A 70531-nucleotide genomic window follows, 5' to 3' on the forward strand; every position below is an offset into this window, starting at 1 on the left:
TAACAGATTACGAAGTGAGTTAAAGAGGTTAATTCTGCGTTCCAAGAGTGAAACCTGAGTCAACTCTGCCCTTTCGCTGGTCACACAAGGGGAAAATCTCTGGGGAAAAGGTCCGAGTATTCCAGTCGGATAACCAGCGCGATATTTTGTGTACCTTTCGTCACTCGAGCTCTCTTCCTCCGAGTCGTCTCGCTCTTTGGCCGTTCCCTCCGACGCCTCCGACACGGGAGGGGCCTGCTTCTGCTTCCCTCCGCCTGGCCTTTCACCCTCATCTACAAGTTGGGACAAGGGTGGCAGGGTGAGGTGACTGCTTCAAAGAGAGCCGGGGAGAACGGCTGTGCCCTCAAACCCCCACCCGCACTGCTTCCCGATCTCCTCCCCAACCCAATCCAAGGGAGAGAGAGAAGGATGTGCGTTTAAGAAAGTCATTCTCAGCAAGGGAGAGGCGATGGCACGGTAGTATTGTCACTGGGCTAATCCAGAGAGGCAGAGCAAAGCTCAAGAGATCCAGGTTCAAATCCCACCACGGCCTACTCAATACATATAAAAATCTGGAATTAAAATTCCAATGATGAAACCATTGTTGGAAAAACCCATCTGGTTCACTAATGTCCGTTAGGGAAGGAAATCTGCCGTCCTTACCCGGTCTGGCCTACATGTGACTCCAGAGCCACAGCAATGTGGTTGATTCATAATTGCCCCTCTGGAATGGCCAGGGGAGTCACCCAGTTCATGAGGTGACACAGTGGTTAGCACTGCTGCCTCACAGCGCCAGGGACCCGGGTTTGATTCTGGCCTCGAGTCACTGTCTGTGCGGAGTCTGCACGTTCTCCCCGTGTCTGCGTGGGTTTCCTCCGGGTGCTCCGGTTTCCTCCCACAGTCCAAAGATGTGTAGGTTAGGGGGATTGGCCGTGCTAAATTGCCCCTTAGTGTCCAAAGATGTGTAGGTTAGGGGGATTGGCAGGGTAAATATGTGGGGTTACAGGGATAGGGCCTGGGTAAAATAATCTGCCCGAGACTTGGTGGAGACCTGTTGGGCCAAATGGACTCCTTCTGCACTGTCGAGGTTCGATGGTTCTATGAATTAGGGATGGGTAACAAATGCTGGCCTTGCTCTTCCTCGCAAGGCCCTACAGGGTATCACCAAAACCATCGACGGGACAGGAGGCGGCCATTTGGCCATCGAGCCCCTTCAATTGAGGCCAAACGATAGGTCTCCCACTTCCCACCCACCATCTTTCCTCCACCAAGTGTTTTTCCAATTCCCCGAGGAGATCTTTCCCAGAGACTGAGACTGCCCCACACCCCCCCGTCTCGGTGACGGGCGAGAACGTTCCGGACCGCGCTCCACACTCACCGGCAAGGAGGCCGCCCTGCTGGGTGAACAGCTTCTTGGTCTGTTTAATCTCCAAAGCCTCGTCGGCGTCCACGTCAAGGCCAGCGAAGATATCCTGGAGCAGGAGAGAACAGTGAGCACTGTTAGCGCAGCCCAGGACCTAACACACACACAAGGGCCCGGGGCCCAGCACACACGCAGGGCCCGGGGCCCAGCACACACACAGGGCCCGGGGCCCAGCACACACACAGGGCCCGGGGCCCAGCACACACACTGCGTGGGTTGGGGAGAGGGGGCCGGGGAGTGGGGAGAGGGGGCCGGGGGAGTGGGGAGAGGGGGCCGGGGGAGTGGGGAGAGGGGGCCGGGGGAGTGGGGAGAGGGGGCCGGGGAGTGGGGAGAGGGGGCCGGGGGAGTGGGGAGAGGGGGCCGGGGGAGTGGGGAGAGGGGGCCGGGGGAGTGGGGAGAGGGGGCCGGGGGAGTGGGGAGAGGGGGCCGGGGGAGTGGGGAGAGGGGGCCGGGGGAGTGGGGAGAGGGGGCCGGGGGGTGGGGGCCGGGGGGACAGACACACAGGAGGAGTCTCTCTCTGCTCACGTACCTTCCCAAACCACAGGTCGGCCTGTCGCTCTTGCCGCACGTCCTTGGTCTCCAGCTCCACCAACAGAGGATTTCCCTCGGCATCCGGCCCAGCGCCCGGCTCCCCCCGACGCTGGGGCCTCGGTCTGATGGGGGCAAAAGCAACAGGTCACCAACCTCATCACTGACAGTGCGGCACTCCCTCAGCACTGACCCTCTGACAGTGCGGCACTCCCTCAGCACTGACCCTCTGACAGTGCGGCACTCCCTCAGCACTGACCCTCTGACAGTGCGGCACTCCCTCAGTACTGACCCTCTGACAGTGCGACACTCCCTCAGCACTGACCCTCTGACAGTGCGGCACTCCCTCAGCACTGACCCTCTGACAGTGCGGCACTCCCTCAGCACTGACCCTCTGACAGTGCGGCACTCCCTCAGCACTGACCCTCTGACAGTGCGGCACTCCCTCAGCACTGAACCTCTGACAGTGCGACACTCCCTCAGCACTGACCCTCTGACAGTGCGGCACTCCCTCAGCACTGACCCTCTGACAGTGCGGCACTCCCTCAGCACTGAACCTCTGACAGTGCGGCACTCCCTCAGCACTGACCCTCTGACAGTGCGGCACTCCCTCAGCACTGACCCTCTGACAGTGCGGCACTCCCTCAGCACTGACCCTCTGACAGTGCGGCACTCCCTCAGTACTGACCCTCTGACAGTGCGGCACTCCCTCAGCACTGACCCTCTGACAGTGCGGCACTCCCTCAGCACTGACCCTCTGACAGTGCGACACTCCCTCAGCACTGACCCTCTGACAGTGCTGCACTCCCTCAGCACTGACCCTCTGACAGTGCGGCACTCCCTCAGCACTGACCCTCTGACAGTGCGGCACTCCCTCAGCACTGACCCTCTGACAGTGCGGCACTCCCTCAGCACTGACCCTCTGACAGTGCGGCACTCCCTCAGCACTGACCCTCTGACAGTGCGGCACTCCCTCAGCACTGACCCTCTGACAGTGCGGCACTCCCTCAGCACTGACCCTCTGACAGTGCGGCACTCCCTCAGCACTGACCCTCTGACAGTGCGGCACTCCCTCAGCACTGACCCTCTGACAGTGCGGCACTCCCTCAGCACTGACCCTCTGACAGTGCGGCATTCCCTCAGTACTGACCCTCTGACAGTGCGGCACTCCCTCAGCACTGACCCTCTGACAGTGCGGCACTCCCTCAGCACTGACCCTCTGACAGTGCGGCACTCCCTCAGCACTGACCCTCTGACAGTGTGGCACTCCCTCAGTGCTGACCCTCTGACAGTGCGGCACTCCCTCAGCACTGACCCTCTGACAGTGCGGCACTCCCTCAGCACTGACCCTCTGACGTGCGGCACTCCCTCAGCACTGACCCTCTGACAGTGCGGCACTCCCTCAGCACTGACCCTCTGACAGTGCGGCACTCCCTCAGCACTGACCCTCTGACAGTGCGGCACTCCCTCAGCACTGACCCTCTGACAGTGCGGCATTCCCTCAGTACTGACCCTCTGACAGTGCGGCACTCCCTCAGCACTGACCCTCTGACAGTGCGGCACTCCCTCAGCACTGACCCTCTGACAGTGCGGCACTCCCTCAGCACTGACCCTCTGACAGTGTGGCACTCCCTCAGTGCTGACCCTCTGACAGTGCGGCACTCCCTCAGCACTGACCCTCTGACAGTGCGGCACTCCCTCAGCACTGACCCTCTGACAGTGCGGCACTCCCTCAGCACTGACCCTCTGACAGTGCGGCACTCCCTCAGCACTGACTCACCGTTTCCGTAGCGATTTTTTCTTGCTCTCTGCCCGCCTCTCGCGCTCTTTGACCTCCTCCAGGTCGGACGAGTCCAGGTCACTCGCCAGCGAGACCTCGTCGGCCATCTCCTGGTCTGAGAGGTTGATGCCATCCTGGTGGAGTAGCCCCGCCTCCAGCGCCTGGTCGGCCGTCTTCATGTCTCCCCGTTGCATCTCCCCCATCTGCGGAGGCACGGAGAACAGGAGCGTGAGAAACCGGGGCAGCATTCACAGCCCGGAGTCACCGTCACACTGAGCGCCTCGGAGCGAGGGAGGGAGGGCCAGGCGGGGGTGGGGGAGGGGGCCCCGGGCGGTGCGGGGAGGGTGGCCGGGGAGGGGGGCCCGGGCGGTGCGGGGAGGGAGGGCCAGGCGGGGGTGGGGGAGGGGGCCCCGGGCGGTGCGGGGAGGGGGGCCGGGGAGGGGGGTCGGGGGCCCGTGCAGGGCAGGGAGAGGGGCCGGGGGCGGGGAGGGGGCCCCGGGCGGTGCGGGGAGGGGGGCTGGGGAGGGGGCCCCGGGCGGTGCGGGGAGGGGGGCTGGGGAGGGGGCCCCGGGCGGTGCGGGGAGGGGGCCGGGGTGGGGGCCCGTGCGGGGCGGGGAGGGGGGCCGGGGGCGGGGAGGGGGCCCCGGGCGGTGCGGGGAGGGGGGCCAGGGGCGGGGAGGGGGCCCCGGGGGAGGGGGCCCCGGGCGGTGCGGGGAGGGGGGCCGGGAAGGGGGGCTGGGCGCGGGGAGGTGGGCCGGGGAGGGGGCCCCGGGCGGTGCGGGGAGGGGGGCCGGGAGGGGGGCCGGGGAGGGTGACCCGGGCGGTGCGGGGATGAGGGCCGGGGAGGGGGCCCGTGCGGGGCGGGGAGGGGGCCCCGGGCGGTGCGGGGAGGGGGGCCAGGGGCGGGGAGGGGGGCCGGGGAGGGGGCCCCGGGGGAGGGGGCCCCGGGCGGTGCGGGGAGGGGGGCCGGGGAGGGGGGCTGGGCGCAGGGAGGTGGGCCGGGGAGGGAGCCCCGGGCGGTGCGGGGAGGGGGGCCGGGGAGGGGGGCTGGGGGCGGGGAGGGGGGCCGTGGCCCCGGGCGGTGCGGGGAGGGGGGCCGGGGAGAGAGCCCAGTGCGGTGTGGGGAGGGGGGCCGGGGAGGGGGCCCGTGCGGGGCGGGGAGGGGGCCATGGGAGGTGCGGGGAGGGGGGCCGGGGAGGGGGCCCGTGCGGGGCGGGGGGCGGGGAGGGGGCCCCGGGCGGTGCGGGGAGGTGGGCCGGGGGCGGGGAGGGGGGCCGGGGAGGGGGGCTGGGGGCGGGGAGGGGGCCCCGGGCGGTGCGGGGAGGGGGGCCGGTGGAGGGGCCCCGGGCGGTGCGGGGAGGGGGGCCGGGGAGGGGGGCCGGGGAGGGGGGCTGGGGGTGGGGGATTGGGGGGCTGAGGGTGCTGGGGAGGGGGGGCCGAGGGTGCTGGGAGGGGGGGCCGAGGGTGCTGGGGAGGGGGGGCCGAGGGTGCTGGGGAGGGGGGGCCGAGGGTGCCGGGGGAAGTGGGGGGTCGAGAGGGCGGGGGAGGGTGGGGGGCCGAGAAGGCGGGGGCCGAGGGGGCGGGGGAGGGGGGGGCGGCTGAGAGGGCGGGGTACGGGGGAGGGGGGCCACGAGGGCGGGGTATGCAGGAGGGGCGGGCCGAGGTCGCGGGGTATTGGGGAGCCGAGAGAGTGGGGGGGCTAAGAGGGCGGGGGATGGGGGTGGTACAGAAGGGGCACGGCGAGGAACGAGGCTGAACGGTCGGGGGGGGTTCTCACCTTGCGGCGGCTCATGGTTTTCAGGGAGAACAGGCAGACCTCCGCATCGTCAGCGATGGACACCCCGGGGAGGTCCATCTTCAGCTCAATCCGCTCCCTCTGCTTTCTGGCGCTCCTTCAGAATCTTCCTCTTCTTCCTGTTGGGAGTACACAGATCCGTCAGCGCCGCGGATCCGTCAGCGCCGCGGGAGCCGCGGAATCCGTCAGCGCCGCGGGAGCCGCGGATGCGTCAGCGCCGCGGGAGCCGCGGATCCGTCAGCGCCGCGGGAGCCCCGGATCCGTCAGCGCCGCGGGAGCCCCGGATCCGACAGCGCCGCGGGAGCCGCGGATCCGTCAGCGCCGCGGGAGCCCCGGATCCGTCAGCGCCGCGGGAGCCCCGGATCCGTCAGCGCCGCGGGAGCCCCGGATCCGTCAGCGCCGCGGGAGCCCCGGATCCGTCAGCGCCGCGGGAGCCCCGGATCCGTCAGCGCCGCGGGAGCCCCGGATCCGTCAGCGCCGCGGGAGCACGTGGATCCGTCGGGGGCACGCGGATCCGTCAGCACCGCGGGGGCACGCGGATCCGTCAGCACCGCGGGGCACGCGGATCCGTCAGCACCGCGGTAGCCGCGGATCCGTCAGCACGCGGGAGCCGCGGAATTGTCCATCGCAACGGGAGGCTCGACCGGAATAACAGCAGGGGGAGCAACAGGAGAGAGAGGGGGGGCAGGTGCGGATAGGAGAGAGTCGGGGGCGATTGGAGAGGGGTGATTGTTCGGGAGGGGGGTCTGGGCGGTGTTACACCGCAGTGAAGCAGCGTTTGGTATTGATCTGGATCCTCTTCCTCTACTTCCTCACAGTAAGCTGAGGCACACCGTATCCTGACATCAGGAAGGATCAAGCCCCAACTGCTGGAAATGCTCGGGCAGCGCCTGGGGGGAGGGGGGGGGAGATCCCACCTTCTGTTACAGACAGCTCTTAAAATCTCTGCTGCATCCCCCCACACCATGTCCAAACTCACAGCAGTCTCCATTCACCAATCACCACCTCCCCGTGCTCCCCGTCGTCCCACACTGACTCCCGGTTCAACAACACCTCAATTTGAAAATTCTTGCCCCTCATTTTTATAATCACTCCCTATCTCTGTAACCTCCTCCAGCCCCTACACCCCTCCCTATCTCTGTAACCTCCTCCAGCCCCTACACCCCTCCCTATCTCTGTAACCTCCTCCAGCCCCTACACCCCTCCCTATCTCTGTAACCTCCTCCAGCCCCTACACCCCCTCCCTATCTCTGTAACCTCCTCCGGCCCCTACACACCCTCCCTATCTCTGTAACCTCCTCCGGCCCCTACACCCCCTCCCTATCTCTGTAACCTCCTCCAACCCCTACACCCCCTCCCTATCTCTGTAACCTCCTCCAGGCCCTACACCCCTCCCTATCTCTGTAACCTCCTCCAGCCCCTACACCCCTCCCTATCTCTGTAACCTCCTCCAGCCCCTACACCCCTCCCTATCTCTGTAACCTCCTCCAGCCCCTACACCCCTCCCTATCTCTGTAACCTCCTCCAGCCCCTACACCCCTCCCTATCTCTGTAACCTCCCCCAGCCCCTACACCCCTCCCTATCTCTGTAACCTCCCCCAGCCCCTACACCCCTCCCTATCTCTGTAACCTCCCCCAGCCCCTACACCCCTCCCTATCTCTGTAACCTCCCCCAGCCCCTACACCCCTCCCTATCTCTGTAACCTCCTCCAGCCCCTACACCCCTCCCTATCTCTGTAACCTCCCCCAGCCCCTACACCCCTCCCTATCTCTGTAACCTCCCCCAGCCCCCACACCCCTCCCTATCTCTGTAACCTCCCCCAGCCCCTACACCCCTCCCTATCTCTGTAACCTCCCCCAGCCCCTACACCCCTCCCTATCTCTGTAACCTCCTCCAGCCCCTACACCCCTCCCTATCTCTGTAACCTCCCCCAGCCCCTACACCCCTCCCTATCTCTGTAACCTCCCCCAGCCCCTACACCCCTCCCTATCTCTGTAACCTCCTCCAGCCCCTACACCCCTCCCTATCTCTGTAACCTCCCCCAGCCCCTACACCCCTCCCTATCTCTGTAACCTCCCCCAGCCCCCACACCCCTCCCTATCTCTGTAACCTCCCCCAGCCCCTACACCCCTCCCTATCTCTGTAACCTCCCCCAGCCCCTACACCCCTCCCTATCTCTGTAACCTCCTCCAGCCCCTACACCCCTCCCTATCTCTGTAACCTCCTCCAGCCCCTACACCCCTCCCTATCTCTGTAACCTCCTCCAGCCCCTACACCCCTCCCTATCTCTGTAACCTCCTCCAGCCCCTACACTCCTCCCTATCTCTGTAACCTCCTCCAGCCCCTACACCCCCTCCCTATCTCTGTAACCTCCCCCAGCCCCCTACACCCCTCCCTATCTCTGTAACCTCCTCCAGCCCCTACACCCCTCCCTATCTCTGTAACCTCCTCCAGCCCCCTACACCCCTCCCTATCTCTGTAACCTCCTCCAGCCCCTACACCCCCTCCCTATCTCTGTAACCTCCCCCAGCCCCCTACACCCCTCCCTATCTCTGTAACCTCCTCCAGCCCCTGCAGACAGGAACCTTGTGGTGCCCGGGAATGTGACAGAGCGACGGTGAGCGGGACTCGGTCGGCGTTCCATTTCCATCCCCGGCCATGGCCACGCGAGCAGGCACTCGCCCGCGGGAATCACCTCTTTAGCTCCGCCACCTCCTCTGCCTTCAGCGCAGCCAGCTGGAGTTCCGTCTGCTCCTCTTCCTGGGCCCCCTCGGCCTCCTCGTCCTGCCGCTCGGGGACCTTTGGGGCCTTCTTCTCCTCTTCGCTCTCGCCCTCCGAGCTCAGGCTGCAAGAGAGAGGGGGGGGTGGGGGGGGGGGGGGAGGGGGTGGGGGAACATTAGTTAACACTGCGGGTATGCGTGCCCCCTCCTATCCTGGGCCTGGATGTCCAGTGGAATTGTCAATCCAACGTGGACACCTCCCCAACCAAACAATAACCCGGGTATCGACTATTCGACTGCAGCAGGCATCGCACAATCAAACCTGATGTCATGCGCGGCCTATAAACCTGGTCCGCTCTCGCTGGCCCTCAACCTGTGACGATCCTGTATTTTTGGTCATGGTTTTCTGCTGGGTGTTTCACGCAGATCCTGATAATTTATCGGTGCCGTGTTGTCTGTAACCCGTGTCAATGTTATTGTTCATTCAGCAGAAGAGTGGACAACATTTATTTTTAAACTGGACTAATGCAGGGTTCTGGGATTTTAATGAACCCTGGTGTTATGAAGCAGAGGTGGACTCCCCCCCTCTCTGTGAACTAACTCCTAACCACTCAACGAGGAGTCCCTCACCTCACAATCTGTTAAAGTGAGTGTGAGGTGGTGCGATCGGCTCTTCAGCAACATTGAGTGGTTAAATCAATGTAACTCCCCAACACTCTGTAAAATCAACAAGAACACTTTAGTTATCTGACTAACAATGAACAGGTTAACTAAACTATTAACAAACCGGATAAAACACTATTCTCGTGGAATGCAGTTGAGATAAATACAATTCCCACTCATTAACAAAAAAAAAATAGACTTTTTAGTCACTCCCTAAATTACAACCAGGTTCGGCGTCATTTGGGATCTTCTGTCTTCTTTTGCTATCTAGATTAGGCTTTCTTTTAAGACATAAATGTAGCTACGAGAGCCAGCAAGTCTCTCTCTCTCGAGCTGTGGGCAGTGACAGGTGCTCTCTTCCAGTTTGTGCCACTGCCCTCGTCTCTTATACCCCTGGTGACATATCAATATTTCCCACAATTGGATTGGCCCTCAGGTTACCAAAACGTCAATTTCAAATCTGATTGGTTGCTGGGAGCTAAGTGCCTAATTTAAACTGATTGGCTCAAATTCAAAAACTGCCTGTTGTCTTGGCAACACTACTGTTTGGCTTTTGTTTCAGTCTGTGTACTCAATATGCACCTGCTTTTTTTTAACTCTCCAGGCACAGAAAAAAATGCTACCTTTTTAAAGGGACCTTGTAATACTTTCACCTCAACTATTTTTTATAATATAAACACCAAATTTATAACACGGGGTTTAATCGAGCAATTATTCACTCAATCCCAGGTTGAGTTGTAGATAGGAAGGCAAATGCAGTGTTTGATGTGAGTGTGCCTTTAAGAGTTTTTTTTTAAATTCATGCTCACAACCTGAGGTGACGTCATTGTTGGGAGGAGGAAAAATAAAACTGGGGGCAGGTCAGGCGATTTCATTTTTAGTTTGGAACTGCAGGTTTGAGTTTTTTGTTTCAGAAGGGACAGCAAGCTGAAAAGAGATGTTTTCCCTCTCTCCCTGTTGTTTTCCTGAAGGGTGGAAAGCTGCTGCTGTTGGGGGCTGGACCGGAGTCTCTCTCTGGCGTTTTGGGAAGCTATCTCGTCTTCAAAGTGTTTGGAGTGAATCCAGAGAACTGCAGACTTCAACCAAAGGACTCTATTTCTAGTATCACGTGAGCAGTAGTCTGCTATGGTAAACCTGTGCAACGGATTTTTTTTGTTGTCTATGGGTTTTGGCTATAATTGGAACACATTAGATATATTCATTAAGGGTTATAGCGGTTGTTTTGTTTGTGATAAAAGTTCTTGCTAAATTTCTTACGATACATGATAACTGTATTCTTAAATAAACTTAAAAGCTCCCGAGTGGGTCTTTTGAATCAACACCTGAAGTGGAACATCTCATACTTATTCCAGGACCACATTCAAGATGCAAAACTTATGATTCAGACGGGCTTTGTAAAACACTTTGGAGTTTGGGGCAGGTTTTTTCCACTGAAACGTCAGCTGGTCTCAGTGTAGCGGCTAGCTAGAAGCTGGTGGAAGAAAGCAGTGTCTGTGTCTCTCTCCAGGAGGGGTGCTGAGAACGCCACACTGGGGAGCCTCAGAGATTTAATCCAACATTCAAAGGGCCAACTCCCAGTTAAAATGCTGGAAAACGCAGCATCACGCGAGCGTACTTGCTTTCTGTGTTAAGTCTGGAGAAGGGTGTGGGACGCTGTTTGACTTGGAACAACAGAGAGAGCTGGCTGTAAAGGTTTATACAATATAATTGCTTTTTTGTAATTGGTAAAAAATTATGGTAAATCTTTATTATATGTTCACTGTGTTCTTAAATAAACTTTGTTCGTCAAAAGTTTTTTTTTGTTATTTATTAATGCCACAAGTAGGCTTACATTAACACCGCAATGAAGTTACTGTGAAAATCCCCTAGTCGCCACACTCCGGCGCCTGTTCGGGTACACTGAGGGAGAATTTAGCACCTAACTAGCACGTCTTTCAGACTGTGGGAGGGAACCGGAGCACCCGGAGGAAACCCACGCAGACATGGGGAGAACGTGCAGACTCCGCACAGACAGTGACCCAAGCCGGGAATCTAACCCTGGTCCCTGGCGCTGAGAGGCAGCAGTGCCAACCGTTTTCCCATGTACCGCCCCTTCCTGGTGGGAATCAGACCCAGAGTGAAACATCTTACGCTCACTCTAACCAAATTCAAAGTGCAAAGGTTAGGGTCGAGGCTGATTTAGTAAAACACTCGGAGTTTCCGACCTGCATCGTAACACATCGACCCCTCGCTGCCGACTACACCGACCCACCCCCTCGCTGCCGACTACACCGACCCACCCCCTCGCTGCCGACTACACCGACCCACCCCCTCGCTGCCGACTACACCGACCCACCCCCTCGCTGCCGACTACACCGACCCACCCCCTCGCTGCCGACTACACCGACCCACCCCCTCGCTGCCGACTACACCGACCCACCCCCTCGCTGCCGACTACACCGACCCACCCCCTCGCTGCCGACTACACCGACCCACCCCCTCGCTGCCGACCACACTTCCCGCTGACGCAGCGGGGTGCCGGGGACTCACCTGATATCCCCGTCCAGATTCTTGGCCTGCTCCTTCAGCTTCTTGGCGAGGTGCCGTCTCAGTTTGTTCCTCCAGTTCAGCAGTGACCTGTGGAGGGGCAGGAGACCATGTTACCATCACTGGAGTAACGGTCCGGGCCACACACAAGTGGCGGGCAACGACCAGCTCCAACAGGTGGGGATCGAATCATCGCCGTGTAGGACCACAAGACGGAGGAGCAGTAGGCCATTCGGCCCATCGAGTCTGCTCTGCCATTCAATGGCGGATCTGATGTGATAATCCTCGGCTCCCACTTTCCCGCTTTATCCCCTCGATTTCCTCACTGATTAACAATGTCTGTCTCAGCCTGGAACATACTTAGTGACCCAGTCTCTCCAGCCCTCTGCGGGAAAGAATTCCACAGATTCACCCCCCCTCGGAGGGAAGAAATTCCTCCCCATCTCCGTCCTCAATGGGGCGACCCCCTGACTCTGAGATTCTGCCCTCTGGTCCCAGCCTCCCCCACACGGGGAAACAGCCTCTCAGTATCTATCCTGTCAATCCCTCCGAGAATCCGATATGTCTCAATAAGGTCACCTCTCGTTCTTCTCAACTCCATCGAGTACAGGCCCCAAACCGACTCAACCTCCCCTCATGAGAAAATCCCTCCCTACCCGGGGTCAACCGAGTGACCCTTCTCTGAACTGCCTCTAACCCCGGTATATCTTTCCTTAGATAAGGAGACCAAAGTGACCTTCAATATCATTCCCATCGCTGAATCCCCTCTCCCACTCTCCACATCCTGGGGGTTACCACTGACCAGAAACTGAACTGGACCCAGCCGTATAAACACAGTGGCTCCCAGAGCAGGTCAGAGGCTGGGAATCCTGCGGAGAGTAACTCACCTCCTGACTCCCCACAAAGCCTGTCCACCATCGACAAGGACACAGTCAGGAGTGGGATGGAACACTCTCCACTCGCCTGGATGGGTGCGGCTCCCAACAACACTCGAGAAGCTCAACACCATCCAGCACAAAGCAGCCCCGCTCGATCGACACGCTAACCACAAACACTCACTCCCTCCACCCCCGACGCACAGTGACAGCCGTGTGTACCGTCTACAAGATGCACCGCAACGACTCACCAAGGCTCCTTAGGCAGCACCTTCCAAACCCACCACCTCTACCATCTAGAAGGACAAGGGCAGCAGATACCTGGGAACACCCCCACCTGGAGGCTCCCCTCCGAGTCACTCACCATCCCGACTTGGAAATATATCGGCTGTTCCTTCACTGTCGCTGGGTCAAAATCCTGGAACTCCCTCCCTAACAGCACTGTGGGTGTACCTACACCACATGGGACTGACTGATGTCCAATAACAATCCTGGAACTCCCTCCCTAACAGCACTGTGGGTGTACCTACACCACACGGGGACTGACTGATGTCTAATAACAATCCTGGAACTCCCACCCTAACAGCGCTGTGGGTGTACCTACACCACACGGGACTGACTGATGTCCAATAACAATCCTGGAACTCCCTCCCTAACAGCACAGTGGGTGTACCTACACCTCAGGGACTGCAGTGGGTTCAAGATGGCAGCCCACCCATCACCTTCTCAAGGGGCAATCTTATTTTTTCTATTCATCCCTGGGACACGGGCGTCGCTGGCTGGTCCAGCATTTATTGCCCATCCCTAGTTGCCCCTTGGAGGGCAGTTGAGAGTCACCCACATTGCTGTGGCTCTGGAGTCACATGTAGGCCAGACCGGGTAAGGACGGCAGATTTCCTTACCTAAAGGGAACCAGATGGGTTTTTCCGACAATGGGTCATCAGTAGATTCTTAATCCCAGATATTTTTTATTGAATTCAAATTCCACCATCAGCCGTGGCGGGTTCAGTCTGGTGAATCAGTTGGCACGGTGGCACAGTGGTTAGCGCTGCTGCCTCACTGCGCCAGGGACCCGGGTTCGATTCCCAGCTTAGATCCCGGTCTGTGTCGAGTTTGCACATTCTCCTCGTGTCTGCGTGGGTTTCCTCTGGGTGCTCCGGTTTCCTCCCACAGTCCAAAGATGTGCGGGTAAGGTTCATTGGCCGTGCCGAATTGCCCCATAGTGTCCCGGGATGCACAGGTTAGAGGGATTAGTGGGGTAAATGTGTGGGGTTATGGGGATAGGGCCTGGGTGGGATTGTGGTCGGTGCAGACTCGATGGGTCAAATGGCCTCCTTCTGCATTGTAGAGATTCTATGATTCGAACCCCGGTCCCCAGAACATGAGCTGAGTTCTGGATGAATAGTGTAACGATAATTCTACTGGGTCACCGCCTGCCCTGTTAAGGGACGGGCAATGAATGTTGGTCCAGCCACACTCCATGAACCAAGACTGGGGAGGGTTGTCAGGCTGGAGGGATAAGGACAGAGTAAGGAGGAGGCCATTCAGCCCCTCAATTCTGCTCCGCCCTTCAGTGAGATCATCTCTGGGTCTGACGGAGATCTCAACCCCACTCTCCTGCCCGTCGCACCCCCTCCATTGCCCTCAACCCCCTTATCGATGAAAGATCTCGCCACTCCTCCCTCTTTGAGAAAGAGACTAACCAGCCCCCCCTGGGAGGAGAAATTCCTTCCTCATCTCCAGACTCACTGGGAGGCCCTTATTCTCAAACTGTGCCCCCCTCCCCACCCTCGTTCTAGACTCCCCCACAAAGAGGAGGGGGAACGTGCTCAGCATCTCCCCCCACCCCATCCCCCGATCGAGTCCCCACGCCCACGCTTAGGCGCCAATAACAAAATGGACCCTCATTCCTCCAAACTCCCAACGGGGTACAGGACATAGAAACATAGAAGATAGAAGATAGGAGCAGAATGAGGCCACTCGGCCCATCGAGTCTGCTCCGTCATTCAATCATGGCTGATATTTTTCTCATCCCCATTCTCCTGCCTTTTCCCCGTAACCCCTGATCCCCTTATTAATCAAGAACCGATCTATCTCTGTCTTAAAGACACTCAGTGACCCGACCTCCTCTGTGACAAAGAGTTCCACAGATTCACCACTCTCTGGCTGAAGAAATTCCTCCTCATCTCGGTTTTAAAGGATCGTCCCTTTAGCCTGAGGTTGTGCCCTCTGGTTCTAGTTTTTCCCAGTAGTGGGAACATCCTCTCCACGTCCACTCTATCCGGGCCTCGCAGTATCCTGTAAGTTTCAATAAGATCCCCCCTCATCCTTCTAAACTCCACAGACCCAGAGTCCTCAACCGTTCCTCATGCGACAAGCTCTTCATTCCAGGGATCATTCTTGTGAACCTCCTCTGGACCCTTTCCAAGGCCGGCGCATCCTTCCTTAGATATGGGGACCAAAACTGCTCAGAATACTCCAAATGGTGTCTGACCAGAGCCTTCTACAGCATCAGAAGTCCATCCCTGCTCTTGTATTCTAGCCCTCTTGACATGAATGCTAACATTGCATTTGCCTTCCTAACTGCCGACTGAACCTGCACGTTAACCTTAAGAGAATCTTGAACAAGGATTCCCAAGTCCCTGCTTTCTCCCCATAACCTTTGACCCCGTTCGCCCCATGTGCTCTACCCAGCCGCCTCTTGAATACATTCAATGTTTTGGCATCAGCTCCTTCCTGTGGGAATGAATTCCACAGGCTCACCACTCTCTGGGTGAAGAAATGTCTCCTCACCTCCGTCCCAAATGGCCTACCCCGAATCCTCAGACTGTGACCCCGCCCATGCACAGCCTTTCCTGGTAAGATACCCCCCCCCCCCCCACCGGGAATCACTCAGCGCAGAGCGCCGCCACTTGGAGACGGGGAATTCCCACTTGCCTCAGCTCCTTACGACCCAGCACTCGGACATCCTTGCAACATTCCCGGATCTCCGGGGTGGTGGCTGGATGGTTTTCCAGCTCCGGATCATCAAGTGTAATCTGCGCATGAGAGAGAGAGAGAGTCATGTTAAATTGTCCCTCAGTGTTCAAAGATGTGTAGTCATGGCAGTACAGAACTGGTTAGGTGGATTGGTCATGCTAAGTTAGAGGCCTCAGGCTTCAGCCTGATGAGCAGGCCTCAGGCTACAGTCAGTCAGAAAGAGAAGGCATCAAAGTGGATTGGCCATGCTAAATTGCCCCTTAGTGCCCAAAGATGTGTAGGTTAGGGGGATTAGCCATGCTAAATTGCCCCTTAGTGTCCAAAGATTTGCAGGTGAGGTGGATTGGCCATGCTAAATTGCCCCTTAGTGTCCAAAGATGTACAGGTTAGGGGGATTGGCCATGCTAAATTGTCCCTTAGTGTCCAAAGATGTGTAGGTTAGGTGGATTGGCCATGCTAAATTGCCCCTTAGTGTCCAAAGATGTGTAGGTTAGGTGGATTGGCCATGCTAAATTGCCCCTTAGTGTCCAAAGATGTGTAGGTTAGGGGGATTGGCCATGCTAAATTGCCCCTTAGTGTACAAAGATGTTCAGGTTAGGTGGATTGGCCATGCTAAATTGCCCCTTAGTGTCCAAAGATGTGCAGGTTAGGTGGATTGGCCATGCTAAATTGCCCCTTAGTGTCCAAAGATGTGCAGGTTAGGTGGATTGGCCATGCTAAATTGCCCCTTAGTGTCCAAAGATGTGTAGGTTAGGTGGATTGGCCATGCTAAATTGCCCCTTAGTGTCCAAAGATGTGTAGGTTAGGGGGATTGGCCATGCTAAATTGCCCCTTAGTGTCCAAAGATGTTCAGGTTAGGTGGATTGGCCATGCTAAATTGCCCCTTAGTGTCCAAAGATGTGCAGGTTAGGTGGATTGGCCATGCTAAATTGCCCCTTAGTGTCCAAAGATGTGCAGGTTAGGTGGATTGGCCATGCTAAATTGCCCCTTAGTGTCCAAAGATGTGCAGGTTAGGTGGATTGGCCATGCTAAATTGCCCCTTAGTGTCCAAAGATGTGCAGGTTAGGTGGATTGGCCATGCTAAATTGCCCCTTAGTGTCCAAAGATGTGCAGGTTAGGTGGATTGGCCATGCTAAATTGCCCCTTAGTGTCCAAAGATGAGAAGTCACGGCAGTACAGGACTTTATCTCCAACAGTGCAGTGTCCCCGTTTGAGGTTCGATTTCCCATCCCAGTGCCGGGGAGCCACCCTTGACCCAGTGGTGCCCCGGGGTGAAAGGTCAGCTCTGGCATCCACAAGACCACTCACCTCACTGGCTTTGTCCAGGAAGTCGACGGGATTCGAGGCCTTGACGAACTCTGTCAGTGTGAAGCGGTGGTACAGCGTGTAGTCGCCCTCCGTGTATCCTTCCGCCTAGAGGAAATAGGCCCACACATCAGCGGGGAGTCGGGACAACTCCTGACACAGGCCTGGCAGCGGGAAGAGTTCTCACACCACCATACCTCCTGCGTCAAACACACCCTCATCACTGCCGCTTGTCATCTGTCCCGTTCCCCACCTCCGGAACACCGATCCCAACCCCAACCCGGCTCGGCTCAAACACTGTGGAAGCCCTCACCCAGTCACCGCCATTCCTACTCTGTCTCTGTCCCGCTCTCCCACCTCCGTAACGTTCACCCCATCCAAAACACTGCTCCCCACCCCGTGCTCACTGTCCCACACTGACTCCCCGATAAACAGCACCTCAGCTTGAAAATCCCTATCCTCACTTACAAATCCCTCCCCATCTGTCACCTCCTCCAGCCCCTACACCCCTCCCTATCTCTGTAACCTCCTCCAGCCCCTACACCCCTCCCTATCTCTGTAACCTCCTCCAGCCCCTACACCCCTCCCTATCACTGTAACCTCCTCCAGCCCCTACACCCCTCCCTGTCTCTGTAACCTCATCCAGCCCCTACATCCCTCCCCATCACTGTAACGTCCTCCAGCCCCTACACCCCTCCCTATCTCTGTAACCTCCTCCAGCCCCTACACTCCTCCCTATCTCTGTAACCTCCTCCAGCCCCCACACCCCTCCCTGTCTCTGTAACCTCCTCCAGCCCCTACACCCCTCCCTATCTCTGTAACCTCCCCCAGTCCCTACACCCCTCCCTATCTCTGTAACCTCCTCCAGCCCCTACACCCCTCCCTATCTCTGTAACCTCCTCCAGCCCCTACACCCCTCCCTATCACTGTAACCTCCTCCGGCCCCTACACCCCTCCCTATCTCTGTAACCTCCTCCAGCCCCTACACCCCTCCCCATCACTGTAACGTCCTCCAGCCCCTACACCCCTCCCTATCTCTGTAACCTCCAACCAGCCCCTACACCCCTCCCTATCTCTGTAACCTCCTCCAGCCCCTACACTCCTCCCTATCTCTGTAACCTCCTCCAGCCCCTACACCCCTCCCCATCTCTGTAACCTCCCCCAGCCCCTACACCCCTCCCTATCTCTGTAACCTCCCCCAGCCCCTACACCCCTCCCTATCTCTGTAACCTCCTCCAGCCCCTACACCCCTCCCTATCTCTGTCACCTCCTCCAGCCCCTACACCCCTCCCCATCACTGTAACGTCCTCCAGCCCCTACACCCCTCCCTGTCTCTGTAACCTCCTCCAGCCCCCTCCACCCCTCCCTATCTCTGTAACCTCCTCCAGCCCCTACACTCCTCCCTATCTCTGTCACCTCCCCCAGCCCCAACACCCCTCCCTATCTCTGTAACCTCCTCCAGCCCCTACACCCCTCCCTATCTCTGTAACCTCCTCCAGCCCCTACACCCCTCCCTATCTCTGTAACCTCCTCCAGCCCCTGCGCCCTTCCCTATCTCTGTAACCTCCTCCAGCCCCTACACCCCTCCCTATCCCTGTAACCTCCTCCAGCCCCTACACCCCTCCCTATCTCTGTAACCTCCTCCAGCCCCTACACCCCTCCCCATCACTGTAACCTCCTCCAGCCCCTACACCCCTCCCCATCACTGTAACCTCCTCCAGCCCCTACACCCCTCCCTATCTCTGTAACCCCCTCCAGCCCCTACACTCCTCCCTATCTCTGTAACCTCCTCCAGCCCCTACACCCCTCCCTATCTCTGTCACCTCCTCCAGCCCCCTACACCCCTCCCTATCTCTGTAACCTCCTCCAGCCCCTACACTCCTCCCTATCTCTGTAACCTCCTCCAGCCCCTACACCCCTCCCTATCTCTGTAACCTTCTCCAGCCCCTACACCCCTCCCTATCTCTGTAACCTTCTCCAGCCCCTACACACCTCCCTATCTCTGTAACCTTCTCCAGCCCCTACACCCCTCCCCATCACTGTAACCTCCTCCAGCCCCTACACCCCTCCCCATCACTGTAACGTCCTCCAGCCCCTACACCCCTCCCCATCACTGTAACGTCCTCCAGCCCCTACACACCTCCCCATCACTGTAACGTCCTCCAGCCCCTACACCCCTCCCCATCACTGTAACCTCCTCCAGCCCCTACACCCCTCCCAATCTCTGTAACCTCCTCCAGCCCCTACACCCCTCCCTATCTCTGTAACCTCCTCCAGCCCCTACACTCCTCCCTATCTCTGTAACCTCCTCCAGCCCCTACACCCCTCCCTATCTCTGTAACCTCCTCCAGCCCCTACACCCCTCCCTATCTCTGTAACCTCCTCCAGCCCCTACACCCCTCCCTATCTCTGTAACCTTCTCTAGCCCCTACACCCCTCCCTATCTCTGTAACCTCCTCCAGCCCCTACACCCCTCCCCATCACTGTAACCTCCTCCAGCCCCTACACCCCTCCCCATCACTGTAACGTCCTCCAGCCCCTACACCCCTCCCTATCTCTGTAACCTTCTCTAGCCCCTACACCCCTCCCTATCTCTGTAACCTCCTCCAGCCCCTACACCCCTCCCTATCTCTGTAACCTCCTCCAGCCCCTACACCCCTCCCTATCTCTGTAACCTCCTCCAGCCCCTACACCCCCTCCCTATCTCTGTAACCTCCTCCAGCCCCTACACCCCTCCCTATCTCTGTAACCTTCTCCAGCCCCTACACCCCCTCCCTATCTCTGTAACCTCCTCCAGCCCCTACACCCCTCCCCATCACTGTAACGTCCTCCAGCCCCTACACCCCTCCCTATCTCTGTAACCTCCTCCAGCCCCTACACCCCTCCCTATCTCTGTAACGTCCTCCAGCCCCTACACCCCTCCCTATCTCTGTAACCTCCTCCAGCCCCTACACCCCTCCCCATCACTGTAACCTCCTCCAGCCCCTACACCCCTCCCCATCACTGTAACGTCCTCCAGCCCCTACACCCCTCCCTATCTCTGTAACCTCCTCCAGCCCCTACACCCCTCCCTATCTCTGTAACCTCCTCCAGCCCCTACACCCCTCCCTATCTCTGTAACCTCCTCCAGCCCCTACACCCCCTCCCTATCTCTGTAACCTCCTCCAGCCCCTACACCCCCTCCCTATCTCTGTAACCTCCTCCAGCCCCTACACCCCTCCCCATCACTGTAACGTCCTCCAGCCCCTACACCCCTCCCTATCTCTGTAACCTCCTCCAGCCCCTACACCCCTCCCTATCTCTGTAACGTCCTCCAGCCCCTACACCCCTCCCTATCTCTGTAACCTCCTCCAGCCCCTACACCCCTCCCCATCACTGTAACCTCCTCCAGCCCCTACACCCCTCCCCATCACTGTAACGTCCTCCAGCCCCTACACCCCTCCCTATCTCTGTAACCTCCTCCAGCCCCTACACCCCTCCCTATCTCTGTAACCTCCTCCAGCCCCTACACCCCTCCCTATCTCTGTAACCTCCTCCAGCCCCTACACCCCCTCCCTATCTCTGTAACCTTCTCCAGCCCCTACACCCCCTCCCTATCTCTGTAACCTCCTCCAGCCCCTACACCCCTCCCCATCACTGTAACGTCCTCCAGCCCCTACACCCCTCCCTATCTCTGTAACCTCCTCCAGCCCCTACACCCCTCCCTATCTCTGTAACCTCCCCCAGCCCCTACACCCCTCCCTATCTCTGTAACGTCCTCCAGCCCCTACACCCCTCCCTATCTCTGTAACCTCCTCCAGCCCCTACACCCCTCCCTATCTCTGTAACCTCCTCCAGCCCCTACACCCCTCCCTATCTCTGTAACCTCCTCCAGCCCCTACACCCCTCCCTATCTCTGTAACCCCCTCCAGCCCCTACACCCCTCCCTATCTCTGTAACCTCCTCCAGCCCCTACACCCCTCCCTATCTCTGTAACCTCCTCCAGCCCCTACACCCCTCCCTATCTCTGTAACCCCCTCCAGCCCCTACACCCCTCCCTATCTCTGTAACCTCCTCCAGCCCCTGCACCCCTCCCTATCTCTGTAACCTCCTCCAGCCCCTACACCCCTCCCTATCTCTGTAACCTCCTCCAGCCCCTACACCCCTCCCTATCTCTGTAACCTCCTCCAGCCCCTACACCCCTCCCTATCTCTGTAACCCCCTCCAGCCCCTACACCCCTCCCTATCTCTGTAACCTCCTCCAGCCCCTACACCCCTCCCTATCTCTGTAACCTCCTCCAGCCCCTACACGCCTCCCTATCTCTGTAACCTCCTCCAGCCCCTACACCCCCCTCCCTATCTCTGTAACCTCCTCCAGCCCCTACACCCCTCCCTATCTCTGTAACCTCCTCCAGCCCCTACACCCCTCCCTATCTCTGTAACCTCCTCCAGCCCCGACACCCCTCCCTATGCTGACCACAACTACCCACAGTGACCCCGGCCCGCGGCCCTGACCAGCGCCTCCCCGACCCGCGCCTCCCCGGCCCTGACCAGCGCCTCCCCGGCCCTGACCAGCGCCTCCCCGGCCCTGACCAGCGCCTCCCCGGCCCTGACCAGCGCCTCCCCGGCCCTGACCAGCGCCTCCCCGGCCCTGACCAGCGCCTCCCCGGCCCTGACCAGCGCCTCCCCGACCTCACCGTTGAAGTGGTTGCGGATTGCTTTAATCACATGATTTGATGAAAATGTCATTAGGGTGTTGCACAGGTTTTTTTTATTCATTCCTGGGACATGGGCATCACTGGCTGGTCCAGCATTTATTACCCATCCCTAGTTGCCCCTTGGAGGGCAGTTGAGAGTCACCCACATTGCTGTGGCTCTGGAGTCACATGTCGGCCAGACCGGGTAAGGACAGCAGATTTCCTTCCCTAAAGGGAACCAGATGGGTTTTTCCGACAATGGGTCATCAGTAGATTCTTAATCCCAGATATTTTTTATTGAATTCAAATTCCACCATCTGCCGTGGGGGGATTCGAACCCGGGTCCCCCAGAACATCAGCTGAGTTTCTGGATTAATAGTCTAGCGATAATATCACTAGGCCATTGCTTTTGAAGTCTCAGTTTGTACTCAGTACAGGCAAGAGGTCCTACAATAAACCTGCTGTGTTAGATTGAATCTACGCGTGCAGATCACAGATTTTCCTCAAATACCCACAACCCCCCGAATGTAGTTTGGAAAGTGCAGAACATCTCCTGTTTTATCATTTTCTAAAGAAGGTGGGGATGGACTGCTGGACAGGACTTTGAAAGGCCGCCTCACAACGCACTCTTCCGCTTACCTTGGGCTTCTTGACGGCGACCAGATCGCGAATGGTCTTGGCCTGAACTTCCACCTCTTTGAAGGCGTGTTTGGGATCGAAGAACTTGTTGTCGATTTTATCCGGTGCGATGTAGCCTGTGGAGACGGGAGGGGGGGGGCGGTCGGTGGGTGAGGAAACAGAGTTAATAAAGTCCAAACCAGGTTTAACCAAAGTCATCGACTTCAGGAAGCGTAAAGGAGAACATGCCCCTATCAACGGGGATGAAGTAGAAAGGGTTGAGAGCTTCAAGTTTTTAGGTGTCCAGATCACCAACAACCTGTCCTGGTCCCCCCCACACCGACACTATAGTTAAGAAAGCCCCACCAACGCCTCTACTTTCTCAGGAGACTAAGGAAATTTGGCATGTCAGTTACGACTCTCACCAACTTTTACAGATGCCCCATAGAAAGCATTCTTTCTGGTTGTATCACAGCTTGGTCTGGGCTCCTGCTCTGCCCAAGACTGCAAGGAACTACAAAGGGTTGTGAATGTAGCCCAGTCCATCACACAAACCAGCCTCCCATCCATTGACTCTGTCTACACTTCCCGCTGCCTCGGGAAAAGCAGCCGGCATAATTAAGGACCCCACGCACCCCGGACATTCTCTCCTCCACCTTCTTCCATCGGGAAAAAGATACAAAAGTCTGAGGTCACGGACCGACCGACTCAAGAACAGCTTCTTCCCTGCTGCCGTCAGACTTTTGAATGGACCCACCTTATATTAAGTTGATCTTTCTCTACACCCTAGCTGTGACTGTCACACTACACTCTGCACTCTACACCATAGAAGCAGGAGGGGGTGGGCGGGAGGGGGTGGGCGGGAGGGGGTGGGCGGGCGGGAAGGGGGGGTGAGGAGGTTGATGAGACGGGAAGTGAAGATGGACGGTCACGGGCCGAGGACAAGATGGCCGACTCACCCTGACACACGACGAAAATCTCAGCGGACTCGTTCCTGGAAGCCTGGGGTTTGGTGGCCTGAACTTTCCGGAAGAACTGCTGCAGGATCCAGAGCAGCGGCTGGTAATCCCTGGAACGGAAAACCTTGGTGATGAAGCAGCCGCCTTTATTCAGAAACTCGCACGCCAACTTCAGAGCCATCAGTGTGAGGTGCGCTGTGGGGGATGAGGGGAGAGAGAGAGGGAGAGAGAAAGGGAGAGAGAGAGAGAGAGGTCATCGTACATTGTTTTAATCATAGAATCTACAGTGCAGAAGGAAGCTATTCACCCCATCGAGTCTGCACCGACCACAATCCCACCCAGGCCCTACCCCCAGAACTTCATGTATTTACCCCAGCTAATCCCCCCGGACACCAAGGGACAATTTATCATGGCCAACCCCCCTAACCCGCACATCTTTGGACTGTGGGAGAAAACCGGAGCAACCGACGGAAACCCGAGAAAGTCCGAGAATTAACTAGCTGTAGCGAAGGCAAAAGGTGATCAATTTACATTTCTGTTTGGGAGCATCCCATGTCTGCCATGTTGCCATGAAGGTTTGAGGATGAATTTGTTTTTCTCCCCGTGAGTTTGCTCCCAGGTCCAGCAGACCACACGGAAAGTGGCAGAGAAAGAAATCAACAACAACTCTGGGAGACAGTAATCTCAGACTGGCCAACGCCAGGACAAGGAGGTCAGTCGGGAGCAGAAGTCCACAGTCGTGGAATTTTGAAGGGAAGTTGGAAGAGTCACCCAGTCAGGGGCGAATGATCGGATCCTGATGAAATCTCCTAACTCGGCTGGAATACTGAGGAGAAATTACAGTGAATTCCAGGGAGCTGTGGCAGACCCGGTTCTGTTTTGAGAGAAGTGAATGAAGGCTCAATATCTCATGGTGCTTTGGGAACCCTTCCAATTAGAAAATGAATTGAATTCATGAACCCAAATGTAACGTTCTTGTTCACACCTGACCCTCTGGCAATCAAGACGCCATTTTAAATGCAGTCGCAACTCCAGCTCCACAGCCAGGGGTCATCCTGGGTTTGGGGGCCATCACTGGTCTCAGCTTCAAGGGCGGGAGAGGAGTGGGTTTGTCGAGACATTGGAGGATGACACAGATTACAGACCCAAAATGCAGCAAGTATCTCTCTGTTCATCCGGGGGACATGGGTGTCGCTGGCTGGTCCAGCATTTATTGCCCATCCCTAGTTGCCCTTTGGAGGGCAGGTGAGAGTCAACCACTGGAGTCACATGTAGGCCAGACCGGGTAAGGACGGCAGATTTCCTTCCCTAAAGGACATGAGTGAACCAGATGGGTTTTTCCGACAATGGGTCATCAGCAGATTCTTAATTCCAGATTTTTTTTATTGAATTCAAATTCCACCATCTGCCGTGGTGGGATTCGAACCCGGGTCCCCCAGAACATCAGCTGAGTTTCTGGATTAATAGTCTAGCGATAATACCACGAGACCAGCGCCTCTCCCGACCAGCATGCCTGGTGAACCAGCCACAATTAAGATGGCAGTACAAGATGGGGGTGTCGTGACCCCCAACACACTCCTGGATATTTGGGGAGAAGTGGGGGGGGGGGGGGGGGGAGAAAGGAGATCGGAGCGGCAACAGGACGTAGGGAGAAACCCACCCCCCTCGCGCCCAGATGTTAATAGGGGGAGGAGAATTGAGTTTAAAAAGTTGCAGCTTTATAGAGCCTTAGTTAGGCCGCACTTGGAATATAGTGTTCAATTCTGGTCGCCACACTACCAGAAGGATGTGGAGGCTTTGGAGAGGGTACAGAAAAGATTTACCAGGATGTTGCCTGGTATGGAGGGCAGTAGCGATGAGGAGAGGTTGGAGAAACTTGGTTTGTTCTCACTGGAGCGACGGAGGTTGAGGGGAGACCTGATAGAAGTCTACAAGATTATGAGGGGCATGGACAGAGTGGATAGTCAGAAGCTTTTTCCCCAGGGTGGAAGAGCCAATTACTCGGGGGCACAGGTTTAAGGTGCGAGGGGCAAGGTTTAAAGGAGATGTACGAGGCAGATTTTTTACACAGAGGGTGGTGGGTGCCTGGAACACGCTGCCGGGGGAGGGAGTGGAAGCGGATGTGGTCGTGAGTTTTAAGGGGCGTCTTGACAAATACATGAATAGGATGGGAATAGAGGGATACGGTCCCCGGAAGGGTAGGGGGTTTTAGTTCAGTCGGGCAGCATGGTCGGTGCAGGCTTGGAGGGGCCGAAGGGCCTGTTCCTGTGGTGTAATTTTCTTTGTTCTTTGGGTGGGATGGCTGGACCCGGGACTTCATTTGGCGCCCTCTGGGGGAGAGAGTGGGGAGACCACCACAGCCAGGCCCGGATCACCACTTACCCTGAGAGAAGGCGTCATGCAGCCAGTTGGAGCCCACGTTGGGGGCGCCATCATTCAGGACAACGTCCACCTTCCAGGTCTGGAGCTCCTTCCGCAGGGCCTGGGGAGGAGAGGGGACAGCATTGAGAAGAAAGAATCGCAACGGCCGACTGCAAACGGACCCCAGCACCTCCCCCAACGCTTCACATTCAACCTCAGATGCTGCCTGAGTATCTGCACATGGCAGGACCAACAACCCAGGGTACAGTAGTGTTGGGGTTATGTTACTGGATTAATAATCCGGGGTACAGTAGTGTTGGGGTTATGTTACTGGACTAATAACCCAGGGTACAGTTGTGTAGGGGTTATGTTACTGAATTAATAATCCAGGGTACAGTAGTGTAGGGGTTATGTTTCTGGGTTAATAATCCAGGGTACAGTAGTGTAGGGGTTATGTTACTGGATTAATAATCCAGGATACAGTAGTGTAGGGGTTATGTTACTGGATTAATAATCCAGTGTACAGTAGTGTAGGGGTTATGTTTCTGGGTTAATAATCCAGGGTACAGTAGTGTAGGGGTTATGTTACCGGATTAATAATCCAGGGTACTGTATTGTAGGGGTTATGTTACTGGATTAATAATCCAGGGTACAGTAGTGTAGGGTTATGTTACTGGATTAATAATCCAGGGTACTGTATTGTAGGGGTTATGTTACTGGATTAATAATCCAGGGTACAGTAGTGTAGGGGTTATGTTACTGGATTAATAATCCAGGGTACAGTAGTGTAGGGGTTATGTTACTGGATTAATAATCCAGGGTACAGTAGTGTTGGGGTTATGTTACTGGATTAATAATCCAGGGAACTGTATTGTAGGGGTTATGTTACTGGATTAATAACCCAGGGTACAGTAGTGTAGGGGTTATGTTACTGGATTAATAATCCAGGGTACAGTAGTGTAGGGGTTATGTTACTGGATTAATAATCCAGGGTACAGTAGTGTAGGGGTTATGTTACTGGATTAATAATCCAGAGTACAGTAGTGTAGGGGTTATGTCACTGGATTAACAATCCAGGGTTCAGTAGTGTAGGGGTTATGTTATTGGATTAATAATCCAGGGCACAGTTGTGTAGGGGTTATGTTACTGGATTAATAATACAGGGTACAGTAGTGTAGGGGTTATGTTACTGGATTAATAATCCAGGGCACAGTTGTGTAGGGGTTATGTTACTGGATTAACAATCCAGGGTTCAGTAGTGTAGGGGTTATGTTATTGGATTAATAATCCAGGGCACAGTTGTGTAGGGGTTATGTTACTGGATTAATAATACAGGGTACAGTAGTGTAGGGGTTATGTTACTGGATTAATAATCCAGGGCACAGTTGTGTAGGGGTTATGTCACTGGATTAATAATACAGGGTACAGTAGTGTAGGGGTTATGTTACTGGATTAATAATCCAGGGTACAGTAGTGTAGGGGTTATGTCACTGGATTAACAATCCAGGGTTCAGTAGTGTAGGGGTTATGTTATTGGATTAATAATCCAGGGCACAGTTGTGTAGGGGTTATGTTACTGGATTAATAATACAGGGTACAGTAGTGTAGGGGTTATGTTACTGGATTAATAATACAGGGTACAGTAGTGTAGGGGTTATGTTACTGGATTAATAATACAGGGTACAGTAGTGTAGGGGTTATGTTACTGGATTAATAATCCAGGGTACAGTAGTGTCGGGGTTATGTTACTGGATTAATAATCCAGGGTACAGTAGTGTAGGGGTTATGTCACTGGATTAACAATCCAGGGTTCAGTAGTGTAGGGGTTATTATACTGGATTAATAATCCAGGGTTCAGTAGTGTAGGGGTTATGTCACTGGATTAACAATCCAGGGTTCAGTAGTGTAGGGGTTATTATACTGGATTAATAATCCAGGGTTCAGTAGTGTAGGGGTTATGTTACTGGATTAATAATACAGGGAACAGTAGTGTAGGGGTTATGTTACTGGATTAATAATCCAGGGTTCAGTAGTGTAGGGGTTATGTTATTGGATTAATAATCCAGGGAACAGTAGTGTAGGGGTTATGTTACTGGATTAATAATCCAGGGTTCAGTAGTGTAGGGGTTATGTTATTGGATTAATAATCCAGGGAACAGTAGTGTAGGGGTTATGTTACTGGATTAATAATCCAGGGTTCAGTAGTGTAGGGGTTATGTTACTGGATTAATAATCCAGGGTACAGTAGTGTTGGGGTTATGTTATTGGATTAATATTCCAGGGTGCAGTAGTGTAGGGGTTATGTTACTGGATTAATAATCCAGGGTACAGTAGTGTCGGGGTTATGTTACTGGATTAATAATCCAGGGTACAGTAGTGTTGGGGTTATGTTACTGGATTAATAATCTAGGGTACAGTAGTGTTGGGGTTATGTTACTGGATTAATAATCCAGAGTACAGTAGTGTCGGGGTTATGTTACTGGATTAATAATCCAGAGTACAGTAGTGTAGGGGTTATGTTATTGGATTAATAATCCAGGGTACAGTAGTGTAGGGGTTATGTTATTGGATTAATAATCCAGGGAACAGTAGTGTAGGGGTTATGTTACTGGATTAATAATCCAGGGTTCAGTAGTGTAGGGGTTATGTTACTGGATTAATAATCCAGGGTACAGTAGTGTAGGGGTTATGTTATTGGATTAATATTCCAGGGTGCAGTAGTGTAGGGGTTATGTTATTGGATTAATATTCCAGGGTGCAGTAGTGTAGGGGTTATGTTACTGGATTAATAATCCAGGGTCCAGTAGTGTAGGGGTTATGTTACTGGATTAATAATCCAGGTTACAGTAGTGTTGGGGTTATGTTACTGGATTAATAATCCAGAGTACAGTAGTGTCGGGGTTATGTTACTGGATTAATAATCCAGAGTACAGTAGTGTAGGGGTTATGTTATTGGATTAATAATCCAGGGTACAGTAGTGTAGGGGTTAGGTTACTGGATTAATAATCCAGGGTACAGTAGTGTAGGGGTTATGTTATTGGATTAATAATCCAGGGAACAGTAGTGTAGGGGTTATGTTACTGGATTAATAATCCAGGGTTCAGTAGTGTAGGGGTTATGTTACTGGATTAATAATCCAGGGTCCAGTAGTGTAGGGGTTATGTTACTGGATTAATAATCCAGGGTCCAGTAGTGTAGGGGTTATGTTACTGGATTAATAATCCAGGGTACAGTAGTGTAGGGGTTATGTTACTGGATTAATAATCCAGGGTCCAGTAGTGTAGGGGTTATGTTACTGGATTAATAATCCAGGGTACAGTAGTGTAGGGGTTATGTTATTGGATTAATAATCCAGGGTACAGTAGTGTAGGGGTTAGGTTACTGGATTAATAATCCAGGGTACAGTAGTGTAGGGGTTAGGTTACTGGATTAATAATCCAGGGTACAGTAGTGTAGGGGTTATGTTATTGGATTAATAATCCAGGGAACAGTAGTGTAGGGGTTATGTTATTGGATTAATAATCCAGGGTGCAGTAGTGTAGGGGTTATGTTATTGGATTAATAATCCAGGGTACAGTAGTGTAGGGGTTATGTTATTGGATTAATAATCCAGGGAACAGTAGTGTAGGGGTTATGTTATTGGATTAATATTCCAGGGAACAGTAGTGTAGGGGTTATGTTATTGGATTAATAATCCAGGGTACAGTAGTGTAGGGGTTAGGTTACTGGATTAATAATCCAGGGTACAGTAGTGTAGGGGTTATGTTACTGGATTAATAATCCAGGGTCCAGTAGTGTAGGGGTTATGTTACTGGATTAATAATCCAGCGTACAGTAGTGTAGGGGTTATGTTACTGGATTAATAATCCAGGGTACAGTAGTGTAGGGGTTATGTTATTGGATTAATAATCCAGGGTACAGTAGTGTAGGGGTTATGTTATTGGATTAATAATCCAGGGTACAGTAGTGTAGGGGTTAGGTTACTGGATTAATAATCCAGGGTACAGTAGTGTAGGGGTTATGTTATTGGATTAATAATCCAGGGAACAGTAGTGTAGGGGTTATGTTACTGGATTAATAATCCAGGGTTCAGTAGTGTAGGGGTTATGTTATTGGATTAATATTCCAGGGTACAGTAGTGTAGGGGTTATGTTACTGGATTAATAATCCAGGGTACAGTAGTGTAGGGGTTATGTTCCTGGATTAATAATCCAGGGTACAGTAGTGTAGGGGTTATGTTCCTGGATTAATAATCCAGGGTACAGTAGTGTAGGGGTTATGTTACTGGATTAATAATCCAGTGTACAGTAGTGTAGGGGTTATGTTACTGGATTAATAATCCAGGGTGCAGTAGTGTAGGGGTTATGTTACTGGATTAATAATCCAGGGTACAGTAGTGTAGGGGTTATGTTACTGGATTAATAATCCAGGGTGCAGTAGTGTAGGGGTTATGTTACTGGATTAATAATCCAGGGTACAGTAGTGTAGGGGTTATGTTACTGGATTAATAATCCAGGGTGCAGTAGTGTAGGGGTTATGTTACTGGATTAATAATCCAGGGTACAGTAGTGTAGGGGTTATGTTACTGGATTAATAATCCAGGGTACAGTAGTGTAGGGATTATGCACTGGATTAATAATCCGGGGTACAGTAGTGTAGGGGTTATGTTACTGGATTAATAATCCAGGGGACAGTAGTGTAGGGGTTATGTTACTGGATTAGTAATCCCGGGTACAGTAGTGTAGGGGTTATGTTACTGGATTAACAATCCAGAGTACAGTAGTGTAGGGGTTATGTTACTGGATTAATAATCCAGGGTACAGTAGTGTAGGGGTTATGTTATTGGATTAATAATCCAGGGTACAGTAGTGTAGGGGTTATGTTACTGGATTAATAATCCAGGGTACAGTAGTTTTGGGGTTATGTTACTGGATTAATAATCCAGGGTACAGTAGTGTAGGAGTTATGTTACTGGATTAACAATCCAGAGTACAGTAGTGTAGGGGTTATGTTACTGGATTAATAATCCAGGGTGCAGTAGTGTCGGGGTTATGTTACTGGATTAATAATCCAGGGTACAGTAGTGTCGGGGTTATGTTACTGGATTAATAATCCAGGGTACAGTAGTGTATGGGTTATGTTACTGGATTAATAATCCAGAGTACAGTAGTGTAGGGGTTATGTTACTGGATTAATAATCCAGGATACAGTAGTGTAGGGGTTAGGTTATTGGGTTAATAATACAGGGTACAGTAGTGTCGGGGTTATGTTACTGGATTAATAATCCAGGGTACAGTAGTGTAGGGGTTATGTTACTGCATTAATAATCCAGGGTACAGTAGTGTAGGGATTATGTTACTGGATTAATAATCCAGGGTACAGTAGTGTAGGGGTTATGTTACTGGATTAATAATCCAGGGTACAGTAGTGTAGGGGTTATGTTACTGGATTAATAATCCAGGGTACAGTAGTGTAGGGGTTATGTTACTGGATTAATAATCCAGGGTACAGTAGTGTAAGGGTTATGTTACTGTATTAATAATCCAGGGTACAGTAGTGTAGGGGTTATGTTACTGGATTAATAATCCAGGGTACAGTAGTGTAGGGGTTATGTTACTGGATTAATAATCCAGGGTACAGTAGTATAGGGGTTATGTTACTGGATTAATAATCCAGGGTACAGTAGTGTAGGGGTTATGTTATTGGATTAATAATCCAGGGTACAGTAGTGTTGGGGTTATGTTACTGGATTAATAATCCAGGGTACAGTAGTGTTGGGGTTATGTTACTGGATTAATAATCCAGGGTACAGTAGTGTAGGGGTTATGTTACTGGATTAATAATCCAGGGTACAGTAGTGTAGGAGTTATGTTACTGGATTAATAATCCAGGGTACAGTAGTGTAGGGGTTATGTTACTGGATTAATAATCCAGGGTGCAGTAGTGTCGGGGTTATGTTACTGGATTAATAATCCAGAGTACAGTAGTGTTGGGGTTATGTTATTGGATTAATAATCCAGGGTACAGTAGTATAGGGGTTATGTTACTGGATTAATAATCCAGGGTACAGTAGTGTAGGGGTTATGTTATTGGATTAATAATCCAGGGTACAGTCGTGTTGGGGTTATGTTACTGGATTAATAATCCAGGGTACAGTAGTGTTGGGGTTATGTTACTGGATTAATAATCCAGGGTACAGTAGTGTAGGGGTTATGTTACTGGATTAATAATCCAGGGTACAGTAGTGTAGGAGTTATGTTACTGGATTAATAATCCAGGGTACAGTAGTGTAGGAGTTATGTTACTGGATTAATAATCCAGGGTGCAGTAGTGTCGGGGTTATGTTACTGGATTAATAATCCAGAGTACAGTAGTGTTGGGGTTATGTTATTGGATTAATAATCCAGGGTACAGTAGTCTAGGGGTTATGTTATTGGATTAATAATCCAGGGTACAGTAGTATAGGGGTTATGTTACTGGATTAATAATCCAGGGTACAGTAGTGTAGGGGTTATGTTATTGGATTAATAATCCAGGGTACAGTAGTGTTGGGGTTATGTTATTGGATTAATAATCCAGGGTACAGTAGTGTTGGGGTTATGTTACTGGATTAATAATCCAGGGTACAGTAGTGTAGGGGTTATGTTACTGGATTAATAATCCAGGGTACAGTAGTGTAGGAGTTATGTTACTGGATTAATAATCCAGGGTACAGTAGTGTAGGAGTTATGTTACTGGATTAATAATCCAGGGTACAGTAGTGTTGGGGTTATGTTATTGGATTAATAATCCAGGGTACAGTAGTGTTGGGGTTATGTTACTGGATTAATAATCCAGGGTACAGTAGTGTAGGGGTTATGTTACTGGATTAATAATCCAGGGTACAGTAGTGTAGGAGTTATGTTACTGGATTAATAATCCAGGGTACAGTAGTGTCGGGGTTATGTTACTGGATTAATAATCCAGGGTACAGTAGTGTTGGGGTTATGTTACTGGATTAATAATCCAGGGTACAGTAGTGTAGGGGTTATGTTACTGGATTAATAATCCAGGGTACAGTAGTGTAGGGGTTATGTTACTGGATTAATAATCCAGGGTACAGTAGTGTAGGGGTTATGTTACTGGATTAATAATCCAGGGTACAGTAGTGTAGGGGTTATGTTACTGGATTAATAATCCAGGGTACAGTAGTGTAGGAGTTATGTTACTGGATTAATAATCCAGGGTACAGTAGTGTCGGGGTTATGTTACTGGATTAATAATCCAGGGTACAGTAGTGTTGGGGTTATGTTACTGGATTAATAATCCAGGGTACAGTAGTGTCGGGGTTATGTTACTGGATTAATAATCCAGGGTACAGTAGTGTAGGGGTTATGTTACTGGATTAATAATCCAGGGTACAGTAGTGTAGGAGTTATGTTACTGGATTAATAATCCAGGGTACAGTAGTGTAGGGGCTATGTTATTGGATTAATAATCCAGGGTACAGTAGTGTTGGGGTTATGTTACTGGATTAATAATCCAGGGTACAGTAGTGTTGGGGTTATGTTACTGGATTAATAATCCAGGGTACAGTAGTGTCGGGGTTATGTTACTGGATTAATAATCCAGGGTACAGAAGTGTTGGGGTTATGTTACTGGATTAATAATCCAGGGTACAGTAGTGTTGGGGTTATGTTACTGGATTAATAATCCAGGGTACAGTAGTGTTGGGGTTATGTTACTGGATTAATAATCCAGGGTACAGTAGTGTAGGGGTTATGTTACTGGATTAATAATCCAGGGTACAGTAGTGTAGGAGTTATGTTACTGGATTAATAATCCAGGGTACAGTAGTGTAGGGGTTATGTTACTGGATTAATAATCCAGGGTACAGTAGTGTTGGGGTTATGTTACTGGATTAATAATCCAGGGTACAGTAGTGTTGGGGTTATGTTACTGGATTAATAATCCAGGGTACAGTAGTGTTGGGGTTATGTTACTGGATTAATAATCCAGGGTACAGTAGTGTTGGGGTTATGTTACTGGATTAATAATCCAGGGTACAGTAGTGTAGGGGTTATGTTACTGGATTAATAATCCAGGGTACAGTAGTGTAGAAGTTATGTTACTGGATTAATAATCCAGGGTACAGTAGTGTCGGGGTTATGTTACTGGATTAATAATCCAGGGTACAGTAGTGTTGGGGTTATGTTACTGGATTAATAATCCAGGGTACAGTAGTGTTGGGGTTATGTTACTGGATTAATAATCCAGGGTACAGTAGTGTCGGGGTTATGTTACTGGATTAATAATCCAGGGTACAGTAGTGTAGGGGTTATGTTACTGGATTAATAATCCAGGGTACAGTAGTGTAGGGGTTATGTTACTGGATTAATAATCCAGGGTGCAGTAGTGTAGGGGTTATGTTATTGGATTAATAATCCAGGGTGCAGTAGTGTAGGGGTTATGTTACTGGATTAATAATCCAGGGTACAGTAGTGTAGGGGTTATGTTACTGGATTAATAATCCAGGGTACAGTAGTGTAGGGGTTATGTTACTGGATTAATAATCCAGGGTACAGTAGTGTAGGGGTTATGTTACTGGATTAATAATCCAGGGTACAGTAGTGTAGGGGTTATGTTACTGGATTAATAATCCAGGGTACAGTAGTGTAGGGGTTATGTTACTGGATTAATAATCCAGGGTACAGTAGTGTAGGGGTTATGTTACTGGATTAATAATCCAGGGTACAGTAGTGTCGGGGTTATGTTACTGGATTAATAATCCAGGGTACAGTAGTGTAGGGGTTATGTTACTGGATTAATAATCCAGGGTGCAGTAGTGTAGGGGTTATGTTATTGGATTAATAATCCAGGGTGCAGTAGTGTCGGGGTTATGTTACTGGATTAATAATCCAGGGTACAGTAGTGTAGGGGTTATGTTACTGGATTAATAATCCAGGGTACAGTATTGTAGGGGTTATGTTACTGGATTAATAATCCAGGGTACAGTAGTGTAGAGGTTATGTTACTGGATTAACAATCCAGAGTACAGTAGTGTAGGGGTTATGTTACTGGATTAATAATCCAGGGTGCAGTAGTGTAGGGGTTATGTTACTGGATTAATAATCCAGGGTACAGTAGTGTAGGGGTTATGTTATTGGATTAATAATCCAGGGTACAGTAGTGTTGGGGTTATGTTACTGGATTAATAATCCAGGGTACAGTAGTGTAGGGGTTATGTTACTGGATTAATAATCCAGGGTACAGTGGTGTAAGGGTTCTGTTACTGGATTAATAATCCAGGGTACAGTAGTGAAGGGGTTATGTTACTGGATTAATAATCCAGGGTAAAGTAGTGTAGGGGTTATGTTACTGGATTAATAATCCAGGGTACAGTAGTGTAGGGGTTATGTTACTGGATTAATAATCCAGGGTACAGTAGTGTAGGCGTTATGTTACTGGTTTAATAATCCAGGGTACAATAGTGTAGGGGTTATGTTACTGGATTAATAATCCAGGGTACAGTAGTGTAGGGGTTATGTTACTGGATTAATAATCCAGGGTGCAGTAGTGAATGGGTTATGATACTGGATTAATAATCCAGGGTACAGTAGTGTATGGGTTATGTTACTGGATTAATAATCCAGGGTGCAGTAGTGTAGGGGTTATGATACTGGATAAATAATCCAGGGTGCAGTAGTATAGGGGTTAGGTTACTGGATTAATAATCCAGGGTACAGTAGTGTAGGGGTTATGATACTGGATTAATAATCCAGGGTACAGTAGTGTATGGGTTATGTTACTGGATTAATAATCCAGGGTGCAGTAGTGTAGGGGTTAGGTTACTGGATAAATAATCCAGGGTGCAGTAGTGTAGGGGTTAGGTTACTGGATTAATAATCCAGGGTACAGGAGTGTATGGGTTATGTTACTGGATTAATAATCCAGGGTGCAGTAGTATTGGGGTTAGGTTACTGGATTAATAATCCAGGGTACAGTAGTGTCGGGGTTATGTTACTGGATTAATAATCCAGGGTACAGTAGTGTTGGGGTTATGTTACTGGATAAATAATCCAGGGTGCAGTAGTGTAGGGGTTCTGTTACTGGATTAATAATCCAGGGTACAGTAGTGTAGGGGTTAGGTTACTGGATTAATAATCCAGGGTACAGGAGTGTATGGGTTATGTTACTGGATTAATAATCCAGGGTACAGGAGTGTATGGGTTATGTTACTGGATTAATAATCCAGGGTGCAGTAGTGTTGGGGTTATGTTACTGGATAAATAATCCAGGGTGCAGTAGTATAGGGGTTAGGTTACTGGATTAATAATCCAGGGTACAGGAGTGTATGGGTTATGTTACTGGATTAATAATCCAGGGTGCAGTAGTATAGGGGTTAGGTTACTGGATTAATAATCCAGGGTACAGTAGTGTCGGGGTTATGTTACTGGATTAATAATCCAGGGTACAGTAGTGTTGGGGTTATGTTACTGGATAAATAATCCAGGGTGCAGTAGTATAGGGGTTATGTTACTGGATTAATAATCCAGGGTACAGGAGTGTATGGGTTATGTTACTGGATTAATAATCCAGGGTACAGGAGTGTATGGGTTATGTTACTGGATTAATAATCCAGGGTACAGGAGTGTATGGGTTATGTTACTGGATTAATAATCCAGGGTGCAGTAGTGTTGGGGTTATGTTACTGGATAAATAATCCAGGGTGCAGTAGTATAGGGGTTAGGTTACTGGATTAATAATCCAGGGTACAGGAGTGTATGGGTTATGTTACTGGATTAATAATCCAGGGTACAGGAGTGTATGGGTTATGTTACTGGATTAATAATCCAGGGTGCAGTAGTGTTGGGGTTATGTTACTGGATAAATAATCCAGGGTACAGTAGTATAGGGGTTAGGTTACTGGATTAATAATCCAGGGTACAGTAGTGTAGGGGTTATGTTACTGGATAAATAATCCAGGGTGCAGTAGTATAGGGGTTAGGTTACTGGATTAATAATCCAGGGTACAGTAGTGTAGGGGTTATGTTACTGGATTAATAATCCAGGGTACAGTAGTGTATGGGTTATGTTACTGGATTAATAATCCAGGGTACAGTAGTGTAGGGGTTATGATACTGGATTAATAATCCAGGGTACAGTAGTGTATGGGTTATGTTACTGGATTAATAATCCAGGGTGCAGTAGTGCAGGGGTTATGATACTGGATTTATAATCCAGAGTACAGTAGTGTAGGGGTTAGGTTACTGGATTAATAATCCAGGGTACAGGAGTGTATGGGTTATGTTACTGGATTAATAATCCAGGGTACAGGAGTGTATGGGTTATGTTACTGGATTAATAATCCAGGGTACAGTAGTGTAGGGGTTATGTTACTGGATTAATAATCCAGGGTACAGGAGTGTATGGGTTATGTTACTGGATTAATAATCCAGGGTGCAGTAGTGTTGGGGTTATGTTACTGGATAAATAATCCAGGGTGCAGTAGTATAGGGGTTAGGTTACTGGATTAATAATCCAGGGTACAGTAGTGTATGGGTTATGTTACTGGATTAATAATCCAGGGTACAGTAGTGTAGGGGTTATGATACTGGATTAATAATCCAGGGTACAGTAGTGTATGGGTTATGTTACTGGATTAATAATCCAGGGTGCAGTAGTGCAGGGGTTATGATACTGGATTTATAATCCAGAGTACAGTAGTGTAGGGGTTAGGTTACTGGATTAATAATCCAGGGTACAGGAGTGTATGGGTTATGTTACTGGATTAATAATCCAGGGTACAGGAGTGTATGGGTTATGTTACTGGATTAATAATCCAGGGTGCAGTAGTGTCGGGGTTATGATACTGGATAAATAATCCAGGGTGCAGTAGTATAGGGGTTAGGTTACTGGATTAATAATCCAGGGTACAGTAGTGTATGGGTTATGTTACTGGATTAATAATCCAGGGTACAGTAGTGTAGGGGTTATGATACTGGATAAATAATCCAGGGTACAGTAGTGTAGGGGTTAGGTTACTGGATTAATAATCCAGGGTACAGTAGTGTAGGGGTTATGTTACTGGATTAATAATCCAGGGTACAGTAGTGTAGGGGTTATGATACTGGATTAATAATCCAGGGTACAGTAGTGTATGGGTTATGTTACTGGATTAATAATCCAGGGTGCAGTAGTGCAGGGGTTATGATACTGGATTTATAATCCAGAGTACAGTAGTGTAGGGGTTAGGTTACTGGATTAATAATCCAGGGTACAGGAGTGTATGGGTTATGTTACTGGATTAATAATCCAGGGTACAGGAGTGTATGGGTTATGTTACTGGATTAATAATCCAGGGTGCAGTAGTGTCGGGGTTATGATACTGGATTAATAATCCAGGGTGCAGTAGTATAGGGGTTAGGTTACTGGATTAATAATCCAGGGTACAGTAGTGTATGGGTTATGTTACTGGATTAATAATCCAGGGTACAGTAGTGTAGGGGTTATGATACTGGATTAATAATCCAGGGTACAGTAGTGTATGGGTTATGTTACTGGATTAATAATCCAGGGTGCAGTAGTGTAGGGGTTATGATACTGGATAAATAATCCAGGGTACAGTAGTGTAGGGGTTAGGTTACTGGATTAATAATCCAGGGTACAGTAGTGTAGGGGTTATGTTACTGGATTAATAATCCAGTATCATGTAGTGTAGGGGTTATGTTACTGGATTAATAATCCAGAGTACAGTAGTGTAGGGGCTATGTTACTGGATTAATAATCCAGGGTACAGTAGTGTAGGGGTTATGTTACTGGATTAATAATCCAGAGTACAGTAGTGTAGGGGTTATGTTACTGCACTAATAATCCAGGGTACAGTAGTGTAGGGGTTGTGTTACTGGATTAATAATCCAGGGTACAGTAGTGTAGGGGTTATGTTACTGGATTAATAATCCAGGGTACAGTAGTGTAGGGGTTATGTTACTGCACTAATAATCCAGGGTACAGTAGTGTAGGGGTTGTGTTACTGGATTAATAATCCAGGGTGCAGTAGTGTAGGGGTTAGGTTACTGGATTAATAATCCAGGGTACAGTAGTGTAGGGGTTATGTTATTGGATTAATAATCCAGGGTACAGTAGTGTAGTGGTTATGTTACTGGATTAATAATCCAGGGTACAGTAGTGTTGGGGTTATGTTACTGGATTAATAATCCAGGGTACAGTAGTGTAGGGGTTATGTTACTGGATTAATAATCCAGGGTACAGTAGTGTAGGGGTTATGTTACTGGATTAATAATCCGGGGTACAGTAGTGTAGAGGTTACGTTACTGGATTAATAATCCAGGGTACAGTAGTGTAGGGGTTATGTTACTGGATTAATAATCCAGGGTACTGTATTGTAGGGGTTATGTTACTGGATTAATAACCCAGGGTACAGTAGTGTAGGGGTTATGTTACTGGATTAATAATCCAGGGTACAGTAGTGTAGGGGTTATGTTACTGGATTAATAATCCAGGGTACAGCAGTGTAGGGGTTATGTTACTGGATTAATAATCCAGGGTACAGTAGTGTATGGGTTATGTTACTGGATTAATAATCCAGAGTACAGTAGTGTAGGGGTTATGTTACTGCACTAATAATCCAGGGTACAGTAGTGTAGGGGTTATGTTACTGGATTAATAATCCATGGTACAGCAGTGTAGGGGTTATGTTACTGGATTATTAATCCAGAGTACAGTAGTGTAGGGGTTAGGTTACTGGATTAATAATCCAGGGTACAGTAGCGTAGGGGTTATGTTCCTGGATTAATAATCCAGGGTACAGTAGTGTAGGGGTTATGTTACTGGATTAATAATCCAGGGTACAGTAGTGTAGGGGTTATGTTACTGGATTAATAATCCAGGGTACAGTAGTGTAGGGGTTATGTTACTGGATTAATAATCCAGGGTACAGTAGTGTAGGGGTTATGTTACTGGATTAATAATCCAGAGTACAGTAGTGTAGGGGTTATGTTACTGGATTAATAATCCAGGGTACAGTAGTGTAGGGGTTATGTTACTGGATTAATAATCCAGGGTACAGTAGTGTAGGGGTTATGTTACTGGATTAATAATCCAGGGTACAGTAGTGTAGGGGTTAGGTTACTGGATTAATAATCCAGGGTACAGTAGTGTAGCGGTTATGTTACTGGATTAATAATCCAGGGTACACTAGTGTATGGGTTATGATACTGGATTAATAACCCAGTGTACAGTAGTGTAGGGGTTATGTTACTGGATTAATAATCCAGAGTACAGTAGTGTAGGGGTTATGATACTGGATTAATAACCCAGTGTACAGTAGTGTAGGGGTTATGTTACTGGATTAATAATCCAGGGTACAGTAGTGTAGGGGTTAGGTTACTGGATTAATAATCCAGGGTACAGTAGTGTAGGGGTTATGATACTGGATTAATAACCCAGTGTACAGTAGTGTAGGGGTTATGTTACTGGATTAATAATCCAGGGTACAGTAGTGTAGGTGTTATGTTACTGGATTAATAATCCAGGGTACAGTAGTGTAGGGGTTATGTTACTGGATTAATAATCCAGGGTACAGTAGTGTAGGGGTTATGTTACTGGATTAATAATCCAGGGTACAGTAGTGTAGGTGTTATGTTACTGGATTAATAATCCAGGGTACAGTAGTGTAGGTGTTATGTTACTGGATTAATAATCCAGGGTACAGTAGTGTAGGGGCTATGTTACTGGATTAATAATCCAGGGTACAGTAGTGTTGGGGTTATGTTACTGGATTAATAATCCAGGGTACAGTAGTGTTGGGGTTATGTTACTGGATTAATAATCCAGGGTACAGTAGTGTAGGGGTTATGTTACTGGATTAATAACCCAGGGTACAGCAGTGTAGGGGTTATGTTCCTGGATTAATAATCCAGGGTACAGTAGTATTGGGGTTATGATACTGGATTAATAATCCAGGGTACAGTAGTGTAGGGGTTATGTTACTGGATTAATAATCCAGGGTACAGTAGTGTCAGGGTTATGTTACTGGATTAATAATCCAGAGTACAGTAGTGTTGGGGTTATGTTACTGGATTAATAATCCAGGGTACAGTAGTGTCGGGATATGTTACTGGATTAATAATCCAGAGTACAGTAGTGTAGGGGTTATGTTACTGGATTAATATTCCAGGGTACAGTAGTGTAGGGGTTATGTTACTGGATTAATAATCCAGAGTAGAGTAGTGTTGGGGTTATGTTACTGGATTAATAATCCAGGGTACAGCAGTGTAGGGGTTATGTTACTGGATTAATAATCTAGTGTACAGTAGTGTAGGGGTTATGTTACTGGATTAATAATCCAGGGTACAGTAGTGTAGGGGTTATGTTACTGGATTAATAATCCAGGGTACAGTAGTGTAGGGGTTATGTTACTGGATTAATAATCCCGGGTACAGTAGTGTTGGGGTTATGTTACTGGATTAATAATCCAGAGTACAGTAGTGCAGGGGTTATGTTACTGGATTAATATTCCAGGGTACAGTAGTGTTGGGGTTATGTTACTGGATTAATAATCCAGGGTACAGTAGTGCAGGGGTTATGTTACTGGATTAATAATCCAGGGTACAGTAGTGTAGGGGTTATGTTACTGGGTTAATAATCCAGGGTACAGTAGTGTAGGGGTTATGTTACTGGATTAATAATCCAGGGTACAGTAGTGTAGGGGTTATAAGAACATAAGAAATAGGAGCAGGAGTAGGCCATCTAGCCCCTCGAGCCTGCCCCGCCATTCAATAAGATCATGGCTGATCTGACGTGGATCAGTCCCACTTACCCGCCTGATCCCCATAACCCTTAATTCCCTTACCGATCAGGAATCCATCCATCCGCGCTTTAAACATATTCAGCGAGGTAGCCTCCACCACCTCAGTGGGCAGAGAATTCCAGAGATTCACCACCCTCTGGGAGAAGAAGTTCCTCCTCAACTCTGTCTTAAACAGACCCCCCTTTATTTTGAGGCTGTGTCCTCTAGTTTTAACTTCCTTACTAAGTGGAAAGAATCTCTCCGCCTCCACCCTATCCAGCCCCCGCATTATCTTATAAGTCTCCATAAGATCCCCCCTCATCCTTCTAAACTCCAACGAGTACAAACCCAATCTCCTCAGCCTCTCCTCATAATCCAAACCCCTCATCTCCGGTATCAACCTGGTGAACCTTCTCTGCACTCCCTCCAATGCCAATATATCCTTCCTCATATAAGGGGACCAATACTGCACACAGTACTCCAGCTGCGGGTTATGTTACTGGATTAATAATCCAGGATTTACCTGCCGACATTTCTCCGTGGTGATGTCCTCCTGGAGGGTCACAACATTGGGAATTCCTTTAATCGGAACGAGATCCACTCCTGGAAGAAAGGGAAGCAGGAAAAGTGTAACTGTCCAGGAAGCGCATAAATTGGAGGGGAGGGAACACACTGTCGGGGAATGTCGAGGGAGCTTTACTCTGTATCTAACCCCGTGCTGTACCTGTCCTGGGAGTGTTTGATGGGGACAGTGTAGAGGGAGCTTTACTCTGTATCTAACCCCGTGCTGTACCTGTCCTGGGAGTGTTTGATGGGGGACAGTGTAGAGGGAGCTTTACTCTGTATCTAACCCCTTGCTGTACCTGTCCTGGGAGTGTTTGATGGGGACAGTGTAGAGGGAGCTTTACTCTGTATCTAACCCCGTGCTGTACCTGTCCTGGGAGTGTTTGATGGGGACAGTGTAGAGGGAGCTTTACTCTGTATCTAACCCCGTGCTGTACCTGTCCTGGGAGTGTTTGATGGGGACAGTGTAGAGGGAGCTTTACTCTGTATCTAACCCCGTGCTGTACCTGTCCTGGGAGTGTTTGATGGGGACAGTGTAGAGGGAGCTTTACTCTGTATCTAACCCCGTGCTGTACCTGTCCTGGGAGTGTTTGATGTGGGACAGTGTAGAGGGAGCTTTACTCTGTATCTAACCCCGTGCTGTACCTGTCCTGGGAGTGTTTGATGGGGGACAGTGTAGAGGGAGCTTTACTCTGTATCTAACCCCGTGCTGTACCTGTCCTGGGAGTGTTTGATGGGGACAGTGTAGAGGGAGCTTTACTCTGTATCTAACGCCGTGCTGTACCTGTCCTGGGAGTGTTTGACACAGGAAAAGTTGCTAAATGGAGCAAAACACAGTTAAAAATCGGGTTAATAAATTTACAATGTACTCACCAATCACAAGGCTGGAAACGGGCATGAAGTTCGCTGCAACCTGTAACCTGAAACAGACCAATCAGAGACTGTGGAAAATGCACTGAGGGAATGCCGCACTGTCAGAGGGTCAGTGCTGAGGGAGTGCCGCACTGTCAGAGGGTCAGTACTGAGGGAGTGCTGCACTGTCAGAGGGTCAGTGCTGAGGGAGTGCCGCACTGTCAGAGGGTCAGTGCTGAGGGAGTGCCGCACTGTCAGAGGGTCAGTGCTGAGGGAGTGCCGCACTGTCAGAGGGTCAGTGCTGAGGGAGTGCCGCACTGTCAGAGGGTCAGTACTGAGGGAGTGCCGCACTGTCAGAGGGTCAGTGCTGAGGGAGTGCCGCACTGTCAGAGGGTCAGTGCTGAGGGAGTGCCGCACTGTCAGAGGATCAGTGCTGAGGGAGTGCCGCACTGTCAGAGGGTCAGTGCTGAGGGAGTGCCGCACTGTCAGAGGGTCAGTGCTGAGAGAGTGCCGCACTGTCAGAGGGTCAGTGCTGAGGGAGTGCCGCACTGTCAGAGGGTCAGTGCTGAGGGAGTGCCGCACTGTCAGAGGGTCAGTGCTGAGGGAGTGCCGCACTGTCAGAGGGTCAGTGCTGAGGGAGTGCCGCACTGTCAGAGGGTCAGTGCTGAGGGAGTGCCGCACTGTCAGAGGGTCAGTGCTGAGAGAGTGCCGCACTGTCAGAGGGTCAGTGCTGAGGGAGTGCCGCACTGTCAGAGGGTCAGTGCTGAGGGAGTGCCGCACTGTCAGAGGGTCAGTGCTGAGGGAGTGTTGGACTGTCAGAGGGTAAAAGTTCGGGGTGACAGGACGCGAGATGGGTAGTCGGTGGGTGTGAAATCACGTCCTGTCATTACTGCCAAGGACCCTGGCACCCCTCCGACTCACTCGCTTGGGGAGGCGATGGCCTCGTGGGATTATCGCCAGACTATTAATCCAGAAACTCAGCTGATGTTCTGGGGACCCGGGTTCGAATCCCGCCACGGCAGATGGTGGAATTTGAATTCAATAAAAAATATCTGGAATTAAGAATCTACTGATGACCCATTGTCGGAAAAACCCATCTGGTTCCCTTTAGGGAAGGAAATCTGCCGTCCTTACCCGGTCTGGCCTACATGTGACTCCAGAGCCACAGCAATGTGGGTGACTCTCAACTGCCCTCCAAGGGGCAACTAGGGATGGGCAATAAATACTGTCCCAGCCAGCGACGCCCATGTCCCAGGAATGAATGAAAGAAGAACTCACCATCCTCCGGGCGCTGCACATAGATCCAGGAGTGCTCGCGCCTTCTGTAGGAACTGGAATTTGCGATTTAGCTGAATTAACTTGAAGGCAGACCGTGAGCGGTACCCTGAGGGGGGGAAACAGAGACAAGAGGCGGGGGCCGTTATCACTGTCCCTCAGCAAGCACACGCGCCCCCCCGCCCTTCCCCGACACAGCTGGAAACCATTCCCCAAGAGCTTTCACGATACGGACTTGACGTTCGAATTGGGAGGCCATTCAGCCCCTCGGGGCCTGCTCCTCCAGGCGATGGCCGATCGGTTTGTGTTTCGAATTCCACCCCGCGGCACCGAGTTCCACGTTCACCCCTCAGGGAATAAAACTCTCCTCACCTCTGTCCCAAAAGGGGGAATCCTCATTATAAAACGGCGACCCCCCCTCCCTTGGTTCCGGACTCGCCCACAAGGGGAAACATCCCTTCCACGTCTGTCTGGTCAAGATCGTTCAGGATCTTATTATCCTTCACGCAGATCAACCCCCCACCCCACGCCTCACTCTTCTAAACTCCAGTGGACACCAACCCAGTCTGTCTAACCCTCCCTCAGGAGACAATTCGCCCATTCCTGGTATCCACCTCATAAACCTCCTCTGAACCTACTCTAACACATTCACACCTTCAGGATTCGAGTATAGGGATAGGGATCTTTTGCTGCAATTATGCAGGGTGTTGGTGAGACCACACCTGGAGTATTGTGTGCAGTTTTGGTCTCCTTATCTGAGGAAGCATGTCTCTCTATCTCTCCTTCAATGACGAGGCAGAGTACAGGAATGAGATAGAGAATCTGGTGAACTGGTGCGGCAACAATAATCTCTCCCTCAATGTCCACAAAACAAAGGAGATTGTCATCGACTTCAGGAAGCGTAAAGGAGAACATGCTCCTGTCTACATCAACGGGGACAAAGTAGAAAGGGTCGAGAGCTTCAAGTTTTTAGGTGCCCAGATCACCAACAACCTGTCCTGGTCCCCCCCATGCCGACACTATAGTTACGAAAGCCCCACTAACGCCTCTACTTTCTCAGGAGACTAAGGAAATTTGGCATGTCAGCTACGACTCTCACCAACTTTTACAGATGCTCCATAGAAAGCATTCTTTCTGGTTGTATCACAGCTTGGTCTGGGCTCCTGCTCTGCCCAAGACCGCAAGGAACTACAAAGGGTCGTGAATGTTGCCCAATCCATCACGCAAACCAGCCTCCCATCCATTGACTCTGTCTACACTTCCCGCTGCCTCGGGAAAAGCAGCCAGCATAATCAAGGACCCCACACACCCCGGACATTCTCTCTTCCACCTTCTTCCGTCGGGAAAAAGATACAAAAGTCCAAAGCCACATACAAACCGACTCAAGAACAGCTTCTTCCCTGCTGCTGTCAGACTTTTGAATGGACCTACCTTATATTAAGCTGATCTTTCTCTGCACCCTAGCTATGACTGTCATTTCTGCATTCACGCCTTTCCTTATCTATGAACGGTATGCTTTGTCTCTGTAGTGTGCAAGAAACAATACTGTATACCAATACATGTGACAATAATAAATCAAATCAAAATCAAAATCAACTTATCAGGCACAGTTTTAACTGTGCCATGAGGCTGCCATCTTAAGCAGTTCAATAAAGACTCTCATGGAGGTAGGAAACATAGAAACATAGAAAACAGGGTGAGGAGGAGGCCATTCGGCCCTCCCAGCCTGCTCCACCAGTCAATATGACCATGGCTGATCATGCACTTTCAGTATCCGCACTCCCCCTTTCTCTCCCTTCATCCCTTTAACCACAAAGGCCACGTCCACCTCCCTCTTCAACATATCGAACCAACTGGCCCCAACAGCTTTCTGTCTACACTTCCCGCTGCCTCGGGGAAAAGCAGCCAGCATAATCAAGGACCCCACACACCCCGGACATTCTCTCTTCCACCTTCTTCCATCGGTAAAAGATAAAAAAATCCAAAGCCACATACAAACCGACTCAAGAACAGCTTCTTCCCTGCTGCCGTCAGACTTTTGAATGGACCTACCTCGCATTAAGTTGATCTTTCTCTACACCCTAGCTATGACTGTAACACTACATTCTGCACCCTCTCCTTTCCTTCTCTATGAACGGTATGCTTTGTCTGTATAGCGCACAAGAAACAATACGTTTCACTGTATCCCAATACATGTGACAATAATAAATCAAATCAAGATATAAAGTTTTATGTTCTTGTATTAAATGATAATATGCCACGCTATGTTTCAATAAGATCACCTCTCCTTCTCCCAAACTCGAATGGGTACAGGTGTCCAACCCTGCCCATCCGGAGATGCCAACCTGGTGAAACTACAACACTTACGTGCCAAACAGCACAAGATACAAGTGATGCCAATGGATCAGATCCAAACTCTGTGGTCACCGATGATTGCACAATGTTCAGCACCATTCGCCACTCCTCAGATACTGAAACAGTCCATGTTCAAACGCAGCAAGAACTGGACCAGACCCAGGCTCGGGTTGACAAGTGACAGTAACATTCACACCACACGTGCCCGGCACTGACCATCTCCAGCGAGAGAGAATGTCACCTTCTCCCCCTGGACATTCAATATCATTCCCATCGCTGAATCCCCCCTCCCACTCTCAACATCCTGGGGGTTACCACTGACCAGAAACTGAACTGGACCCAGCCGTATAAACACAGTGGCTCCCAGAGCAGGTCAGAGGCTGGGAATCCTGCGGAGAGTAACTCACCTCCTGACTCCCCCCAAAGCCTGTCCACCATCTACAAGGACACAGTCAGGAGTGGGATGGAATATTCTCCACTCGCCTGGATGGGTGCGGCTCCCAACAACACTCGAGAAGCTCAACACCATCCAGGACAAAGCAGCCCCGCTCGATCGACACGCTAACCACAAACACTCACTCCCTCCACCCCCGACGCACAGTGACAGCCGTGTGTACCGTCTACAAGATGCACCGCAGCGACTCACCAAGGCTCCTTAGGCAGCACCTTCCAAACCCACCACCTCTACCATCTAGAAGGACAAGGGCAGCAGATACCTGGGAACACCCCCACCTGGAGGCTCCCCTCCGAGTCACTCACCATCCCGACTGGGAAATATATCGGCTGTTCCTTCACTGTCGCTGGGGTCAAATCCTGGAACTCCCTCACTAACAGCACTGTGGGTGTACCTACACCACACAGGGACTGATTGATGTCCAATAACAATCCTGGAACTCCCTCCCTAACAGCACTGTGGGTGGACCTACACCACACGGGACTGACTGATGTCCAATAACAATCCTGGAACTCCCTCCCTAACAGCACTGTGGGTGTACCTACACCACACGGGACTGATTGATGTCCAATAACAATCCTGGAACTCCCTCCCTAACAGCACTGTGGGTGTACCTACACCACACGGGACTGACTGATGTCCAATAACAATCCTGGAACTCCCTCCCTAACAGCACTGTGGGTGGACCTACACCACATGGGACTGACTGATGTCCAATAACAATCCTGGAACTCCCTCCCCAACAGCACTGTGGGTGTACCTACACCACACGGGACTGACTGATGTCCAATAACAATCCTGGAACTCCCTCCCTAACAGCACTGTGGGTGGACCTACACCACATGGGACTGACTGATGTCCAATAACAATCCTGGAACTCCCTCCCCAACAGCACTGCGGGTGTACCTACACCACACGGGACTGACTGATGTCCAATAACAATCCTGGAACTCCCTCCCTAACAGCACTGTGGGTGTACCTACACCACATGGGACTGACTGATGTCCAATAACAATCCTGGAGCTCCCTCCCTAACAGCACTGTGGGTGTACCTACACCACACGGGGACTGACTGATGTCCAATAACAATCCTGGAACTCCCTCTCTAACAGCACTGTGGGTGTACCTACACCACACGGGGACTGACTGATGTCCAATAACAATCCTGGAACTCCCTCCCTAACAGCACTGTGGGTGTACCTACACCACCCTCCCAACGAGGCCTCGTCCACATCCGTGATGAGTAACCGAATAATGATGTTGGTGAATTCTGGAGCAAACTCCGTCCGGTTGCTCGGATATCAAAAGCAGACGCTGCCCCGGACGGGACAGTTAAACCTGGACATTAACTCAAAACCACTCAACAAACCGTCTAAACACTGGCGTCGCTGTGTCACCACCCCCACAATTACCCCCCACTGCCCTCTACCCTCTCCCTCACCCCCCACTGCCCCCTCCCTCACACCCCCCCAGTGCCCCCTCGCCCTTACCCCCTCCCTCACCCCCTCCCTCACCCACCTTCCCCCTCCCTCACCCACCTTCCCCCTCCCTCACCCACCTTCCCCCTCCCTCACCCACCTTCCCCCTCCCTCACCCCCACTGCGCCCTGACCCTTGCCCCCTCCCTCACCCCATTCCCCCTCCCTCACCCCTACTGCCCCCTCCCTCACCCCCCTGCCCCCTCCCTCACCCCCCACTGCCCCCTGACCCTTACCCCCCTCCCTCAGCCCCACTTCCCCCTCCCTCACCCCCCTGCCCCCTCCCTCACCCCCCTGCCCCCTCCCTCACCACCCTGCCCCCTCCCTCACCCCCCTGCCCCCTCCCTCACCCCCCTTCCCCCTCCCTCACCCCCCTTCCCCCTCCCTCACCCCCCTTCCCCCTCCCTCACCCCCCCTTCCGCCTCCCTCACCCCCCCTTCCGCCTCCCTCACCCCCCTTCCCCCTCCCTCACCCCCCTTCCCCCTCCCTCACCCCCTCCCTCACCCCCCTTCCCCCTCCCTCACCCCCCTTCCCCCTCCCTCACCCCCCCTTCCCCCTCCCTCACCCCCCCTTACCCCCTCCCTCACCCCCCCTGCCCCCTCCCTCACCCCCCCTGCCCCCTCCCTCACCCCCCCTGCCCCCTCCCTCACCCCCCCTGCCCCCTCCCTCACCCCCCCTGCCCCCTCCCTCACCCCCCCTGCCCCCTCCCTCACCCCCCTTCCCTCACCCCCCACTATCCCCTCCCTCACCCCCCCGCCCCCTCCCTCACCCCCCTGCCCCCTCCCTCACCCCCCTTCCCCCTCCCTCACCCCCCCTCCCCCTCCCTCACCCCCCCTCCCCCTCCCTCACCCCCCCTCCCCCTCCCTCACCCCCCCTCCCCCACTCCCCCTCCCTCACCCCCCTGCCCCCTCCCTCACCCCCACTGCCCCCTCTCTCACCCCCCTGCCCCCTCCCTCACCCCCCTTCCCTCACCCCCCACTATCCCCTCCCTCACCCCCCCGCCCCCTCCCTCACCCCCCTGCCCCCTCCCTCACCCCCCCTGCCCCCTCCCTCACCCCCACTGCCCCCTCCCTCACCCCCCTTCCCTCACCCCCCACTATCCCCTCCCTCACCCCCCCGCCCCCTCCCTCACCCCCCCGCCCCCTCCCTCACCCCCCCGCCCCCTCCCTCACCCCCCCACCCCCTCCCTCACCCCCCTTCCCCCTCCCTCACCCCCCGCCCCCTCCCTCACCCCCCCTCCCCCCCCGCCCCCTCCCTCACCCCCCTTCCCCCTCCCTCACCCCCCCTCCCCCTCCCTCACCCCCCCTCCCTCACCCCCCCGCCCCCTCCCTCACCCCCCCGCCCCCTCCCTCACCCCCCACTATCCCCTCCCTCACCCCCCCTCCCCCCCGCCCCCTCCCTCAGCCCCCCCGCCCCCTCCCCCACCCCCCTGCCCCCTCCCCCACCCCCCCGCCCCCTCCCTCACCCCCCCCGCCCCCTCCCCCACCCCCCCGCCCCCTCCCTCACCCCCCCCGCCCCCTCCCCCACCCCCCCGCCCCCTCCCTCACCCCCCTCCCCCACCCCCCTGCCCCCTCCCCCACCCCCCTGCCCCCTCCCTCACCCCCACTGCCCCCTCCCCCACCCCTCACCCTCCTGACCCTTACCCTCTCCCTCATCCCCCACTGCCCTCTGACCCCTGACCCCCGGGTTTACCTGTCTCCTTGGCCAGGTGGTAGAATTTGTCCTTGCGGGCCTTGCCCACCTTCAGCTTCTTCCCCATCTCCCTCACTCAGTGCTGGGGGAGCCACATGGAGGAGGAGACCAAACCTGCGCCCTACGTCACCACGGCCTGCGCTCTACGTCACCGCGTCTTGCGTAGAGCATCACGACCCCGCCCCCTTTCCGCATTTCCACGCCCACCTTGTGTTTACGTCACCGGCATTTGGGACGGACCAGGTCGAACATGTCACGGCTCGGTCTTCTCCCGGCCGACCTTGCGCTCAACGTCATCGAGCGTGCTGGAGGCCCCGCCCGTTGTGCGCTCTACGTCATCAGCGGCCAGAGGACGACGCCCGCCCCGCGCAGAACGTCACCCGCACACGTGCGGCTGGGGCCACGCCCATCTGGTTTGTGACTTCAACCCGGACGAGTGGTCACGCCCACCGTGCGCTGTACGTCACCCCGCACCCTCTGGGCCCCGGCCAGGTGGCGCAGGCGCAGTTAGTCCCGGCCTTCCCCTCCCCCGGTAACGGTCAGCGCTCGTGGCCATGGCGCCCAGAGCGGCACGCGTGCGCAGTAGCCCTGTTTGGGTGGGCAAAGCAATGAGCAAGATGGCGGCTGGACAATCTTTCCCTTCCCTTCATTCCTCTTCAATTTGATGTGGCCTCCCTTCCTGCCTGCCCTTCCCATGCCCACTCCTCCTGCTGCGCCCGCCGACCCCGGGGGCACTGTTGGCACTTTTCGGGGGTTGACTGTTTTCTCCATGGCGGCCATCTTGTCCAATCCCCAGAATGGGCGGCCGCCGCCAGGCCGCTGGAAACCCTGCCCTCGCTGCCCACAACTCACCGCCACACACTCCCTCACCCGTCCCCCCAACCCTCACCCATCCGTCCCCCCAACCCTCACCCATCCGTCGATAAAAACCCTCATCCACCAATCAACTCAACCCTCACCCATCCGTCCACCCAACCCTCACCCATCCGTCATCCCAACCCTCACCCATCCGTCATCCCAACCCTCACCCATCCGTCCCCCCAACCCTCACCCATCCATCGATAAAAACCCTCATCCACCAATCAACTCAACCCTCACCCATCCGTCCACCCAACCCTCACCCATCCGTCCACCCAACCCTCACCCATCCGTCCACCCAACCCTCACCCATCCGTCATCCCAACCCTCACCCATCCGTCATCCCAACCCTCACCCATCCGTCATCCCAACCCTCACCCATCCGTCATCCCAACCCTCACCCATCCGTCATCCCAACCCTCACCCATCCGTCGATAAAAACCTTCATCCACCATTCAACCCAACCCTCACCCATCCGTCCACCCAACCCTCATCCATCCATCATCCCAACCCTCACCCATCCTTCGACCCAACCCTCACCCATCCGTCATCCCAACCCTCACCCATCCTTCGACCCAATCCTCACCCATCCGTCATCCCAACCCTCAACCATCCTTCGACCCAACCCTCAACCATCCTTCGACCCAACCCTCACCCATCCTGAGGCAGTCGACCCAACCCTCACCCATCCGTCCACCCAACCCTCACCCATCCTTCGACCCAATCCTCACCCATCCGTCATCCCAACCCTCAACCATCCTTCGACCCAACCCTCAACCATCCTTCGACCCAACCCTCAACCATCCTTCGACCCAACCCTCACCCATCCATCCACCCAACCCTCACCCATCCGTCCACCCAACCCTCACCCATCCTGAGGCAGTCGACCCAACCCTCACCCATCCGTCCACCCAACCCTCACCCACCCGTCCACCCAACCCTCACCCACCCGTCCACCCAACCCTCACCCACCCGTCCACCCAACCCTCACCCACCCGTCCACCCAACCCTCACCCACCCGTCCACCCAACCCTCACCCACCCGTCCACCCAACCCTCACCCACCCGTCCACCCAACCCTCACCCATCCGTCATCCCAACCCTCACCCATCCGTCCACCCAACCCTCACCCACCCGTCCACCCAACCCTCACCCACCCGTCCACCCAACCCTCACCCATCCGTCCACCCAACCCTCACCCATCCGTCCACCCAACCCTCACCCATCCATCATCCCAACCCTCACCCACCCGTCCACCCAACCCTCACCCATCCGTCCACCCAACACACCATCAAACGACAGGCATTCGATGGGACAATTGGGGCAGTCGTGATGGTGAATGACCACAATGGCGGTCAAAGATGACAGCCTAACCTGGAGAGGCTGGGATTGTGCTCCTTAGAGCGGTGAAGCTTAAGGGGGGGATTAAACATAGAAACATAGAACGCAGTGCAGGAGGAGGCCATTCGGCCCTTTGAGCCCGCTCTGCCATTCATGCAAACAAGAAAACATAGAAACTAGAAGTAGCAAGAAGCCATTTGGCCCTTTAAGCCTGCTTCACCATTGATAGAAACAGAAACATAGAAACTAGAAGCAGGAGGAGGCCATTCGGCCCTTCCTGCCTGCCCCGCCATTCATTTTGATCATGGCTGATCATGAAATTCAATATCCTGATCCCCCCTTCCCCCCATATCCCTCGATCCCTTTATCCCCAAGAGCGATATCTAATTCCTTCCTGAAATCACACAACGTTTTGACCTCAACTACTTTCTGTGGGAGTGAATTCCACACATTCACCACCCTCTGGGTGAAGAAATTTCTCCTCACCTCAGTCCTAAAAGGTTTCCCCCTTATCCTCAAACTCTGACCCCTAGTTCTGGACTCCCCCCACCATCGGGAACATTCTTTCTGAATCTACCCTGTCTAACCCTGTTAGAATTTTAAAAGTTTCTATCAGATCCCCTCTCACTCTTCTAAACTCCAGTGAATATAATCCAAACCCACTTAAGTCTCTCCTCATATGACAGACCTGCCATCCCAGGAATCAGCCTGGTAAACCTTCGCTGCACTCCCTCTATAGCAAGGACATCCTTCCTCAGATAAGGAGACCAAAACTGCACACAATACTCCAGGTGTGGCCTCACCAACGCCCTGTCCAATTGCAGCAAAACATCCCTATCCCGATACTCAAATCCTCTCGCGATGAAGGCCAACATACCATTTGCCTTCTTTACTGCCTGCTGTACCCGGATTGAAAAGAATCGGGAGAAGTAGCTGAGGGAGGGAGGGAGGGACGGGGGAGATGAGGGAAAAGTGTTTCTATTGAGGCAGTGAGTTGTGATCTCGAACTCACTGTCCATAAGGGAACAGATTGAATAGGAAAGACTCAAAATAGGGAATTAGAGGGGGTTAAATAGCAAGGATAGGGGGGCAAAATGGATGGGGAATGGGCTAATTGGAAGGTTCTCCCAGAGAGATTGCAAAGGCATGACTAAGAGCAGTGTGAGGGGAGATACACAACATTTAATGCACTATTGTCACTTTTAAAGAGTTGCCAAAAGTGGCACAACAGCCCTAATTGCCCCTTGAGAAGGTGGTGGGTGGGCCGCCATCTTGAACCCACAGTGCTGTTAGGGAGGGAGTTCCAGGATTGTTATTGGACATCAGTCAGTCCCGTGTGGTGTAGGTACACCCACAGTGCTGTTAGGGAGGGAGTCAAAGAGCTTTGACCCCAGCGTCAGTGAAGGAACAGCCGATATATTTCCAAGTCGGGATGGTGAGTGACTCGGGGGGGAGCCTCCAGGTGGGGGTGTTCCCAGGTATCTGCTGCCCTTGTCCTTCGAGATGGTAGAGGTGGTGGGTTTGGAAGGTGCTGCCTAAGGAGCCTTGTTGAGTTCATGGAATCCCTACAAGAGTCCATTCAGCCTATCAAGCCTACACCGACAACAATCCCATCCAGGCCCTAGCCCCGTAACCACACGTATTTACCCTGCTAATCCCCCCTGACACTAAGGGGCAATTTAGCATGGCCAATCCACCTAGCCTGCACATCTTTGGACTGTGGGAGGAAACTGGAGCACCCGGAGGAAACCCACACAGACACGGGGAGAATGTGCAAACTCCACACAGACAGTGACCCAAGCCGGAACTGAACCCAGGTCCCTGGCACTGTGAGGCAGCAATGCTAAACAGTGTACCACCGTTCCTGCAGTGCATCTTGTAGAACAAAGAACTGTACAGCACAGGAAACAGGCCCTTCGGCCCTCCAAGCCTGTGCCACTCCTTGGACCAACTAGACCAATCGTTTGGGATTTACGACCATTTAGAAAGATGCGGATTAATCCGGGATAGTCAGCACGGATTCGTGAAGGGCAAGTCGTGCCTCACAAATTTGATAGAATTTTTTGAGGAGGTAACTAAGTGTGTTGATGAAGGTAGGGCAGTTGATGTCATATACATGGATTTTAGTAAGGCGTTTGATAAGGTCCCCCATGGTCAGCTTATGATGAAAGTGAGGAGGTGTGGGATAGAGGGAAAGTTGGCCGATTGGATACGTAACTGGCTGTCTGATCGAAGACAGAGGGTGGTGGTGGATGGAAAATTTTCGGACTGGAGGCGGGTTGCTAGTGGAGTGCCACAGGGATCAGTGCTTGGTCCTCTGCTCTTTGTGAGTTTTATTAATGACTTAGAGGAGGGGGCTGAAGGGTGGATCAGTAAATTTGCTGATGACACCAAGATTGGTGGAGTAGTGGATGAGGTGGAGGGCTGTTGTAGGCTGCAAAGAGACATAGATAGGATGCAAAGCTGGGCTGAAAAATGGCAAATAGAGTTTAACCCTGATAAATGTGAGGTGATTCATTTTGGTAGGACTAATTTAAATGTGGATTACAGGGTCAAAGGTAGGGTTCTGAAGACTGTGGAGGAACAGATCTCTAAAGGTTGCCACTCAAGTGGATAGAGCTGTGAAGAAGGCCGATAGTGTGTTAGCTTTTGTGAACAGGGGGTTGGAGTTTAAGAGCCGTGGGGTTATGCTGCAACTGTACAGAACCTTGGTGAGACCACATTTGGAATATTGTGTGCAGTTCTGGTCACCTCACTATAAGAAGGATGTGGAAGCGCTGGGAAGAGTGCAGAGGAGATTTACCAGGATGCTGCCTGGTTTGGAGGGTAGGTCTTATGAGGAAAGGTTGCGGGAGCTAGGGCTGTTCTCTCTGGAGCAGAGGAGGCTGAGGGGAGACTTAATAGAGGTTTATAAAATGATGAAGGGGATAGATAGAGTGAACGTTCAAAGACTATTTCCTCGGGTGGATGGAGCTATTACAAGGGGGCATAACTATAGGGTTCGTGGTGGGAGATATAGGAAGGATATCAGAGGTAGGTTCTTTACGCAGAGAGTGGTTGGGGTGTGGAATGGACTGCCTGCAGTGATAGTGGAGTCAGACACTTTAGGAACATTTAAGCGGTTATTGGATAGGCACACGGAGCACACCAGGATGATAGGGAGTGGGATAGCTTGATCTTGGTTTCAGATAAAGCTCGGCACAATATCGTGGGCCGAAGGGCCTGTTCTGTGCTGTACTGTTCTATGTTCTATGTTTGTATCCCTCCATTCCCAGGCTGCTCATGTGACTATCCAGGTAAGTCTTAAACGATGTCAGCGTGCCTGCCTCCACCACCCTACTTGGCAGCGCATTCCAGGCCCCCACCACTCTCTGTGTAAAAAACATCCCTCTGATATCTGAGTTATACCTCGCCCCTCTCACCTTGAGCCCGTGACCCCTCGTGATCGTCACCTCCGACCTGGGAAAAAGCTTCCCACCGTTCACCCTATCTATCCCCTTCATAATCTTGTACACCTCTATTAGATCTCCCCTCATTCTCCGTCTTTCCAGGGAGAACAAGCCCAGTTTACCCAATCTCTCCTCGAGACCTCAGCTCTTTTCTCTCCTGACAGATGCTGCCAGACCTGCTGAGATTTTCCAGCATTTTCTCTTTTGGTTTCAGATTCCAGCGTCTGCAGTGATTTGCTTTTAAACAAGAACCCTTCTGCCCCTTACTCGGTCCGTATCCCTCTATTCCCTCCTTATTCATGTACCAATGTTACTGACATTGCGGGAAAGATTATTGTCACGACACCAGTTGACCAGATTCTCTATCTCTCTCTCTCCTGCACTCTGTCTTGTCATTGTTTGCAATCCGACCCACCGAGACCGCCCTTTCAAAGGACAGCAAGGAGCGGGGGTGGAGAACGGGGCTCTCCCCAGTGTCCCAGCCAACAGTTACCCTTCAATCGACGTCAGAAAATCAAAAGTAAACAGGTCATCTGGTCTTTATCGCCTCGCTGTGTGTGGGATCTTGCTGTGCGACGATCCGCAGGCCCTGTTCCTCACCTCCCAGCGGTTTCTGAAGTCGCTCCTCAGCGTCTGGTGCTCACACAGACAGGTAAATCCTTCTTAGCCTCATTAGTAAAACGGCGCTTCACCCGGGTTCAGTCAGGCCGGAATTCTCCCCGGGGTACGTGTTAGATGGATGGGGGAAAAGGATAATCCATCTTCTTCTGTCTCTCCGTCATCTCCAGCGCTTAATAAAAGCGATGAGATCGCGACGACAGACCACATCCATAAGCCCCGTCCATAACTAACTGCCTCCAGGCCTCGGGGCACCAGAGTGTACATTCTGACAGGAGGCAAAGGAGACTCAACTCACACACGGAGTGAGGAACAAGTTGGAGGGGGAGGGGGGCGGCATCTTGGGCAACGGTTAACCTTAAAAGTACCAGGACTGGTTAAAGACAGAGAAAAACTACAACTTTTATTTATCTCCTCCTGCCTTTCAGGGGACAGAACTGCGCGAGGCGATTCACGGGGACACCGCAAATCGCTGCAACTCCAAAAACATGTAAACGGAGAGGTTTAGGAGGGAATTCCAGAGCTCAGGACCTCCCCCAGGCAGCTGAAGGCACGGCTGCCAATGGCGGAGCGATTAAAATCAGGGGATGCTCAAGAGGCCGGAATTGGAGGAGCGCAGAGATCCCGGAGGTTACAGAGATAGGGAGGGGTGTAGGGGCTGGAGGAGGTTACAGAGATAGGGAGGGGTGTAGGGGCTGGAGGAGGTTACAGAGATAGGGAGGGGTGTAGGGGCTGGAGGAGGTTACAGAGATAGGGAGGGGGTGTAGGGGCTGGAGGAGGTTACAGAGATAGGGAGGGGTGTAGGGGCTGGAGGAGGTTACAGAGATAGGGAGGGGTGTAGGGGCTGGAGGAGGTTACAGAGAAAGGGAGGGGTGGAGGGGCAATAGGAGGCTACAGAGAAAGGGAGGGGTGGAGGGGCTGGAGGAGGTTACAGAGATAGGGAGGGGTGTAGGGGCTGGAGGAGGTTATAGAGAAAGGGAGGGGTGGAGGGGCTGGAGGAGGTTACAGAGATAGGGAGGGATGTCGAGGCTGGAGAAGGTTACAGAGATAGGGATGTAGGGGCTGGAGAAGGTTATAGAGATAGGGAGGGGTGTAGGGGCTGGAGGAGGTTACAGAGATAGGGAGGGGTGTAGGGGCTGGAGGAGGTTACAGAGATAGGGAGGGGTGTAGGGGCTGGAGGAGGTTACAGAGATAGGGAGGGGTGTAGGGGCTGGAGGAGGTTACAGAGATAGGGAGGGGTGTAGGGGGCTGGAGGAGGTTACAGAGATAGGGAGGGGTGTAGGGGCTGGAGGAGGTTACAGAGATAGGGAGGGGTGTAGGGGCTGGAGGAGGTTACAGAGATAGGGAGGGGTGTAGGGGCTGGAGGAGGTTACAGAGATAGGGAGGGGTGTAGGGGCTGGAGGGGGTTACAGAGATAGGGAGGGGTGTAGGGGCTGGAGGGGGTTACAGAGATAGGGAGGGGTGTAGGGGCTGGAGGAGGTTACAGAGATAGGGAGGGGTGTAGGGGCTGGAGGAGGTTACAGAGATAGGGAGGGGGTGGAGGGGCTAGTTTAGTTTATTTATTAATGCCACAAGTAGGCTTACATTAACACTGCAATGAAGTTACTGTGAGAATCCCCTAGTCACCACACTCCGGCGTCTGTTCAGATACACTAAGGGAGAATTTAGCACGGCCAATGCACCCTAACCAGCACGTCTTTCAGACTGTGGGAGGAAACCGAGCACCCGGAGGAAACCCACGCAGACACGGGGAGAACGTGCAGACTCCACACAGACAGTGACTCGATCTTGCTGCAGTTATACAGGGGCTTGGTGAAGCCACACCTTGAGTATTGTGTGCAGTTTTGGTCTCCTAGTTTGAGGAAGGACATTCTTGCTATTGAGGGAGTCCAGTGAAGGTTCACCAGACTGATTCCCGGAATGGCAGGACTGACATATGAAGAGAGACTGGATCGACTGGGCTTGTGGTCACTGGAATTTAGAAGAATGAGAGGGGATCTCATGGAAACGTATAAAATCCTGATGGGACTGGACAACATCGAATTCAACAACTTCAGATGATTAGCTCTACCCCACCTCCACCTCTTTGAACATCAGAACTAGGAGCAGGAGTTGGCCCCTCGAGTCTGCTCCGCCATTCAATAAGATCATGGCCGATCTTTTCGTGGACTCAGCTCCACTTACCCGCCCACTCACCATAACCCTTAATTCCTTTACTGTTCAAAAATTTATCTATCCTTGCCTTAACAACATTCAATGAGGTAGCCTCAACTGCTTCACTGGGCAGGGAATTCCACAGATTCACAACCCTTTGTGTGAAGAAGTTCCTCCTCAACTCAGTCCTAAATCTGCTCCCCCTTATTTTGAGGCCATGCCCCCGAGTTCTAGTTTCACCCGCCAGTGGAAACAACTTCCCTGCTTCTATCTTATCTATTCCCTTCATAATCTTATATGTTTCTATAAGATCTCCCTCATTCTTCTGAATTGCAATGAGTATAGCCCCAGTCTACTCAGTCTCCTCATAAGCCAACTCTCTCAACTCCAGAATCAACCGAGTGAATCTCCTCTGCACCCCCTCCAGTGCCAGTATATCCTTTCTCAAGTAAGGAGACCAAAACTGTACACAGTACTCCAGGTGTGGCCTCACCAGCACCTTATACAGCTGCAACATAACCTCGCTGTTTTTAAACTCCATCCCTCTCGCAATGAAGGACAAAATTCCATTTGCCTTCTTAATTACCTGCTGCACCTGCAAACCAACTCCCTGAGAATCCTGCACAAGGACACCCAGGTCCCTCTGCACAGCAGCATGCTGCAATTTTTTACCATTTAAATAATAGTCCATTTTGCTGTTATTCCGACCAAAATGGATGACCTCACATTTATCAACATTGTACTACATCTGCCAGACCCTCGCCCACTCTCTTAGACTATCTGTATCCCTTTGCAGACTTTCAGCGTCCTCTGCACACTTTGCTCTGCCACTCATCTTAGTGTCATCTGTGAATTTTGACACACTGCACTTGGTCCCCAACTCCAAATCATCTGTAAATCGTAAACAATTGTGGTCCCAACACTGATCCCTGAGGCACACCACTAGTCACTGATCGCCAACCAGAAAAACACCCATTTACCCCCACTCTTTGCTTTTTGTTAGTTAACCAATCCTCTATCCATGCTAATACACTACCCATAACACTGTGCACCTTTATCTTCTTTCATTTCATTTTTTACTGTTCTCTACCTTTTATTTCTTTATTGTCTTTATTCTTCCCCCCGTTTTTCCCCCTTTCCTTATCTTTTCTCCCCCTTGTTCTCAATTTTACCTCTCTCCCACCCATTCCCCCCAACATCTTCATCTGTCACAGTTTACAGCTTCTCTGTTGTTTGGCCATTCACACCCTTTATTCTCTCTGTGGGCTGCCATTAGCAGCCTTTCCCCTTGTTTCTGTGGCTATGACTCATCTTCCATTCCCTCCCCCTGCAGTATAAATATCTCCCACTTTCTCTGCCTTTTAGCTTTGACAAAGGATCATCTGGACTCGAAACGTCAGCTCCTTTTCTCTCCTTACAGATGCTGCCAGACCTGCTGAGATTTTCCAGGGTTTTCCCTTTTGGTAAACTGGAACAATGAGTGTGTTATGTCCCCTCATACTAGCAACTTCAGTAGAACTGCGAGGGTTAAATTACGAGGAGATATTACATTAAGTAGGGTTGATGTTCCTGGGATTTAGATTAAGAATCGATTCGATCGATGTTTCTGAGATTAGGGGAACAGATAGGGATTGACAGAGAGAAACTATTCCCGCTGGTTGGGGCAGTCTGGAGCCTGGACACTGGTGGGGGAGGAGGGGGGGGGGTGGTGATGAGGGGAGTCAGAGTCTGAAAATCGGAGGCAGTCCTTCCCGGAGGGAAATTGGGAAAGACTTCTCCACACAAAGGGAGGGAGCAGTTTGGAAACTCTGTCCCACAGACAACAACGGAAGCTGGATCGATTGTTAATGGTCCACCTCAGAGGGGGTTTTCTTATCCAAAGGTACCCAGGGACACGGAGAGAAGGGGGGTAAACGCAGTTAGAACACAGATCAGAACATGAATGGTGGGATAGATGCGAGGGGCTGAATGGACTCCTGTTGTATGTGTGTTCTTGACTCCCCAACGAGTAGAAATAGTCTCTCTCTTGCCTCTCTGCTCCCCCGATACTCGGAACACTTGATCAAATCACCCCTTTACCTGCTAAATTCTGGGAAATTTAACCATAACACAAGATACAGGAGCAGAATTAGTCCATTCAGCCCATCGAGTCCATTCCGCCATGGCTGACATGTTTCTCAAACCCATTCTCCCGCCTTTTCCCCATAACCTTTGACCCCCTTACCAATCAAGAACCTATCTATTTCTCTCTTAAAGACACTCAATGACCCGACCTCCTCTGTGGCAAAGAGTTCCTCAGATTCACCACCCTCTGGCTGAAGAAATTCCTCCTCATCCGTTTTAAAGGGTCGTTCCTTTACTCTGAGGCCGTGACCTCGGATCCGAGTCTCTCCCCCTAGTGGAAACATCCTCTCCACGTCCACTCTATCCAGGCCTCGCAGTATCCCATAAGTTTCAATAAGATCCCCCCTCATCCTTCTAAACTCCAACGAGTATCGACCCAGAGTCCTCAACCATTCCTCATACGACAAGCTCTTCATTCCAGGGATCATTCTCGTGAACCTCCTCTGGACCCTTTCCAAGGCCGGCGCATCCTTCCTTAGATACGGGGCCCAAAACTGCTCTCAATACTCCAAATGGGGTTTGACCAGAGCCTTATACAGCCTCAGAAGTACATCCCTGCTCTTGTATTCGAAATTGGCAATGTCCCCCATGTTCACAGCAGCACTCAGAGACTCAGTAGCAATAATAGGAAGACAGATTATTATTTAAATGGGTGTGAATTGAGAGAGGCGGATACTCAGCGAGACCTTGGAGTCCTCGTGCATCAGTCGCTGAGAGTAAGCGCGCAGGTACAGCAGGCAGTAAAGAAGGTGAATGGTATGTTGGCCTTCATAGCGAGAGGATTTGAGTCAAGTCTTTCACGCCCGGGATCTCGTGTACCTCCTCTGAACCCTCTCCAAGGCCGGCACATCCTGAGATGCAACCCAGGATTGCGCTTTGGAAAACTGCAAATATAAATTCCTTTATTCAAAAAGGGAGGGAGATAGTAAACCAGAAACTACAGGCTGAACATCTGTCAGAGGGAAGAAGTTAGAAGCCATCATTAAAGATGTTACAATAGGGATAATTGGAAACAAGCAAGGCATGCAGGCAGAGTCCACATGGTTTAGTGAAAGAGAAACCTTGTGTAATTAATTTCCTGGAGTTCTTTGAAGGAGTCACATGTGCTGTGCAGTGGGGAACCTGTGGATTTGATTTGATTTATTATTGTCCCATGTATTGGGATACAGTGAAAAGTATTGTTTCTTGCGCACTATACAGACAAAACATACCGTTCATAGAGAAGGAAAGAAGAGGGTGAAGTATTAGTCATAGCTAGGGTGTAGAGAAAGATCAACTTAATGCGAGGTAGGTCCATTCAAAAGTCTGACAGCAGCAGGGAAGAAGCTGTTCTTGAGTCGGTCGGTACGTGACCTTAGACTTTTGTATCTTTTTCCCAAAGAAGGTGGAAGAGAGAATGTCCGGGGTGCGTGGGGTCCTTGATTATGCCGGCTGCTTTTCCCGAAGCGGCGGGAAGTGTAGACAGAGTCAATGGATGGGAGGCTGGTTTGCGTGATGGACTGGGCTACATTCAAGACATTTTGTAGTTCCTTGCGGTCTTGGGCAGAGCAGGAGCCCAGACCAAGCTGTGATACAACCAGAAAGGATGCTTTCTATGGGGCATCTGTAAAGGTTGGAAGTACTGAAGATATTTGATATGATGCCATGCCACGGGTTATTGTGTAATATAAATGCTCATGGTGGAGGGGATACATATTGGCATGGAGAGGGGATTGGCTAGCTAACAGGAAACAGTCGGCATAAATGGGTCATGGGTTATTCAATGAATGGCAGAACACTTGGAAGTTCTGTGGGACAAAGGGACCTTGGTGTGTTTGTCCACAGATCTCTGAAGGTGGAAGGGGATGTTAGGAGGGTGGTGAAAAAGGCATGTGGGACACTTTGCTTCATCAATCGAGGTTACAGAAGCAGGGAAGTGATGTTGGAGTTGTATCGAACTTTGGGGAGGCCACAGCTGGAGCACTGAGTGCAGTTCTGGTCACCACATTATAGGAAGGATGTGATTGGACTGGAGGGGGTGCAGAGGAGATTCACCAGGACGCTGCCTGGGGTGGAGCATTGAAGTTGTGAAGAGGGGTCGGAGAGGCTTGGGTTGTTTTTGTTGGAGCAGAGAAGACTGAGGGGGCGACCTGATCGAGGTGTACAAGATTATGAGGGACACGGGCAGAGTGGATAGGGAGCAGCTGTTCCCCTGAGTTGAAGGGTCAGTCACGAGGGGGACACGGGTTCAAGGTGAGGGGTGGGAGGTTTAGGGGGGGATGTGAGGGAAAGCTTTTTTTACCCAGAGGGTGGTGAGGGTCTGGAATGCGCTGCCTGGGAGGGTCTTGGAGGCGGGATGTCTCACACCCTTTAAACAGTCCCTGGATGGTGGCTCGGCACCTCATCACACTCAGGGCTGTGAGAAATGGGATTAGGAGGTCAGGCGTTTCTCATGTGAACGGACTCGATGGGCCTCATCTGTGCTGTGTTTTCCTCTAGTTGTCCAGATGCACTGAGTGGTGTCACACGGGGATCAGTGCCGGGGTTTCAGCTTTTTACAATTGATATAAATGATTTGGGTGAAGGGACTGAAGGCTTGGTTGTTAAACTTACTGAAGACACAAAGATGGGTAGGACAGTGTGTTGTGAGGAGGACATGAGGAGGCTACAAAGAGGCACAGGTAGTTAAGTGAGCAAATATCTGGCAGATGGAGTATAATGTGGGAAATTGTCCATTCTGGCAGGAAGTGTACAAAAACATTATCTAAATGGAGAGAGATTGAGGTGCAGAGGGATCTGGGTGTCTGAGTGCATGAATCACAAAAGGAACAATGAGTAAATAGGAAAATGAATAGAATGTTATCATTTATTGGGAGGGGAATTGAATAGTTGGGAGGGGAATTGAATAGTGGGGAGGGGAATTGAATAGTGGGGAGGGGAATTGAATAGTGGGGAGGTTCTGCTTCAGTTGTTCAGGGCGTTGGTGCCCCCATACCTGGAACATTGTGTACAGTATTCACAGAATCCCTACACTGCAGAAGGAGGCCATTTGGTCCAAGTCTGTACCGGCCACAATCCCACCCAGCCCCTATCCCCGTAACCCTGCATATCTACCCTGCGAATCCCCCTGACACTAAGGGTCAATTTTAGCACGGCCAATCCACCCAACCCGCACATCTTTGGACTGTGGGAGGAAACCGGAGCACCCGGAGGAAACCCACGCAGACACGGGGAGAAGGTGCAGACTCCACACAGACAGTGACCCGAGCCGGGAATCGAACCTGGGTGTGTCGGTCTCCTTATTTAAGGAAAGATGTGAATGTGTTGGAAGCAGTTGGGAGAAGGTTTCCCAGACTAACACCAGGAAAGGGCGGGGAGTCTGCTGAGGAAAGGTTGGAGAGGTTGGGATTGTATCCAGTGGAGTTTAGAAAAGCGAGGGGGACTGATTGAAACCTGTCAGATCCTGAGGAGATCTGGACAGGGTGGATGTGGGAGAGGATGTTTCTCCTTGTGGGATAATCTAGAATGAGGGGGCGGGGGGGAGGGATGGGGGGGGGGGGGGGGGGGGCGGGGTCACTGTTTAAAAATAAGGGGCGGCCCATTTCAGACGGAGAGGGGGAGAAATGTTTTCTCTCAGAGGGTGCGGAGTCTCTGGCACTTTCTTCCTCGAAAGGAGCAGAGTCTGCGAATATTTCCAAGGCAGAGTGAGGTAGATTCTTGAACAAGGGGGATGAATGATTATTGGGAGGGGGAGGCAGGAATGTGGGGTCAAGGGTTACAATCAGATCAGCTGAAATCTTATTGAATGGGGTAGCAGGCTCGAGGGGCAGAGTGGCCTTACTCCTGCTCCGAATTTGTATGTTTGCAATTCCCAACTTGGATATTAACTCTTGTTCATTTCAAACAGCGCTGAGTGGCTCAATTCCCTTTACACCCTCAGCACATATACAAACTAGAAGCAGGAGGAGGCCATTCAGCCCTTCCTGCCTGCTCCCCCATTCATTTTGACCATGGCTGATCATCAAATTCAATATCCTGATTCCCCCCTTCCCCCCATATCCCTCGATCCCTTTCGCTCCAAGAGCGATATCTAATTTCTTCCTGAAATCTCTCACAACGTTTTGGCCTCAACTACTTTCTGTGGGAGTGAATTCCACACATTCACCACCCTCTGGGTGAAGAAATTTCTCCTCACCTCAGTCCTAAAAGGTTTACCCCTTACCCTCAAACTCTGACCCCTAGTTCTGGACTCCCCCCACCATCGGGAACATTCTTTCTGAATCTACCCTGTCTAATCCTGTTAGAATTTTATAAGTTTCTATCAGATCCCCTCTCACTCTTCTAAACTCCAGTGAATATAATCCTAACCCACTTAGTCTCTCCATGTATGACAGAGCTGACAGGGTGGGGAATGTGTGGAATTCACTACCACAGAAAGTAGTTGAGGCCAAAACGTTGAACGTTTTCAAGAAGCTGTTAGATACACAACCTCAGGCTAAAGGGACGATCCTTTAAAACGGAGATGAGGAGGAATTTCTTCAGCCAGAGAGTGGTGAATCTGTGGAACTCTTTGCCGCAGAGGAGGCCGGGTCATTGAGTGTCTTTAAGACAGAGATAGATCGGTTCTTGATTAATAAGGGGATCAGGGGTTACGGGGAAAAGGCAGGAGAATGGGGATGAGAAAAATATCAGCCATGGTTGAATGGCGGAGCAGACTCGATGGGCCGAGTGGCCTCATTCTGCTCCTATGTCTTATGGTCTTACATCACTTAGGAAGGATATGGAGGGAGGAGGAGGAGGTGGTGGTGTGGGGAGGGGCGGGGGGGGGGGGGGGGGAGAGAGAAGGTGGGGGTCAGGATATTGAATTTGATGATCAGCCATGATGATGAGGAATGGCGGGGCAGGTTCGAAGGGGCGAATGGCCTCCTCCTGCTTTTAGCTTCTACGTTAATTCAAATCTCACCGTCTGCCGTGGTGGTCTTCAAACCCGGGGGTCCGCAGATGACCACCTGAGGTCTCTGGATTACTCATCCAGCCATGTCGGCCACCGCCTCCCCAAAAGGCAAATACAGACAAGGTTCCAACTTGTGGGGTGCAGACGGGTTGATTAAGGTTTAAAGTTTTTCTATTTGTCACAAGTAGCCTTACATTAACACTGCAATGAAGTTACTGTGAAAGTCCCCCAGTCGCCGCACTGCGGCGCCTGTTCGGGTCACACTGAGGGAGAATTTAGCACGGCCAATGCACCCTCACCAGCACGTCTTTCAGACTGCGGGAGGAAACCGGAGCATCCGGAGTGATTAAAATCATGGGATGCTCGAGAGGCCGGAATTGGTGGAGCGCAGAAATGTCGGAGGGTTGTAGAAGGTTCCAGAGATAGGGAGGGGTGTAGGGGCTGGAGGAGGTTACAGAGATAGGGAGGGGTGTAGGAGGTTACAGAGATAGGGAGCGGTGTAGGGGCTGGAGGAGGTGACAGAGATAGGGAGGGGTGTAGGGGCTGGAGGAGGTTACTGAGATAGGGAGGGGTGTAGGGGCTGGGGGAGGTTACAGAGATAGGGAGGGAGTGTAGGGGCTGGAGGAGGTTACAGAGATAGGGAGGGGTGTAGGGGCTGGAGGAGGTTACTGAGATAGGGAGTGTAGGGGCTGGAGGAGGTTACAGAGATAGGGAGGGGTGTAGGGGCTGGAGGAGGTTACAGAGATAGGGAGGGGTGTAGGGGTTGGAGGAGGTTACTGAGATAGGGAGGGGTGTAGGGGTTGGAGGAGGTTACAGAGATAGGGAGGGGTGTAGGGGCTGGAGGAGGTTACAGAGATAGGGAGGGGTGTAGGGGCTGGAGGAGGTTACAGAGATTGGGAGGGGTGTAGGGGCTGGAGGAGGTTACAGAGATAGGGGTGTAGGGGGCTGGAGGAGGCTACAGAGATAGGGAGGGGTGTAGGGGCTGGAGGGGGTTACAGAGATAGGGAGGGGTGTAGGGGCTGGAGGAGGTTACAGAGATAGGGAGGGGTGTAGGGGCTGGAGGAGGTTACAGAGATAGGGAGCGGTGTAGGGGCTGGAGGAGGTTACAGAGATAGGGAGGGGTGTAGGGGCTGGAGGAGGTGACAGAGATAGGGAGGGGTGTAGGGGCTGGAGGAGGTTACTGAGATAGGGAGGGGTGTAGGGGCTGGGGGAGGTTACAGAGATAGGGAGGGAGTGTAGGGGCTGGAGGAGGTTACAGAGATAGGGAGGGGTGTAGGGGCTGGAGGAGGTTACTGAGATAGGGAGTGTAGGGGCTGGAGGAGGTTACAGAGATAGGGAGGGGTGTAGGGGCTGGAGGAGGTTACAGAGATAGGGAGGGGTGTAGGGGTTGGAGGAGGTTACTGAGATAGGGAGGGGTGTAGGGGTTGGAGGAGGTTACAGAGATAGGGAGGGGTGTAGGGGCTGGAGGAGGTTACAGAGATAGGGAGGGGTGTAGGGGCTGGAGGAGGTTACAGAGATTGGGAGGGGTGTAGGGGCTGGAGGAGGTTACAGAGATAGGGGTGTAGGGGGCTGGAGGAGGCTACAGAGATAGGGAGGGGTGTAGGGGCTGGAGGGGGTTACAGAGATAGGGAGGGGTGTAGGGGCTGGAGGGGGTTACAGAGATAGGGAGGGGTGTAGGGGCTGGAGGTGGTTACAGAGATAGGGAGGGGTGTAGGGGCTGGAGGAGGTTACAGAGATAGGGAGCGGTCTAGGGGCTGGAGGAGGTTACAGAGATAGGGAGGGGTGTAGGGGCTGGAGGAGGTTACAGAGATAGGGAGGGGTGTAGGGGCTGGAGGAGGTTACAGAGATAGGGAGGGCTTTAATTTTTTTTTGTTCGTGTCACAAGTTGGATCACATTAACACTGCAATGAAATTGGTGAAAATCCCTGAGTCGCCACATTCCGGTGCCTATTCTCCCTCAGTGACAACTGAGGAAGAATTTAGCACAGCGAATGCACCGTAACCAGCACATCTTTCGGACTGTGGGTGGAAACCGGAGCACCCGGAGGAAACCCACGCAGACACGAGGAGAATGTGCCAACTCCGCACTGTGACCCAAGCCGGGAATTGAACCCGGGTCCCTGGCGCCGTGAGGCCGCAGCGCTAACCACTGTGCGGTTAATGGCCCCCTTTTCCAGCGCTCAGGACCCAGGGACCTTCCCCTGCTCTGCACCTCCGACCGACATACACACACCCTGGGGGCAAGGTCCAGGGTCAGAACACCACCAGGCCCAAAGGCCTGGGCCTTTCCTGCCCTACTCCCTGACTACGAAATCCAAGGGCCTCACTCAGACCGGCCGGGAGGGGGGCGCGGTTAGAGGCCTGTCTGCACCGATTCTGCCTATATATCCCCTCAGGGAAGCATCCGAAAGGTTTGCACACTTGTTATTGCCACGAGAGACAGACAGAGAGAGAGAGAGAGAGTTGGGGATCAGACGTTCCGCCCACTTCCCCATGCTGACAAATCTTGCCGCAAGCACCTCGCGTCTTCCTCCAGAGCACAGCCTTTATTCATTTGTATTTTTTCTTAAAAAATAACACACACGTTTCTTAAAAAAAAGCCAGAATCAAATAGTGAAAGTTAATTACGTTCGAGATTTACAAAAAAAAGGAAGAAGGAAAGAGTTATCCGTAGTGGTTGATTGATTCTCGATTTTCCTCAGCAATAAACTTATTTGTGGGCTGGAGAACGGGGGGGGGGGGGGGAATGCAGATTAAACTAAAAGGCGGGGAGGGTTGATGGGGGGGTAAAAGCGGGATAGGATAATGCAGTTACAGTCTCGACAATGCAAGTTACTCAGCGTGTGAGGGGGAGAGAGTGTTCGTTCAGTATCTCCCCCCCTCCTCCAACCAACCACCACCATCACGTCCGTCCAGCCTGTCCCTCGATTCCTCCTCGGTCTGTCAACCGAAGACTATAGCACCAAGTAGAGCAAGATCCCAGTCAACCCTTGACAAAAGCAGCGCCCGATCTCTCCATTCCTGAGTGAGGGCCATATCATTGGCTCCTTCCCCCTCCCGGAGGGGGAGGGGGGGTCGGACGCCCTTCTCCACTCTCAAGGGGTTCTCGACACGACAAGGCATGTCGGTGGACGGGTACAGGGCCCCCCCCCCCCCCCAGCCTCCCCCAGGGGTGAGAAAGGAGGGACCTGGCCTTCAAAAGGGCCTAATCCCCATCTCCCGCCAACTTAGCGAGCGATTCCCCCACTGCCGTTTACTCTCCGTCTTACACCCCGGGATTGAAACACGGAGAGAACGATAAAGAAACAGGGAGATTCGGGCAATTCCCGGGATACCAACCGGAAACCCTCTGCCCCGGGATTCGCCTCACGCTCTCCATCTCTCTCCCCCGCCCCCCCCTCGCTGTTCAAATCTGCATTGAAGTCTCTGTGAAATAGTTTAACCCCCCCATTGCCACCAGTTCAGCTCCCCCCCCCTCCCCGCCCCCATTTCCAAAGAGTGGGGGGGGGGGGGGGGGGGGAGAGAAATCGAGCAAACTTTAACAAAACTTAATCTCCCTCCCCTCAAAAGTGCAGTGGGGAACTCCCTCTCCCCTCGATTTTTAGCGTTATAAATCGCGTCCCCGATTCTCCCCTCTCTGTCCGTCTAAGACACAATGTGGGAAATGCACAGGCGGACATGTGCGCCCCCCCCCCCTCCCCCTGCTCTACCCCTCTGGGAGGCAATGGGCACAGAAAACACCCATCTCGGTCCCCAGCGTGCCAAGGTGCGGGTTCCTGACGGCAATCTCTCCATGAAGGGAAGCATGGGTGGTAGTTTTGTAGGAAGGGCTCTTGAGAGAGAGAGAGGGGGGTGCGGTCTGGATACATGGGGGGCCCCCCCCCCCCCCCCCCCCCCCCGAGGTTAGCAAGGAAAACCGATACTGAAAGCAAGACCCACCCTCTCTAGAAAAAGCCTTGGCAAAGGGAGGGGGGGAAAAGGAACCACTAAAACCGCAGGGAACACCCAACACCATGGCAAAGATTGCAAACATCAACCGCCCAGAGTTCAGTCAGGGACTTAATCGGGAAGTAAAGTCAACCCCTCCTCCTTGAAGCATCTCTCCCGGGGAGTACTTTATAAACACCGCACCCCTGGCAAGGGGAGTGCAAATGGGCGCCGGGGGATTGGGTGGGATTAAACCAGATTTATTTTTTTTACACATTGCCCCCTCCCCCCAACCCCAAACATGGGCCTCAAAAGGCAGAGGGGGGATTCGGGGGGGTCAAAAGGAACTTTCTTTACAAAAAAAGAGCGTGAATTTAAAAATTAACAATCTTCCTCGCCCCCTCCCCCAAATACAGACCCCCTGTGCCCATTCCAAACGAGGCGAGGGGGAGGTGGGAGGGACTCGAGGAAACGGAGGCAACTTATTCGACAGCCAGACCCACAGCAGCCCCCCTCCCGTTTCCCCCCCCCCCACCCCCCACTCCACACACACGCACGCCATCAATCCCAGCTTCCCCCAGATATAATATTTATATTTCTTTTAAAAAAGGCGTAATTCTTAAGTAGAAAGAGATGCTGTCGTTTGACGGGCGTATTTTGAGATGCTTCCACAGAAGATCAGGTCTTTGACTCCTGCCCACCCACTCCATCAGTTCTATATATTTTTATATATATATACTTTACATACATATATATATCAGCTAAAAAAAAAATCAGAATAGGCAGTGGCATCTGCACCGATTAGTCAGTTGAGAGATGGTTTATTCATTCTGCAAATGAACAAAGAAATTAGCGTTAGACTCCATCACAGAGAAGACAAATAATATAAAATCGTCTGGGTATCTGGGCTGGGACAGAGAGCGGACATGTCCTCTTTTCCACTTGATCTCCCACTGTTCATTCAGCTCATCTGCAGGGGTTATGTTACTGATTAATAATCCAGGGTACAGTAGTGTAGGGGTTATGTTACTGGATTAATAATCCAGGGTACAGTAGTGTAGGGGTTATGTTACTGTATTAATAATCCAGGGTACAGTAGTGTAGGGGTTATGTTACTGTATTAATAATCCAGGGTACAGTAGTGTAGGGGTTATGTTACTGCATTAATAATCCAGGGTACAGTAGTGTAGGGGTTATGTTACTGGATTAATAATCCAGGGTACAGTAGTGTAGGGGTTATGTTACTGGATTAATAATCCAGGGTACAGTAGTGTAGGGGTTATGTTACTGGATTAATAATCCAGGGTACAGTAGTGTAGGGGTTATGTTACTGGATTAATAATCCAGGGTACAGTAGTGTAGGGGTTATGTTACTGGATTAATAATCCAGGGTACAGTAGTGTAGGGGTTATGTTACTGGATTAAATAATCCAGGGTTCAGTAGTGTAGGGGGTTATGTTACTGGATAAGGGGGGGGGTA

General features: G+C 52.0%; 1 protein-coding gene across 1 annotated transcript; it reads right to left on the bottom strand.

The window, feature by feature from the left end:
* Positions 1 to 154: 154 nt before the first annotated feature.
* LOC144489030 (pre-rRNA 2'-O-ribose RNA methyltransferase FTSJ3-like) lies at positions 155 to 49786 on the bottom strand (the record flags this gene model as incomplete). The annotated part of the gene is given in 17 exon segments (XM_078206983.1): positions 155 to 272; positions 1358 to 1451; positions 1932 to 2055; positions 3711 to 3913; positions 5488 to 5595; positions 5597 to 5624; positions 8202 to 8351; positions 11419 to 11505; positions 15228 to 15328; positions 16578 to 16682; positions 21890 to 22005; positions 22828 to 23022; positions 25210 to 25309; positions 41503 to 41582; positions 42417 to 42463; positions 43674 to 43779; positions 49649 to 49786. Coding segments are annotated over 17 exon segments (1829 nt in total), but the record flags the coding sequence as incomplete, so codon positions are not given.
* Positions 49787 to 70531: the final 20745 nt, after the last annotated feature.

This window comes from Mustelus asterias, unplaced genomic scaffold (assembly GCF_964213995.1).
Source record: "Mustelus asterias unplaced genomic scaffold, sMusAst1.hap1.1 HAP1_SCAFFOLD_1939, whole genome shotgun sequence".
NCBI classification, from domain to species: Eukaryota; Metazoa; Chordata; class Chondrichthyes; order Carcharhiniformes; family Triakidae; genus Mustelus; species Mustelus asterias.